At 36.6% G+C, this 72,089-nt stretch overlaps 1 protein-coding gene, 1 long non-coding RNA gene and 1 pseudogene across 5 annotated transcripts; 1 reads left to right on the top strand and 2 right to left on the bottom strand.

Annotated features, from left to right (window-relative positions):
* Window positions 1–35,795: 35,795 nt before the first annotated feature.
* On the top strand, window positions 35,796–37,856 carry LOC149819264 (putative receptor-like protein kinase At2g42960; annotated as a pseudogene).
* Window positions 37,857–49,810: 11,954 nt separating this feature from the next.
* On the bottom strand, window positions 49,811–52,620 carry LOC149819263 (uncharacterized). The gene is made up of 2 exons (XR_016427441.1): window positions 52,495–52,620; window positions 49,811–49,929 (listed from the first exon to the last, which is right to left on the bottom strand). It is a non-coding gene; the product is annotated as an uncharacterized LOC149819263 (long non-coding RNA).
* Window positions 52,621–57,542: 4,922 nt separating this feature from the next.
* LUH (LEUNIG-like protein) lies at window positions 57,543–69,539 on the bottom strand. 4 transcript variants are annotated; one of them, XM_089986022.1, is made up of 19 exons: window positions 69,310–69,539; window positions 68,585–69,042; window positions 68,426–68,467; window positions 68,243–68,340; window positions 67,609–67,718; window positions 67,217–67,509; window positions 66,993–67,068; window positions 66,762–66,873; window positions 64,949–64,998; window positions 64,498–64,818; window positions 63,684–63,761; window positions 63,252–63,476; window positions 62,292–62,430; window positions 62,113–62,222; window positions 61,855–62,004; window positions 59,623–59,778; window positions 59,386–59,502; window positions 58,292–58,492; window positions 57,543–57,845 (listed from the first exon to the last, which is right to left on the bottom strand). In XM_089986022.1, the coding sequence occupies exons 3-19, from the start codon at window positions 68,455–68,457 to the stop codon at window positions 57,702–57,704; spliced, it is 2,412 nt and encodes an 803-aa protein (XP_089842148.1). In that variant the 5' UTR covers window positions 68,458–68,467; window positions 68,585–69,042; window positions 69,310–69,539; the 3' UTR covers window positions 57,543–57,701. The 4 variants fall into 4 exon arrangements, with proteins under 4 accessions (XP_089842148.1, XP_089842150.1, XP_089842151.1 ...); XM_089986024.1 differs by having other exon boundaries at window positions 69,185–69,374; XM_089986025.1 differs by having other exon boundaries at window positions 63,684–63,755; window positions 69,185–69,374.
* Between the last annotated feature and the right edge of the window lie 2,550 nt (window positions 69,540–72,089).

The following is a 72,089-nucleotide window of genomic DNA, read 5'->3' as shown; positions in this document are numbered from 1 at the left end:
CCTCTCTCGGGTTCGCAGGTGAAGGCGATGAACACACTTTTGGCCGTCAGTGGTCTTCTTCTTCTCATTCTTCGTTCAAGGAATAATAGAGAAGGCCAAGAGTTGTTTTGGTCCTAATTTATATAGATATTGTATGACTTAGTATTGATCCCATTTTTTATGATAGATCAAGTAGTATTGGACCAGAATTCATTGGATCAAATATTTGGATCTAGTAAGGTGACATAGATCTAGTTGGATCTGGTAAAACATTTCGGATCTGATTGAACTTGTAGTTTTGAGATTATTTTAATATTAAGCAAATAACTCAACATGAATCAAGTATACAGATCCAATTTTAGAAATGTTTTATGACTTAAAAACTCATGGTGTGAAATTCGTACATAATACAAGTGAGTTGGATTGCATATTACTTTATCCCATGTACTTGTGGATAACCCTTGTTTGGTTCTATTATGGATCTATTATGGTTTCAAATTAGTATAATGCCACAAATTTATTTAATTTGTTTATGTTGAGCTATATATAGTCTGATGAATATATAATTTTGATAGTTCCTTATTAGGTCCTCTTATTGGACAGATCTAGTGATGGATTAAAAATTTATAATAGAGGATATGCTCTATGAATCTAGATTTGATCCGGATATAGATCTGAAAAATATACTGGCATATATGTTGTATGGATTTAGATTTGATCCAGGTTTTATGACAGATTTGAATAGTATTAAGCTGAATATTTGAACCTAATAACATATTCTGTGTGAGTCCTGATTTGACCTGGATGGATCCAGATAAATATAACATTGGATGTGTGGTATGGATTCATTTAATTTTGGAACCTAAGGATATGGATCTGGACTATATTCAAATCCGAGTTATTCATGTTTTTGCTTAAGCTTGCATGTATATCTATTTTTAATATGAATTGTGTTGGGCTTGATGATAACATCTCAAGTTTGTTTTGGATATGAACTCATATAAATCCATTGGACTTAGATTTTTTTAGTCGATCTGGTAATGAATATAAATTTATGCTTATGGTTTAAATTATTTATTATCATATTTGATAAGTTTAAAGCTTTGAAATGAGGTTATCATGTTTGACATATCCAAATGATAATAAAATATGAAAATGATAACTTTCATTGGATATGGATATAATTTTGGTCATAACCAAAGTTATTATGGATATGAAGATTTAAGCTTTATTATTAATGCATATTGCTTCTAGTTTGTGATGTCTTAACACACATATTGCTTAAATGCAATGGATTGAAAAAGTAAGAGCTAAATTATAATTTGCATTTGCATGTGAATATTTATTTGCATATGATGATAAATAATCATCATAAATCGTGCTCCATATGGTTTTATATGTACGAATGCATAAAGAGATATTTTCATATTTTTTGAAACTTATGCATAATATGCAACATGGTGGTATTCATGTTGTTTGAATCAGGATATATCAATTTAAAATAATCAAGTGGTGGTTAGCTTGATAAGAATTTAAGCATATTGCATGTGAGGATCATGATGCACATAGATAGTGAGAGTATTAACTATAGTGAAAGTTTGAAACATGAAAGTATTTGCTATGGATGGCAAATCATACTATCATGAATCCATGAGTTGACAAAAATCCATAGTACTCCACTAGTGTGCATGTGGAAGGTATGGTTATGGAAGAGCAATATAAAACCTTATGACTAATTAAGAAAGTGAGACTTACATTGTGATGTATTGAAATGAATATGACAACCTTATGATGTATCATGATATTGCACATTCAAAGATATTATTTAATTTTTGACATGATGAAAAATCCATTTAGTTATGTGAAACAAGTGCATGAAAGGATGATGTCATGGCTTAACCCATACTATATGTAGAATAAAACATAGTTCATAAAATGATGAAAAATTCACATGACTATGTGGGAAATAACTCATAGCATGTGTGAAAACCTCTTATTTTTTAAAATAAATGATGAAAAGTCTAACATAACTACAAGAAAAATAACTCATAGCATTGAGAAAAACATCATACTTGATAATATAAAATGTGGGAAATAGCTCATAGCATATATGAGAAAACCTCATACTTGAATATAAATGATGCAAAGTTCATATGATTATATGAAAAATAACCCATGACATGTGAGAAAATGCCATACTTACATATTGATATAACACTTGAAATTGTGCATAGCTTATTGGGTGCATGTTTTATCATGAAGCACTATATATTAATCATGATGCATCAGTTGAGATATAATATGGTAGTTCACCCCATATAGCCAAGTTAGAGAAATTGGATCTTGACAATTGGATCCAATGTGACCATAAAAGTTCACAATGGAATCCAAGGAACCACACAATAGTGGGCTCATAAAAATCTATTATAACGTATTGAATAGGATTAAAATCATCATTCAAGGCTAGAAAAATGACTACCAATGAAGAACTATAAATTCTTAGCCCTTGTGCACAACAAGCATGACCGAGCTTATCCCCCCTAAAGCAATCTTTTTCTCATGTTTTTTCATTTCCCTCTTTCCCTCTCTATTCTCTCACCCTCACTCAGCGCACACCTAGATCCTGATTTCAACACTAGGTCACTTAATGGGCTTACTCCCCTACAAGGTAAACCCCATGTGAGGCCACCAACACCCAAGCTCTTATGAATTTCACCAGTTAAATTGCTCTAGCACATACCCAATGGGAGTCAAACCTTAGACAAAGGGGTCATTACCATCTCCACCGGTCTATTGTGGGTCCCACTCATGAAGTTAGGGTGATGTAATGTCTATTTTCTTTAAAATATTCTACAATTGATTTCCCATGTATGTAGTTTTACTCTCTAGGCACTAAGCAGGATTCCAAACTACATGGCACCAACCACCCAATTCATGATCTGACACCTTGAATAGGTTTTCTGATCATTAAAAAAAATGTCATAAGATCATGATCCAAACTCCAAAGGGAAAACCAATTGTGTTAAATATAGCAGTGGGTCAGATTGAGTAGATCCAACTTGCATTATGGTCAGATCGACGAGAAAATATTTTCCTCGGTAGAGTAGGAACATTCCCCACCAATGACCAAGCTTTGACAAGGTGCATATTATAACTCACTTTCATGAAAATTTTGACTACTGTATATGTCTCCAATAATCAAACTGTATTACAAAAAATGAAAATAATATAATTTTGTATTTTTTCTCTCATATTTGGGCATGCATCCACGAAAAAGAGCCAAGTTGTACATGTCTTTGGTCTTCATGATTAATCATCCATGAAGGTCCTTACGGGGCATTTGAATCACCATATGCGCTCATTCGTGGGATGCATGTCTACCCACACAAATGTGGGATGTGTTGATGCTAAAATGGTGCATCCTGCAAATGCCGAAACAACATCTATCGCTGCTCCGTGCCCCCCCCCTCCCTCCAACGAAACAATGGCGAATGAACAATCACAGACACACTCGATAAAAAGTAACCAAATGCAATGACATAAAAGCAAATGGATAAATAAATATAAAAATGGGAAACACACAAAAGAATATGGCACTTTCTTCTTAAACTAAGGGTCAAAATAATCTCAACAAGGATATTGCATATGCTAAAATATAATTGGAAACAATTATCTCTGATTCCTTTTTTTATTTTTTTGAGAAATTGACGAGTTTTGTAGGGAAACATTGTGCGTGTGATTGTCTTTGTTTTGTTTTGTAGAGGGAGGGCCACAAGGTGACAGAAAAAGGGCCAGCTTTCAGAAAGATGGAACTATCAATAAACAGTATCTCATGTTATCTTCTCAAGGATACACGTGAGCATGCAGACACAAGCCAACCATAAGACGTTCCAACAATTCTCTTCCCAATCCCAACATGCTCTCTCTCTCAATCTTTGGTTCTCCCATAATGGATTTGTTTATATGGCCTTTGATTACTGTGTTGATCTCTCTCTGCTGGTTAGTTCACAGAAAACATTAATGAACATCTAGGTTTGTGCAACAAGGGATTGTCAACTGAGACTAGGAAAACTAAGATCTATCGAATACTAAATTTTCAAAAAATAATTAGGGGCATGAAAGTCTGACAAATTCTAGAAATTTACTTGCATTTGTCTAATTCCATTCTAGGGATTGGGCCCCGCATCAGATGCAATATGGTGTTCCTACTAATAGCTGTGGTGAAAGATTTGTAAATCATCTTTTTAAGTGCATGGCTTCAATCAACACAATAGCATCCATCTTATTATGAATTTCTAAAGGATTTAGTTCTAATATGAATGCATAATGGGTTACTTTTTTCTCAAAAGGTCCTCCTGCATGCTTTCGACCACTACAAGAAATTACCTTTTTACGGGTGCGTCTTTTATGCATGCCAGTAAAGAAGCATCTTTACTGGCATAAATATGCTCACGTCCGTAAAGAAGTTATACTCGTGCAACATTCATTGCGTCATTATAACATATTTACTAGTGCAATTTTATTTTGCTCTAGTAAAGTAAAGATCTTTACTAGCATGAAATATGATTGTGCCAGTAAAGATCTAAGTTTTACTGGCATGACAATTGTTCATGCCAGTAATGAACACTTTACTAGCACGAAAAAAATTCATGCCAGTAAAGGCCTAAGTTTAAAAAACAAACAAATCTCTCTCTCTCGCTCACCCGCATGCTCCCACCTCCTCGGCCTGCCCCGTCTCCCTCTATGTCAGCCCCTCCCTCTACCTCACTCCCACCCCTCTCCCACTTTGTCGCCCTCGCCCCACTCTCTTTCCCTCGCCCTTACTTTTGCCCTCTCTCTCTTGCTCTTTTATCTTCCTCACATTGGGTTCATCAACAAAGTAGGAGAACTTGCTTATTTTGTGATTTTTTTTTATATATGATTTAGATTTTAGGAATTTTATATTTTGAATACCTATTTTATGATTTATTTATTGAATAAATGCTAAATGTATTTTTTTAATATATGATTTAGATTTTAGAGGTTTTACATTTTAATTACATATTTTATGATTTATTTATTAAATGCATAATAAATATGTTTTTTATTTCATGTATGATTTAGATTTTAAGAGTTTTATATTTTAATTGCCTATTTTGTGATTTATTTATTGAATGCATGCTAAAAGTGATTTTTTCATATATTATTTTGATTTTAGGGGTTTTATATTTTGATTGCCTATTTTGTAATGTATTTATTGAATGCATGCTAAATATATTTTTTCTCATAAATGATTTAGATTTTAGAGTTTTTTTTATTTTGATTGCCCACTTTATGATTTATTTATTTAATTTAAGCTAAATATGTTTTTTTGTTTTATATATGATTTAGATTTTAGGGAGTTTTATATTTTAATTATACCTATTTTATAATTTATTTATTGAATGCATGCTAAAAATAATTTTTTCATATATAATTTAGATTTTAAAAGTTTTATACTTTTATTTTCTATTTTATGATTTATTTATTGAATGCATGCTCAAAGTGATTTTTTCATACATAATTTAGATTTTAAGGGTTTTATATTTTAATTGCCTATTTTATGATTTATTTATTGAATGCACACTAAATATATTTTTTCTCATATATAAATTAGATTTTAAGGTTTTTTATTTTAATTATTTATTTACTGCATGCTAAATATGTTTTTCCTTATATATAAATTAGATTTTAGAGGTTTTATATTTTAATTGCCTACTTTAAGATTCATTTATCGAATGCACGTTAAATGTGATATGTTTTTTATATATGACTTAGCTTTTAGGAATTTTATATTTTTATTGCCTATTTTTTATTTATTTATTGAATGCATGCTAAATATGTTTTTTGTTTCATATATCATTTAGATTTTAGGTGTTTTGTATTTTGATTGCTTATTTCATTATTTATTTATCGAATGCATTTTAAAAATATTTTTTTCTCATATATGATTTATATTTTAGGGTTTTATATTTTAGTTTTTTATTTTATGATTTATTTATTAAATAAATACTAAATATATATATTTTTCATATATGATTTAGATTTTAAGGGTTTTATATTTTAATTATCTATTTTATGATTGATTTATAGAATACATGCTAAATATATTTTTTTCTCATATATGATTTAGTTTTTAAGAGTTTTTTATTTTTATTGCCTATTTTATGATTTATTTATTGATTGCATGCTAAATATCTTTTTTTACATATGAATTAGATTTTAGGGGCTTTACATTTTAATTGCCTATTTTGTGATTCGTTTATTGAATGCATGTTAAATGTGATATTTTTTCATATATGACTTAGATTTTAATTAAGGGTTTTACTTTTTGTTGCCTATTTTATGATTTATTTATTTAAATGTATGCTAAATATATTTTTTTTGTACATGATTTAGATTTTAGAGGTTTTATATTTTGATTATCTATTTTATGATTTATGTATTGAATGCATGCTAAATATGTTTTTTCATATATGATTTAGATTTTAAAAGTTTTATATTTTGAGTATCTATTTTATGAACTATTTATTGAATGCATCCTAAATATATTTTTTATATAAGATTTAGATTTTAAAAGTTTTATATTTTAATTACCTATTTTATGATTTATTTATTGAATACATGATAAATATATTTTTTATAAATGATTTAGATTTTAGCATTTTTACATTTTGATTGCTTATTTTGTAATTTATTTATTGAATGCATGCTAAATATATTTTTTATTTTATATATTATTTAGATTTTAGGAGTTTTGTATTTTGATTATGCTTATTTTATGATTTATTTATTGAATATATACTAAAAATAAATTTTTTATATATATAGTTTAGATTTTAGGAGTTTTACAATTTAATTGCCTATTTTATGATTTATTTATTGAATGCAGGCTAAATATATATTTTTAATATATGATTTAGATTTTTGGGATTTTATATTTAGATTACCTATTTTATGATTTATATATTGAATAAATATATTCTTTTCTCATATATGATTTACATTTTGATTGCCTATTTTGTGATTTATTTATTGAATGCATACTAAATATATATTTTTTATATATGATTTAGATTTTAAGGGTTTTACATTTTAATTGCCTATTTTATGATTTATTTATTGAATATGCATATTTTATAATTTATTTATTGAATGCATGCTAAATATATACTTTTTTATCTATGATTTAGATTTGAGAGGTTTTACATTTTAATTACCTATTTTCAACAGATGTAAAATCCTAGACTAGTATTATCCCAAACATCAACACATGAATCTGAAATGCTTGTTGAGTCAACATGTGTTTGCTATGTCATATTGATAATATAATATTGTTTATTATAACTAACGAATTATAAATACTAGTCTTCTTAATGCAACATCTAGGAGACAACAAGGGCATACATATGTGTTGGCTACTATTGACATTCGTCCAAGGCAGAACCATAAGGTTGTCATTAATCAATATAGACAATCAATAGGGTGAAAGGTACAATACCTTATACCTACATAGGAACTATCACACATGATTCTGACCCGACACCATTAATTTTTTTTAACTGGCGTTCATTACCATTTACTCGTAAGAATGATGTTTGAGCTTTTGTTCATGTATGTATATTCTTTATAATTGCAAGTTGTAATTAATTTGATCTTTATCATTTATTCGTTTAATAATATTTAAGATACATATGTTATTAATATAGAAAAAGTTTGAGATTTCTAGGATAATGAAAGGATGGTGATGAGGAAATACTCCAAAGCCTGAAGAAACTTTAGGTTCGAGCTTAGGACGATTTACAAGCAGCATAGTACTCTTAAAGACTGATTGACTGCAGATCCACCTTATATCCTTAATCTTCAGTGGGAGTCCTTGATGCATCATTTTGATACTCGCCATTCCTATAAGTGTAGTGCACCCCACGTTTTGAGACTGTCTCTCCTCCATGTAATTCATGAAGTGAGATATTGTGTATATATTTGAAACAAATTTTTTTGTATATTATTTGGCATCTATTTAAAACTGTCTCTGATTTATGCATGATTTTTTTTATAATGGGTTAGAGTTTTGTATTTGTATATGTGAATGTTGGAGTTATGGAGGGCTGAATAAAGACATATAGTTGTCTTTGTATGAATGTTTTGTATATTATATTTCTGCAGGGTTTCAATTATGAATGTTAGAGTTATGGAGGGTTGAAGGAAGAAATATAGTATTGTGTGTATGAATGATTTGCATGTTGTGTTTCTTGCAGGGTTTTAATGGTGAATGTTGAAGTTATGGAGGGTCGAAAAAGGAGATATAGTAGTGATGTGAATGTTTTACATGTATTTCTTGCAGAGTTTCAATTGTGAATATACAAGTTATGCAGGGCTGAAGGAAGAGATATAGTACTGTGTGTATGAATCAATGGATGATAAGATGAATGAATGAACACATAAGAAGATTTTGTAGTCAATGAATGAATGTATAAGTTATTTTTGTATTAAATGAATATATAAGTTCATGAATAAATGAATGAACATGTGTATAGTATTGAATATATAAGCAGGTTTATGAATGAATGAACATATATAGTATTGAATATATAAGCAGGTTCATCAATGAATGAATAAATATGTGTATAATATTAAACGTATAAGAAGGATCATGAATTAATGAATGAATGAACAAGTATATATTATTGAATGTGTGTATGAATATGTTATAAATGAATGTATGTATGTATGAAAAGATTGATAATGAGAAAATAAAAAAATTATCCAATCTTTACTAGCGCTAAAAATGCTTCAAAAAAGAGATCTTTATTGACATAAAATATTTTTGCGCCAGTAAAGATGATATTTTTTAAATTTAAAATGTGAGAAAATTTCCTTACTAGCACCATATTAGTGCCAGTAAAGATCTCTTTACTGGCACAAAAAACATTTGTGCTAGTAAAGAATATATATTTTTTAATTTAAAAAGTAAAAAACTCTTTATTGGCATCATATTAGAGCTAGTAAGGATATTTTTTTAATTAAAAATATGGGAAAATCTCTTTACTTGCACCATATAAATGTCACTAAAGAGATTTTTATTGGTGCAAATTTCGCGACAATAACGATAATGTTTATCGGCGCGAACATTTGGCGCCAGTGAAGGCTATACAGACAAAACCAACTATGGTGCACTTATTGACGTAATGCCTATGCTAGTAAAGATCTTTACTAATGTTTTTCCGGTCTTTATTAATGCCGCACGATTTTCACACCAATAAAGTTAAACTTTTTTCTAGTGAACAGGCAATGGCTGGACAGGTGCAATGTGATTGCACACTTTTAGTGTGGTGCTGCACCTGATCACCCTCCATCATTGCTTAGGCCCCACAGCTGACAGGTTGTTATCCAAAAGATGGAGGGTGATAAGGTGCAGCAGCACACTAAAAGTGTGCAATCACATTGCACCTCATCCTCCCTCGTTTTCTCATGCTCTATGCTGTTTGGGAATGGAGTTGGCAGCCTCAACACAACATTTACACCATTTACACAATAGGGATATTTTTGGCAGCTCCATCCTCAATAATGCATTTTTGGGAAAACCATATTTTGGCAATACATAAAAATAGTGTTTCCAAGTCAGTGCAAGAATCCCAAACAGAGCCTTAATTGCAATAGTTTGATATCAGAATATTATATATATACATAAGTGTGCAGTCCAGCAGGCCAGACTGACGGGCTTACCTGGACCCTGTTTTGGTTAGGATTTTAGGCCCCGACAAATCGCAATGATATTTTTTTACATTTATTAAAAAATAGTCAATTCAGGCCTGCAGCGTATAGAATTTTTGCCGATACGATGAGTATCAGGCATACACACCAATACTGATAACATTGCCCAAAACCCTGCAAACCAACGGTAAGCAGTCCCAAGTCGGATCGGGCCAGGCCCTCCACCTAATTATAGGTACGGCCCTAGGAATTTTGTTATGACTTTAGCATCCTAATTTAAATTACAAGATTCCATTAATAACCTAAGTTTAATGTGGGGCTAATCCCAAATCTTTGGTTGGTATATTTTATTGCTCCTCCTTTCAATGCATGATATATTTTGTGACCACTTTGTTGTTTCCAGACTGCATGAGTCTTACCACGTAATGGCATCTATTAAGGTAGATACGCACCAAGAAACAAGGTAGATTTGGTTGGTGGAAAAGGTTAGTAGGTTAGTGGGGTAGAAGAGTTTGTACTCCCCCCCTTGGGTTCTTGTCCTTAGGGTTTTTATTAATTGTACACTTGATTTGTTTATCTTGTCTGGTTACCTTAACATTATTGTCACTACGTGAGCAAATGTTTTGCTTGTCAAGAACTCTTAATATCTTGTTTGGCTGTCTTAACATTATTGTCACTACGTGAGCAAATGTTTTCTTTGTCAAGAATTCCAAATATCTTGGTTCTGTAGGAAATTTGGCAGGAAATAAATATAAATATTTTATTTAAAAAACTTAAAGAAAGTAAGATACATCAGTTGGAATAGGAGGAACCAAGCACGATGTCGGTACCCGTACGCTTCTTCCCGTGAAAGAATCTTTTTCCTTTTGCTTTATAATGGGTGATGTGATTAGATGGTGCTAAAAAAAACTATAAGAAACTTGTTAAAATATTTAAAAGAAGGATAACTTCACGACAATTAAAAAAGAAAAGAAAAGAAAGAAACAAAAACGGTGGTCATCAAACTGAACAGTTTGAAATGTTGCTACTACATTCACGGGTGCAATGTACTGTGGAAGACTTCCTTGAAATGAACAACAGAGCTTGTTACCAAAGCTAAGCTAATGACAAAAACCACCGATTCAGATGTCAGAATGAGAAAATACAGTACATGTTCCTCTCGAATCAAAGGCTTCATCATTGGTCACTTGAGTTCTCCGATGCATATACGTAACAGCTGCGGATCATATTTCTGGCTAAAGTAAATCCAAGTGAAGACAAACAAAGATGGAAAACCATCATCTTCCATCGACCTGCTAATGCTCATAAATCTTACGGTCATTTACTCACGTAATGGCGTTTCACATAAGGCTTTGTTTGGTTTACCTCGCAGGGGGGCGAGCCCATTAAGTAACCTGATTCTTGGTGAGGGTTCTTTATCATAAAAAAAATATAAGGATTTGTTTGGAAACCGATAGTCCGAGGGTGATTATGCATTTGGAAAAGTGGTAGCTAGCTCGAACTCTCTAGCAGAAACAGTCAATTCCTTTGCATTTCTTGATTTTTTTGTATATCAAGCCCCACAGATATGATCAATATGATTTGTTTAGACAAAAACATGGTTTAGACCATCTAATCACATTATTGTATAAGCATAATTTTAATGTCTACAAAATTCAACAGCTCACAATGCACCAAAAATTTCATGATTGACAAAATCATGTTTTTATGATGAAATCACTCAAACCAAAGTGCATTCCCTAATAAACGGATCATGCTTAATGCATTTGTGATATATATATATATATATATATATATATATATATATATATAGAGAGAGAGAGAGAGAGAGAGAGAGAGAGAGAGAGAGCTTAAAGTCATTTTCATGGTCAGAGAAGGAATAGTGATAGTAGTGGCCTTCACAAAGTAACCTAAAAGGGCAGTTTAGGAGCATCCACGGCCGTATACTATTTTTACACGCTATTATATTGGACCATTGTCCTTTGAGAATCCTTAGAATGTATTTGTGCGGGTTATAAGATATACAATACAAGTTGGGATTGCATGGGACATCATGGGCTGCTTTTGCCTTTCCCAAGATGGCACATCCATCCATCCCACCTATCTCCTGTTTTCACTCAGTTGACCGTTCAATCATAACGCCTCTTTTTTTTTCCTTTCAATTTGGCTTCTCATTTGAACCTCAACTTCCTCCGGGAGCTCAAATCGGCGTGATATTAATAATAAACAGATAAAGAATCTTCAAATGATTAGAGCTAAAACCCGTCTCCTCAAAACCATTTCTTCCCTCACTCACTATCTTGGCACACGTGTGCACCCTCTGAATACCATTTTTTAAAGATTTATGTATTAGCAGAAGAGATGGGATCAGGTCAGAGTGTGCTCCAAAGCAGATCCAGTGTTGGGGGCGGACCACCTACAAAGAGTTGAGACCAAAGGAGAGGCTAAGTGCCACAGCTAATCACATGACAGCATTGTATGGGCCTACAACTACACTGTGCAGGCTCCACATGAAATGCTGTCATGTGATTGGATGTGTCAGAAAGGTCATGGCACTTAGCCGCTCTTTGAATCCCTGCTCTCTTTATTAAAGTGGAAGGACCCAGTGCTTGTATGAGTGCTCGACCCCAACACAATCACGTCTAGAGTGTGCTACTTTTGTTTTCAAGATGAACGGCATCCAAAACCTGTATGAATGTTATGCCCATCACTTGGATATAGGCCTCACCGTTTTTCATGATGTCATTCGTATGGATCGGAATGGCTTAAAATGAACGTTTCACAATGAGCATATTCATTGGTTTGATGGGTGTCATTCATTTTTAAGATTAATGACATCCAAGGCACCTCGGACAGTGTTATCGTCAGAGATGCCTCAAACGTGATCCTCTCTATTTGTAGAACGAGCCACAATGGCATGGTAGACATTATTCAATAAATGGCACATGTTTGCCCTAGAATTAGGGCCTCTCTCTTTTTAAATCTAAGTCTCTTGGTGCATTTCCTTTTTTTTTTATTAAGAGATCCTTGGTGCAACTACAACTAAGTAGATAATTAGTAACAGTTATGGGTGTCAACGTGTCGGGTTTACCCAGACTCGACCCAAACCAAACCTTATAGGGTCTGGGTATGGTGATAAATAATAAGACTCGATTAAGACCCAACTCTGAACGCTACAAGAAAAACGTTAATTAGCGACGAAAATTTATGATGAATTATTTCTGTCACAAATTTGTGATGGATTAGCTAGAAAAAACTAGTTGTCCCTAAAATTGAAATTAGCAATGGATTAGCGATGAAAATATTCTCTCGCAGACTCCGTCGCGAATTAGCGACGAAAACATTTCGTCTCAAACTCTGTCGCTAATTTCTGATGGAGTTTGAGATGGAATGTTTCCGTCGCTACTTTTCGATAAAAAAACAGGCACAAAGTTCTCCCTTTCTCTCTGATTACCCCCAAATCCTCCCATTTCCCATACGCAGCCGACCGGAGCCAGGTGCTATCGCCATAACCACCACCGCCTCTTTCCCTTCTTCTCCTTCCTCTTCGCTTTTTCCTTTCCCCGTCTGTGGCCTCGCCGGAGCAGCGTGGTCGCTAACACCCCCAACGCTTGGCTTTACTTTTACTGTTCTTTTTTTTTTTATATCTTTCCTCTCTTTGTTGCACCTAGTGCTTGACGCACAAACTCTCCTACGAAAATGTCCCAGATTTAACATCCAACCGCCCCCTCCCTTGAAATCTCTTCTCTAAGTGGTTTTCTGGCTTACCAATAAAGACCCTTCTCCTAAAAACCACACTTTCCTTAATCCCTTCACCTATTCTTAGGTGTTTTAGGTTTTAATGGCCTGAAAATTTTGTGGGTGTTGCTCATTTCCTTCCTTAACTACATGTACAAGAAGAAGAATAAGAGGAAAAAGAAGAAATCTTTATTTCTTTGTAGCTGTTGACCGGGAGGGTTTCAAACAGGTTCATTTTACAGTGGCCTAGAGCAGAAGAGGTATGACTCTTTTGCTTCGGATTTTGAGTTTGCTCTGATTGTTTTTTCCTTTTTCTTTTTTTTATGTTTTTGTTTTCGCACATTTGGTGTTTTTCTACGAGGAAGTGAAACTGATCACTGTGATATCTGAAAGCAGGTTATATGTCCCCCCCCCCCCCCCCCCGAACAGGGCATCTCATGCTCGGGGGTCCCAAAAAGCACCATGTATTTAAGCCTGTGCATCTCGTATCCCCATGTTTGTCAGCATTAATTAGCATTGGAGTTTGATGCGATTGCAAAGATGTGATCATCGCAAAAATTTTCCTCTTTCGGGGTTTTCTCTCTCTTCTTTCTCTTTTCCTTTTCTAACCTCTATTTTCCTCCTTTTTGAATGGAGAAGAATAAAAAGATAGAAAAGAAAGAGAGAAGAGAAAAAAAAGAAAGAGAAAGAGAAAGAGAAGAGGAACTATTTTGCGCGGTCTCACTTGACCTTGATTTGAAAAGATTTAAAAGATTACTCGCCTCCGTTTTTAAAATATTTGCGGGAAAACTGGAGACGGGATCCGCTCGTCGGTACGAGGTTCGACCGTTCCTGGCGCCTTTACCAGGGGTAATCGAACCAAGGGTCGAATTCATGCCTTTTGCCTTGTTAAGAATTTATCTAAGAATTTATCCTAAGTCTAAATGCATAAAGAATCATGCTTGTGCAAATGCAAAGATGTATGCTCTTTTTGAAAATGTTTTGAAGAATTCCCAAGTGTTTCTGAGATGAATCGGCTGATAGAATGAAGAAATGATTTCTAACTTAGAACTTAAGATTAAAAAGTTCTAAGTTTTTGGAATAATTAGAGCTTGGAAAAATAAATCTGAATCTTGAGAGAAAATGATTTTGAAGTTGATAAAAGGAGAAGAAAGGAAACTTCAAAGTCATAAATGGACTTTGAATCAGAATAGAGATGAAATGGAATTAAATTCTAACTTTGGAGTTTGAAATCAAAATAAAATGTGGGAAATCTAAATAGAATTTGGGATTGATTGGAAAGTTGGAATTCGAGATGGAATTTGAATCCGAGGTTTGGATTCTAAATTAAGATCAAAATTGAATTCTGGATTTTAAAATCCAAAGGATGAGAATTGAATTTGAAATCTGGGATGACATGGAATTGGATTTAAGAATTGGTTTTGAGAATAGAAGTTGATTTTGAAATCAGAAATTCAAAAAATGGGATTTGAATTAAAAGTCTGAAAAAATTTAAATTCTGAATTTTAAATGGAATTAGATCCAAGATTTGGAATCCAAGATGAAATCTGGATCTGAAGTCTGAGATCCGAAGTGGAACTAGGTTCTGGTTCCTATAATGGATTTGGATCTGAAGTCTGAGATCCAAAGTAGAATTAGGTTCTGGATCCTATAATGGATTTGGATCTGAAATCTGAGATCCAAAGTAGAATCGGGTTCTGGATTCTAAAATGGATTTGGATCTGAAATCTGAGATCCTGTGTTGAATTGGGTTCTGGATCCTAGAATGGATTTGGATATGAAATCTGAGATCCAGTGTAGAATTGGGTTCTGGATCCTAGAATGGATTTGGATCTGAAATCTAAGATCCAGTGTAGAATTGGGTTCTGGATCCTAGAATGGATTTGATCTGAAATTTGAGAATGAATCAAGAATTTCAAAGTTTAAATGGAACTTTGAAATTGAATTTTTGAATTGAATTGGAATTTTGGAATTTCAAAATTGATTTGAAAATTTGAATTATAAATGAATTTCAAAGTCAAATTGGACTTTGAATTTGGAGCTTGAATTTGGAATAAATCAAGAATATAAAGATTGAATTTTAAAATTTCAAAGTCAAATTGGACTTTGAACTTGGAATTTAAATCTTTGCAATAAGATAGAAGAATGAATTAAACTATAGATTGAAGAAAGATATTTGAGATCACTTGGATTTTGGAAAAGAATTTTGAAAAATATGATGTTGCTCTATCTTAAATGATGAAATGAATTTAAAGATTTTGAATTTGGAATTTTGAAAAGTTATCCCATTCTTTAAATGAATTAAAAATGAGGTTGAAGACATAATACATTCCTGACTATGGTCATTGAATGTATTATGTAATAACTACATTTAAATTCAAGTGAAGAATAAAATACATTTTTGGTGCTTTTATAGAATTTAAAATGAAATTAACCCTCAATATACCCTGACTATGGCCATTGGTATATATTTTGAGTTAATTTTAAGTTAAATTCTGATAAAAGAAGAAAATATTTTAGGAAAATATGATGAATTTTGAAAATGGATCCAGTGTGGATCCAGTGTTATTTTGTAAAAGATAAAAATGCTAAGTTTTGTCCACACCCTGACTATGGCCATTGATGTGGATCATCAACTTAGTATTTATTATCTCTTACGAAATGGTGCATGTGCCATTCGTGTTTCACCATTGTGAGAATTTTGAGAAATAAAGGCAAAAATGCATGAAAACAAACAATTCATGATATTTTATAATGCTCATTCATTCTACCTAAAGCAAGAAATGTAAATTCTCATTCCAATCTAACTATTACAATAGATAAAATCAAATGTACAACCCCAAGTAATGATATCTTTTCCATATTTCCTGCAAAACAACCAAGTTAGTAATGAAAAGAGAAGGAAAATCATATATATATGGAGATCAAATGATGAAAATATATGTATGGTAAAAAGGATGGAAGATGACACATATATGTAAATACATACGTACATATACATATGGGTGTATATACGTATAGGTAGATATATGTATATTAATAATTTAGAAAATATATAGAGGTATACATGGATATATATGTATATATATATATATACATATATATATACATATACATACGGATATGGACATATATATACATTTATACATGAATACAAAACATCACATGAGAAGTCACATGTGAAAAAGGGATTCAGAATCTTGTCTTTGAAGTAAATGAGAAAATGTATATTTTTTTTTTACACAGTTTGTTTACTGTGTGGTGAATGGCATACCGTGCACACATACAATGGTTCAGCAAAAATTTAGCAAATGTGCAAGCATTAGGGAAGAGGCCTGGGCCTCGATGGTGGATGTATGAATCATAGCAATGCATGGGTACTGTTATAGATATGCAAATAGTTGCAGCAGTGCTGGGACTATGTGATGGCTGTGGAGGTGCATGTAATGTTGGAGTACGTGAATGTGAAGGCTACAGATAATGGCTGAAGGTTGGGTATAGCCACAGTTGGCTACCCTGAGTTTGACTCTTTAATCAACAAACTGGGAGGCATTACAAACCAGAAACCTCCCTACGCTTGAGGCCTGCCTTACTAAAGGATTACGCTCAGAACAAGCAGACTCAATCCTGGCAAGACTGTTGAAAATCCATGAATCCACGCAGGACTAACTGCAACCCCAGGTGGGCCTCTTGAATTCAGAAAACAAGGGGGGCAAAGATATGCAGAATTGCTGAACATGAAGGTGGTAATTTGTGCATAAAGAATGTAACAGTGCTGTAAATGTGCTGTGTAACAGGTGATATGTTGAAGGGAACATGGTGATTATGAAATTGCATGTGGTGCTGTGAAATAAGAAGTGGGTACAGGATGCTGCTGGAGCATCAAATGGAAATGAAGGTGTGGATGCAAGTGGAGGCTGTGTAAACCTATGCAAACCTTGAGTATATGCTGTGTAACAGGTGGGGATGAGGTGCTTGAGTGGCAGGGTTTGCTGTTACTGCGAAATAATGAGAGGATACAACAAGGTGTTGTATTGTTATGAAAATGACTAATGCAGTGGTGATGGGAACTTGCCACTGTGATGGCAGTGATTAATGGGAGTTTACTGCTGCAGCTTTTGGTGATGGAATGTGGTGGTGCGTGGGACAGGCAGCAGAGTTCAAAATTGTTGTGTGATGCATACACATACACAGGACAGGCAAGTGTAAACGTGAATTGGTAGGGGATATGATGATGTAAGGGCTAACAAACAGATAAATGGGTAACAATGCACGACTTTATTGTGAATATGCTGAGAGTGTACATAGTACCGGGGGGGGGGGGGGGGGGGGGTGAATGAATGTTGTAGATATCTCAGTGCACAACAGGTATATAGGATGGACACAGGCATTGAAGGTGTATGCACGGTATAGGGAAATGCAGTGAGATGTGGATAGTGCCTACAGTAGATGCCGCATACTTGTAGATATGTGTGTTACTGTAGTGAACTGAGAATTGAATTAACAAATACATATGTAATGAAACATGAATTGTTATAACAAAACAGGAATTGATGTAATAAAAGAATCCAATGCCCCAGATAATACAAAGAGAATACACACCTGTAGACATCTTCCTTCAAGAAAAGAGGGGTAACCAGCCTAAAATGAAGACATATATACAGTTCATCAAATAACGTGGTTGATAAAATTCAAGAAACCCATGAAGACACCATAAATCCTTGTTCTTGGTATCGGAGCCAACCATGCATGATCTGACCTAATAAATGACTCTGATTTCATGAACATGTTGACTGGTTATTCTGAGAGATTGATGAGTTTACATCAGGCCAAGTAATTAATCACTCTCTCTTTTTAATGTGCACTTTTCGTAACTTATCAAGAGGCTTGTGACTTCTCCACTTGTTATCAAAGGTTAAAGCACCTAACTTGCATAGATGCTTAGAGCCAATGGGATAAGTTTATCTGTGGATGATGGTATCACTTTGTCAATATAGTTATGGAGCATAACCAGATGCTAGCCCTTTCCAAGGCATTTTCAATGGTCAATCCTTTTGAAGAAGGACCCAATAACCATGCTAGATTGATTAAGATAGAGTCAAAAAGACGTTTGCAAGGAAGTCTAACGACAACACCATAATTTTAAGCTAAATCTATTTCACAGTTTGGACTGTTGAATAAAATATTTTGCAAAAAATAGGTCATAAAATTGTACTGAGAACATGAAATCTGTTACAAGCTTAATATCAGACAGCTATATACTTTGTTATGACTAAAATCAATACCCACAAAGAATAAAAATTACTGTATATACTTATATATATTCAGTTTTACAGAGGATGTCAGTATGCTGGAATCCAAAACAAGCATTAACGCCAACTGTTGATTTTTTTTTGTTAGGGAAATCCAAACTGTGTGGGAAGGAAAAATTAAACTACTGTAAAATACAAATGACATTAGCAATAGTATGTTGGGTTTTATGAAAAATAATTCTTAAATCAAAACAAATGTCAGTTGTGGGGATGGGCAAAGGAGGTGCGTGGGACAGTCATGGGTAATTTACTGCGACCATCCCAATCCCTACTGAGGATTTAGCACGAGAAACCTTAGTAGATAATACCTATTTCAAGTCGGGAAAACTCAACAAGTTGATGATCAATCGAGCCTGGGATCGCTAAATGACCAATCAATACTCAGATTTTAACAGTTGATTATCAGATCTTCAGATCATGAGGGTCTAGTCATTGGAAATAACTAAGGAAAGCAAATCATAATAAAGGAACATAACATAATAATGTTCGATTAAAAGCAGGATGATCCAAACTGTTATGATAAAGGAACAGGGGAAAAAACAAATCGGAATTTATTCATAAAGGAATTCACTTATTAAAGGTCAAATAATTGCTTCCGACATTCGAGCAATCGTTTGACAAGCAATCGATGATGCCGGAGAAGAGCCAATCCAGGTTCGAGTGTCACCTTGATAGCTGATAAACAGACGACCGTCCCAGAGTTGTAAATGTCTTCGATCTTTTAGTTGCTTGAAAGGGGTAAACACCAGAGGGTATAGATCTGTGATGGCTGAGAAGAGAGAAGTTCACCGCAAACCTTGCAGAAGTCCAAAGGCCGAAGAGGTGAGGTTGAAGATTGATTGGGTGGTTCTTCTGGAGGTTGAAGATGAAAGCTCCTTTGATCGACCAGGAAGGAAGAAATTGGTTCGCTTCACTATGCAGAGAAAAGAAATGGGATCGATGTTGCTCGAGATGAAATGGATGCCCCCAAAGAGGCTTGGATGCCTCTTTTTAAACAGGGAATGGAGGGCTCGAGAAGAGGAAGGTCAGTTGAGGATTGAGGGTGGAGAGGAAAGCCTGCTATTGCAGATCGAACGACGGAGAGAGAAGGAAAAAGGCGCGGGAAGAGTTCATTAAATTTTTTCCAATTTTTCAAAAAGGTGGTCCTCTTTTAGAAAGATTTTTGAAAAGTGGTTTAAGCTGAGGTTTTTGGTAAAATGGCTTCAAAAGTTTGAAAAATCATTCGTTTTCCTTGTAATTTTTTTCCAATTTTTTGGTATTTTCATGATTTTATTTTGGAAATTGGACAACGGGGCTCAGATTTGGATTTCAAATACTGAGTTCAGACCCGGAGTTGAATTTGAATATATCAATGTGGAATTTAATCCAGAAATCTCAAGAAAGACTGAAATTTAGCTTTGAAATCACTTTGATTTTCTCAAAAAGTAGAGTCAGGGGCAAAAGGGTCATTTTTACAAAACTTTGAAAAATTTGGGGTGTTCACAAAAGACTTAATTACCCTCTCCTCCATTGGTGCCAAAAAAAATAATGATTGTAGAAAAGGAGTGATTGTAAAGACTTAAGTGCCCCGAAGATGATTATTTAAGACCCAGTCTCTGCACTGCAGGATTATCCGAAAAAAAAATCTCTCCTGGAGGAGGCCATGAACATCAACCCTCTCACTCTCTCTCTCCTTTCTCTTTCTGCTTCTGTGCACATCCAGCAGAAGATCCTACATTGCTTCATCAAGCACCGACTCATCTGCACATTGACTATTGTGGAGCCTGATAGAGAGTTTTTACCCTTACAGGAGGAGGGTTTGGGGGCTCCTCCCAGCGTGGGTAGCACCATTCAACTAAATGAGTTGTGGATCCTGATTCAGAGTTTTTACCCTTACAGGAGAGAGGTCTGGGGGTTCCTCCCAGTGTGAGTAACATCATTCAACTTAAAGAGTTGTGGAGCCTGATTCAGAGTTTTTACCCTTACAAAAGAGGGGTCTGAGGGCTCCTCCTAGCGTGGGTAGCATCATTCAACTTGATGAGTTGTGGAGCCTGATTCAGAGTTTTTGCCCTTACAAGAGGGGGGTTTGGGGGCTCCTCTCAGCGTGGGTAGCATAGTTTTTGCCCTTACAGGAGGGGGGTTTGGGGGCTCTTCCCAGCGTGGGTAGCATCATTCAACTTGATAAGATGTGGAGCCTGATTCAGCGTTTTTTCCCTTACAGAAGGGAGGTTTGGGGGCTCCTCCTAGCGTGAGTAGCATAGTTTTTGCCCTTACAGGAGGGAGGTTTGGGGGCTCTTCCCAGCATTGGTAGCATCATTCAACTTGATGCACTACAGGATTATCCGAGAAAGGAATCCCTCCTGAAGAAGGCCATGAACATCAAACCTCTCTCTCTCTCCCTTATCTTTCTACTTCTGTGCACATCTAGCAGACAATCCTACACTGCTCCATCAAGCATCGACTGACCTGCAAACTGACTGTAGCATGGTTCAACTTGATGAGTTGTGGAGCCTGATTCAGAGATTTTGCCCTTACAGGAGGGGGTTTTAGGGGCTTCCCCCGGTGCAATAAAGTGTTTTGTTTAATCATAGTGCTCATGTTTCTTTCGGTTGTTTCTTGCTGAAGGTTTTTGCAACACCCTTTTTTACGATTTTTTTGTTTTTTTTTTCTGGTTTGAAGATGGTGACTTCTGAAAGTTATCGTTCAATTTCAGGAAATGAACCTCTTACAGAACCAAAAATTCTGTAAGCAGTTTCGGTTTTTAACAGATTTGAAATATCAAATGAGTTTATAAAGTTATACAAATTTCCAAATATAAACTAGCCAAGTAAAGAAAGAAAACCCTTTTTACAAATTTGAAAAATGATCTTCCGTTGGGGAGATATGACTCTTGCAAAATAAACAAAAAACCTAAGTATCTAAAACGATATAGAGTGTGACAGGGTCTTGGTTTTCGACCACAAACAGGTGTAAAATTACCTTAAAAATTGCTGAAAATTAGCAGAAATAAACTAGACTCAATAACGAAGATGCTGTTTTTTACGGATTGGAAATCCGATCTCCGGTTAGGGAGATACGCCCCCGACAAGTTGGTCTTAATTCAAATAACGATTTACGCGTGACGGCTTACTGAATAATACTACAAATCGCTTAGTGATTTGTAGTGTATTTCATGAGTCACCATAGCGATTTATGGTGTTGTTCAATAAATCATTATGTGTAAATCGCTATTGTAACTTATAGTATTTTCAATAAATAGTTGTGCGATTTACAGCGTAAATCACTACCTGAATTAGGATCAACTTATCAGGGGCATATCTCCCTAACCGGAGACCGGATTTCAAATCCGTAAAAAGCAGTGTCTTTCTTTTTAGTCTAGTTTAATTATGTTAATTTTCAGCAATTTTTATGATCATTTGTTTTCCCATTTTGAATAAAAACCAGACCCCTATTATTCTGCATTATTTAAGTTGCACATATTTTTAGTTCATTTTGCGAGAGTCATATCTCCCCAATGAAATATCATTTTCCAAATCTGCAAAAAGGGTTTTTTTTCTTTATGTGTCTAGTTTATATCTGAAAATTTTTATAACTGTTTATACATATTTGATATTTTAAATTTGTTAAAATTTAGAACTGGTTACAGATTAATCTTATTTAACCATGATTAAACAAAATAGTTTTGGTTTTTTATATATTTTAAATATCAAATAAATATATAAAGTTATAAAAATTTTCAGATATAAACTAAACAAATAAAGCAAAAAAAAAAAGCCTTTTTAGAGATTTGAATAATGATCTCTCGTTGGGGAGATATGACTCTTGCAAAATGAACTAAAAACATGAATAACTCAAACGATATAGAGTTTGACAAGGTCTTGGTTTTCGACCAAAAATAAGTATGGAATTACTATAAAAATTGCTGAAAATTGACAAAAGTAAACTAGACTTAATAACCAAGATGTTGTTTTTTACGAATCGAAAATCCGATCTTCGGTTAGGGAGATACGCCTCCGACAAGTTGGTCTTGATTCAAATAGCGATTTACGCGTGACGGCTTACTGAATAACACTACAAATCGCTATTCAGTAAGCCATCACGCGTAAACCGCTATTTGAATCAAGACCAAGTTGTCAGGGGCGTATCTCCCTAACCGGAGATCGTATTTCAAATCCGTAAAAAGTGGTGTCTTTCTTATTGAGTCTAGTTTATTCCTGTCAATTTTTAGTAATTTTTATGGTCATTTGTTTTCCCATTTTGATTAAAAACCAGACCCCTATTATTCTGCATTATTTAAGTTGCACATATTTTTAGTTCATTTTGCAAGAGTCATATCTCCCCAATGAAATATCATTTTCCAAAACTGTAAAAAGGGTTTTCTTTTTTTATGTATCTAGTTTATATCTGAATTTTTTTATAATTGTTTATATATATTTGATATTTTAAATTTGTTAAAATTCAGGACTGATTACAAATTAATCTTATTTAACCAAGATTAAACAAAATAGTTCCGGTTTTTATATATTTGAAATGTCAAATAAATATATAAAGTTATAAAAATTTCCAGATATAAACTAGAAAAATAAAGCAAAAAAACCTTTTTTACAAATTAGAAAAATGATCTCCCGTTGGTGAGATATGATTCTTGCAAAATGAACTAAAAACATGAGTAACTCAAACGATATAAAGTGAGACATGGTCTTGGTTTTCGACCAAAAATAGGTATGAAATTACTATAAAAATCACTGAAAATTAACAAAAATAAACTAGACTCAATAACGAAGATGCCGCTTTTTACGGATCAGAAATCCGATCTACGGTTAGGGAGATACGCCCTCGACAAGTTGGTCTTGATTCAAATAGCGATTTACGCGTGACGGCTTACTGAATAACACTACAAATCGCTATTCAGTAAGCCGTCACACGTAAATCGCTATTTGAATGAAGACCAACTTGTTGGGGGCGTATCTCCCTAACCGGAGCTCGGATTTCAAATCCGTAAAAAGTTGTGTCTTTCTTATTGAGTCTAGTTTATTCCTGTTAATTTTTAAAAAATTTTATGGTCATTTGTTTTCCCCTTTTTGATTAAAAATCAGACCCCTATTATTCTGCATTATTTAAGTTGCACATATTTTTAATTTATTTTGCGAGAGTCATATCTCCCCAATGAAATATTATTTTCCAAATCTGTAAAAAGGGTTTTCTTTTTTTATGTGTTTAGTTTATATCTGAAAATTTTTATAACTGTTTATATATATTTGATATTTTAAATTTGTTAAAATTCGGGACTGGTTAAAAATTAATCTTATTTAACCATGATTAAACAAAATAGTTCCAGTTTTTTATATATTTGAAATATCAAATAAATATATAAAGTTATTAAAATTTCCAGATATAAACTAGACAAATAAAGCAAAAAAACTTTTTTTACAGATTTGAAAAATGATCTTCCGTTGGGGAGATATGACTCTTGCAAAATGAACTAAAAACATGATTAACTCAAACGATATAGAGTTTGACAGGAACTTGGTTTTCGGCCAAAAATAGGTATGAAATTACTATAAAAAATGCTGAAAATTGACAGAAATAAACTAGACACAATAACGAAGATGCCGCTTTTTACGGATCGGAAATCCGATCTCCGGTTAGGAAGATACGCCCTCAACAAGTTGGTCTTGATTCAAATAGCGATTTACGCGTGACGGCTTACTGAATAACACTACAAATCTCAGTAAGCCGTCACGCGTAAATCGTTATTTGAATGAAGACCAACTTGTCGGGGGCGTATCTCCTTAACCGGAGCTCAGATTTCAAATCCGTAAAAAGCGGTGTCTTTCTTATTGAGTCTAGTTTATTCCTGTCAATTTTTAGCAATTTTATGATCATTTGTTTTTTCATTTTGATTAAAAACCAAACCCCTATTATTCTGTATTATTTAAGTTGCACATATTTTTAGTTCATTTTGCGAGAGTCATATCTCCCCAATGAAATATCATTTTCCAAATCTGTAAAAAGGGTTTTCTTTCTTTATTGTCTAGTTTATATCTGAAAATTTTTATAGTTGTTTATACATATTTGATATTTTAAATTTGTTAAAATTCAGAACTGGTTACAGATTAATCTTATTTAACCATGATTAAACAAAATAGTTTTGGTTTTTTATATATTTGAAATATCAAATAAATATATAAAGTTATAAAAATCTTCAGATATAAACTAAAAAATAAAGCAAAAAAAACCCTTTTTACAGATTTGAATAATGATCTCTCGTTGAGGAGATATGACTCTTGCAAAATTAACTAAAAACATGAATAACTCAAACGATATAGAGTTTGACAAGGTCTTGGTTTTCGACCAAAAATAGGTATGGAATTACTATTAAAATTACTGAAAATTGACAAAAATAAACTAGACTTAATAACCAAGATGCTGCTTTTTACGAATCGGAAATCCGATCTTCGATTAGGGAGATGCGCCTCCGACAAGTTGGTCTTGATTCAAATAGCGATTTACGCGTGACGACTTACTGAATAACACTACAAATCGCTATTCAGTAAGTCATGACGCCTAAATCGCTATTTGAATGAAGACCAAGTTGTCGAGGGCATATCTCCCTAACCGGAAATCGGATTTCAAATCCGTAAAAAGCAGTGTCTTTCTTTTTTAGTCTAGTTTAATTATGTTAATTTTCAAAATTTTTTATGGTCATTTGTTTTCCCATTTTGATTAAAAACCAGACCCCTATTATTCTGCATTATTTAAGTTGCACATATTTTTAGTTCATTTTGCAAGAGTCATATCTCCCCAATGAAATATCATTTTCCAAATCTGTAAAAAGGGTTTTATTTCTTTATGTGTCTAATTTATATATGAAAATTTTTATAACTGTTTATAAATATTTGATATTTTAAATTTGTTAAAGTTTAGAACTGGTTACAGATTAATCTTATTTAACCATGATTAAACAAAAAAGTTTCGGTTTTTTATATATTTGAAATATCAAATAAATATATAAAGTTATAAAAAATTTAAGATATAAACTAAACAAATAAAGCAAAAAAACCTTTTTTACAAATTTGAAAAATGATATCCCATTGGGGAGATATGACTCTTGCAAAATGAACTAAAAACATGAGTAACTCAAACGATATATAGTTTGACATAGTCTTGGTTTTCGACCAAAAATAGGTATGAAATTACAATAAAAATTGCTAAAAATTGACAGAAATAAACTAGACTCAATAACGAAGATGCCGCTTTTTATGGATCGGAAATTCGATCTCTGGTTAGGGAGATACGCCCCCGACAAGTTGGTCTTGATTCAAATAGCGATTTACGCATGACGGCTTACTGAATAACATTACAAATCGCTATTCAGTAAGCCGTCACGCGTAAATCGCTATTTGAATGAAGACCAAGTTCTCGGTTGCATATCTCTCTAACCGAAGATCGGATTTCAAATCCATAAAAAATGGTATCTTTTTTATTGAGTCTAGTTTATTCCTGTCAATTTTCAGCAATTTTTATGGTAATTTCATATATGTTTTTGGTCGAAAACCAAGACCGTGTCATACTTTATGTCGCATTAGATACTCAGGTTTTTTGTTCGTTTTGCAAGAGTCATATCTCCCCAACGAGAGATCATTTTCCAAATCTGTAAAAAGGTTTTTTTTTCTTTATTTGTCTAGATTATATCTGAAAAATTTTATAACTTTATATATTTATTTGATATTACAAATTTTTAAAAAACTGGAACTATTTTGTTTAATCATGGTGAAATAAGATTAATTTGTAACCAGTCCCAAATTTTAACAAATTTAAAATATCAAATATGTATAAAAAGTTATAAAAAATTTTAGATATAAACTGGACAAATAAAAGAAGAAAACCTTTTTTGCAGATTTGGAAAATGATCTCCCGTTGGAGAGATATGACTCTTGCAAAATGAACTAAAAACCTATGCAACTCAAATAATGCAGAATAATAGGGGTTTGGTTTTTAATCAAAATGGAGAATGAAATGACCATAAAAATTGTTGAAAATAGTAATAAATAAACTAGACTCAATAAGAAAGACATCCTTTTTTACGGATTTGAAATCTGATCTCTATAACAGGTTCATTTTCTGAAATTGAACAGTAACTTTCAAAAGTCACCATCTTCAAACCAGAAAAAAAGAACAGAAAAATCGTGGGAAAGGGTGTTACGAAAACCTTTAGCAAGAAACAACCAAAGGAAACATGAGCACCACATTTAAACAAAACACTTTATTGCACCAAGGGATGCCCCCAAACCCCCCTTTTGTAGGGGCAAAATCTCTGAATCTGGCTCCACAACTTATTAAGTTGAACGATGCTACCCAGACCGGTGGGAGCCCCCAAACCCCCCTCCTGTAAGGGCAAAATCTCTGAATCTGGCTCCACAACTCATCAAGTTGAATCATGCTACAATCAGTGTGCAGGTCAGTCGATGCTTGTTGGAGCAGTGTAGGATCGTTTGCTGGATGTGCACAGAAGCAGAAAAAGAAGGGAGAGAGAGAGGGTTGATGTTCATGGAATACGAGCCCCATGTGCGTAAATACGTGGCGCTCATTCATCCCCTCGAACACAGACGTGGGATTCAGTGAATCATCGGGGGAGAACATACACCACCCTCTCGTGATATCTGCGAGTCCTTTTTGTTGATTCTTATTGTTGCCAAGTTCTTGCGTAATTTTTTTGGTGGCAGTGTGATTGGCGCTCAAATGTGTTCTTAGTCCAACGACTCTAGTGGGGATGAAGAATGGTGTCAAATGATTCTGGGAAACCGTGAACGAAATCCGAATCATTTACAATGTTAAGGGTTGGCATAGAGATGTATTTAATATGATGGTTTGTGGATTTTTTGTTTGGGTGGGGATAAAAAGTATGCTGATGGTTCCGGGAATCCATATTTTTTTTTAATATAATGTACTGATGATGTACATGATGAAGAATTGCTATGGGCTTCCTGAAAGTGTTGTATTTGCTGACATCTTCAATGTCTAAACGATGCAACCATTTAGAAAAGGAGCGAATGGTCTGCCTCCCTGCGTCTCTCGATGAGAGATTCCACGATGTGTGTTAAGCGAAAGCTTTTTTTTTTAAAGATTGTATATTACTTGTTCTCTTGGATTACGAAGTATATATAGGTATGCAAGTTCAGCCCCTTACAGGCAGGCCCATTGTTGGTGATGGTGGTGTTTAGGTTCAGGAAAAGTTCTATTGTATAGTGGAAGGTTTTCATGCTATGTGGTAGTTTGGTGGATATGATAGCTTCATATTTTACATCAACATTAATGTGCTTCTAACTTACTAGAATATTGAACAATTTCACTTTCTTATAGGACAACCTTGTTGGACATTTTGGGTTACGGGTCCAACCCACAGTCTGACCCGGTTTGACACCCTCTTAGTGGGTCACGTAAGTGGCTGAGTAATGGAGATAGTGGGTGGGAGTTACGTGAATGTGGAGAGACCACATTCACGTAACTGCCCAATTCCTCCATTATATAAGGGGTTAGGGGTTATGAAGATGATGAGAATTCGTAACACTTCCCTGCCCAATTTCAGTTTTGCATTCAGATTTAGCATAATAGGGTCCTGCTCACCGTCGACATAAGGCATGGGCTCATTGTGGGCGTCGACCGGCTGAGGAGAACGCCGAACTACCTACACGGACAATGGCGAATTCAGGTACGCTCCCTGTCATCTTGTTTTTACAGGGGTTTCGCCCAACATTGGGTTATGGGCCCACCACGCTTCCGCTGCGTGTGGTCGTGTAGGCCGTTTCGACAATTTGGCGTCGGTGGAGTCACCATGGGGCGACAACCACCGATTAGCTGCAGATTGTCGCCGTGGGGCGACAGTCTTCACCGGCTACTGTTGTCGTAAAGGGTGACATTATATTCTCGGTTCAGGCAAACATCATAAAAAAAATGATCGTTTTATACCTGTGGCCGTTGGGCTGCAGGGAGGTTTTTTGTCATCGTCGGGAGCATCGCCGGAGCCGTCACCTGAAATCCCCTGCACCGTCGGGTTGCAGGGTGGTCGGCTTATGCCAGAGGTGTTGTCGGGGTTGAACGTCGGATGGCCGGCATCTGGGGTTTGATAAAAACCCCCTTTTCTCTGCTCGGAGTTCCATCAGGCCACCATGGGGTTGCCGTCGTCGGGGCGTCTGCAGGCGATTCCAGACGGTAGACGATGCCGACAATAGCATGTCGCCGTAGGGCGCCGTCAGTCGCCGATGGCCATGCTGGCGCCACTGGGATGTCGCCGGCGGGTTTTAGGGCATCCGGATATGGCTGCCATCGTCTGGAACTTTTGGAGCCGGGGCGTGGGGCTGTCGCCGGACCGGCATCATCGTGGGGTGACGCAGTTTGCCGGGGTCCGGCGCCGTTATGGCGACGTGGGTCGCCGTGGAACCGAAAAGGGTGGAAACCCTTTTCGGTTTCCCTGAAAATTCAAACAGAAACCCATCAGGTTTTCTGTTTATTTTCTATCAGGGGACCGGATCGGGTCCCGAGTGAAGACCCGATAGCAGGGCCCGATCCAAACCGGAAATGGATCAGGCCTGCTATTAATTTTTGGATCTGACTCGGACCCATAATGGGACCGGGTCTAGGTCTGATCCGAAAAGGATCGGGTCTCCATTTAGATCGGGTCCGATCCGGGTCCATTTTGGAACGGGTCCGATCTGGACCCATTAAGAGCCGGGTCGAACCCGGGTCCATGAAGGATCGGGTCGTACTCGGGATCAGTTTTGACCGGGTCGTACCCGAGTCCGGTTTGGACCGGGTCGAACCCGGTATCCGGTTTGGACCGGGTCATACCTGGGTCCATGAAGGACCGGGTCGTACCCGGGTCCGGTTTGGACCGGGTCGAACCTGGTATCCGTTTTGGACCGAGTTCGACCCGGGTCTGTTTTGGTCCGGGTCCGACCCGGGCCTGTTTCGGACCAGGTCCAACCCGGGTTTTAGTTCGAGCCGTGTCCGACCCGTATTAAGTATGGGCCGGGTCAGACCCGGATCCCATTTAAAACTGGGTTGGATCCATAAAAGCAGGATCCAAACACTATTGAGACTGAATCGGATCAGGAACCTGATCCGACCCCTTCCGGAACCGGTTCAGAGCCGTTTTTGACCAATTCTTTCCAGTTTTAAACCGGTTCCGAGATGCTGAGACCCTGTTTTCATAAATATAAAGAAATACAGGGATTTTGGCATACAGTTATAGAGTTTTATAAACTTTTGTTCATATTAAGTATCGGTTTATAAGGTTCTGAACCGGTTCGGACCCTTAGATGACCGGTTTGGGACAGTTTCAGACCGGTTCAGAGTGTTTTTAGACCGGTTCCTACATGAGGACCCTGGGTTTTACCCATATGAGCATGCTTTTGTTTATTTTTCATGCTTTATAAAGTATTTATTTTTGAATAATGCATGACTTATGCATGTTAATTCATGTATTTAGCGTTGGTTAAGTTGTGCATGATAATTTTAAGCATGAATTGTAACTAAATTCATGAAAATTAGTTTATGCATATTTGTTGAAGTATGAACTGATATTAAGTCATGAATATACATGCATTAAAATGTGTGCATGGGCGTGCTCCATAATACGAATAGGTTTTTCGGTAAAAGATTTTGATTAACCGATTCATGTAATCACCAAAGTGATCTGAGTCATGTTAATTAAGGATTCTTTGGACCGTATTAAGATTCGTAATTATGATTGTGTGTGAATTTATGAAACATGGATTCTACCCAAAGGTAGGTCGTTGTGTTCCAAATTTACACAAGGTGTGATAGTAGATGTGCATTCCAGCCTATGAAGCATGTTCGTACCCAAAGGTACAATGCTGAATTGCCTCTGGATTCATGATCTACTAGTTTCACCAACTGAAGTCAATTCCTTGAGAATTGAAGAGACGGAGCAATTATGAGTATTGTCGTTTTCACCAAAGTGAAACGATAATGGCCCAACTATGCTTGTCTTAGAAAATGTGAAAATAAAGGGTCTCACTTTTACCTTTTCAACACGAGTCTCGTCTGAGCAATAATAGTAATGTCTTTCCGTTTTTCATTTCTTTGATTTATCAGGTTTCTTCCATATCGACGGTTCAAGTAGTATCCCTATCTTAGACGGATCAAATTTTTCTGATTGAAAAGAAATCGTGTTATTCACTTTGGGCTATATAGATTTAGATTTGACCCTTAGAATTGACGAACCTCCCGCTCTTACAAAGCAGAGTACAACCGATCAGAAGGCTGCCTCTGAGAAGTGGGAGCGCTCGAACAGACTTAGCCTGTTGCTTTTGCAATCTCGGGTGGCTAAGAACATTCGAGGCGCAATTCCTCATTGTAGGACTGTGAAGGAATTTCTGAGAGCCATTGAGGCTCAATTCGTCACTTCTAATAAGGCAAGGGCCAGTACCCTCATGTCCAAATTAGTGTCTATGAAATATGCTGGTGACAGTCACATCCGACAGCACATTTTGGAAATGAGGAATATTGCGACTCAACTGAATGACATGAAGTTTGCCATCTCTGACTCTTTTTTAGTCCATCTAATCTTAACCTCGTTACCTACTGAGTATGGACCCTTTAAAATCTTCTACAACACACATAATGATGAGTGGTCTTTTAATGACCTCTTGAGTAAGTGTGTTGAGGAAGAGGAGAGATTGAAGGGTGAGAGGGTGCCAAGTGCACATATGGCCTCTCATAAAGATAAACAAAGGTTGAGGCCAAAGAAAAGCTCCTTCAAAAAGAAGAATCAAAAGAGAGTCACTGAGGAGAGTTCAAACTCTCAGGCGAAAGCCAAATCCCAGTTAGGTGGCCCTTCTATAAAGTGTTTCTTCTGCAAAAAGAAAGGGCATAAGAAGGTGGACTGTTTGAAGTTCAAGAAGTGGCTCGAAAATAAAGGTAATAAATCATTCGTTTCTCATGAGTGCAATCTAATTCATGTTCCATTGCATAGTTGGTGGATTGATTCTGGTGCCACGGTGCACATTGCCAACTCTTTGCAGAGATTTCTGAACAAAAGGGAACCAACAAAGCATGAAAGAAGCATCTTCTCAGAAAATAAGATGCGTTCACATGTCAAGAACGTTGGGACCTGCAGAATTGTGTTGGAGTCGGGATTCATGTTGGATTTGGTTGATACATTTTATATTCCATCTTATAGTCGGAGCCTAATTTCAATTTCAAGACTTGACAAGTTTGGTTTTGCTTTTAAATTTAAAAAATCTGAACTTATTATTATGAAAAATTCAATGAATATAGGTTCTGCATATATGTGTGATGGTTTGTATCGATTAAGAACCAAACTCCAAATTCAGGAATCTCACTCAATTGAGAACACAATGATTGGCAATAAACGTGATCTAAAGGATGATCAATCCTATTTGCTTTGGCATCGGAGGTTAGGACATATCTCGAAAGAGAGAGTCCAAAGACTCGTGAAAGAAGAAATCCTTGGATCCCTTGATTTTACGAATATAAAGCCATGTGTTGACTGCATAAAGGCTAAGCAGTCTAACACATATAAGAAAGACGTCAAACGCAACAATGGAAAATTAGAAATAGTGCATACGGATGTTTGCGGCCCTTTTTCACCGTGTTATACGGGTGAAAAGTATTTTGTCACATTTATAGACGATTACTCACGGTATATGTATCTCTACTTATTATCTGAAAAATCTGAAGTCTTTGAGGTTTTTAAGGACTTCAAGAAAGAAAGTAGAGAAACAAACTGGTGAAGTTATTATGGTTGTTAGGTCAGATAGAGGTGGCAAATATTATGGTCGTTTCACAGAGATGGGACAAAAGGAAGGTCCATTAGCGCGGTTTCTAAAAGAAGAAGGCATTGTACCTCAGTATACCATGTCTGGTAGTGCTTACCAGAATGGTGTAGCTGAAAGGAGAAACCGTATGCTTAAAAAAATGGTTCGAGCGATGTTGAATCACTCAAACCTTCCTTTGACCTTGTGGGGTGAAGCTCTTAGGACTGCAGTGCATATTTTGAATAAGGTTCCTACAAAGGTTGTTCAAAAGACTCCTTACAAGTTATGGATAGGTAGAAAACCTTCTTTGTCATATATGTACATATGGAGATGTCCAGCAGAAGCTAAATTGTATAACCCACATATAAAAACTTTTGATCCTAGGACAACTAGTGGTTTCTTCATTGGTTATCCAGAAATATCGAAAGGCTTTAGGTTTTATTGTCCATCTCATACACCACAGATAGTGGAAACAGATAAAGCAAGATTTCTTGAAAATGGTTCTGTTGGGATAGATGCATCTCAAAATATTAATTTTGAGGAAATGCAGGATTCAGGTTTCTCACCTGCTAAGGATAATGACCTGATTTTCTCTATCATTGTTCCTTCGAGTAATGTAAGAGAAAGTCCAGTCAATGAACATCAATCCCAACTAGATCCGGTTGTTGATGAGGATATACAACAACATGATACAGATGCTCATTTTGAACCACCTGTAGCACCTGTATGGAGGTCCACCAGAATTAGGAAATTTGCTATTCATCCGGACTATGTGGTGTATTTACAAGAGTCCAATGATTTCATAGACATTGATGAAGATCCCTTCACATTTGCAGAAGCCATTGAAAGTGAAAGATCAACACATTGGATCAATGCCATGAAAGAAGAGCTTGACTCTATGGCAAAGAACCAAGTGTGGAATCTTGTACCTCGACCTGATAGAGTTAGACCTGTTGGTTGTAAATGAGTTTATAAAACCAAAACAGACTCTAAAGGTCATGTGGAGCGGTACAAGGCTAGGCTTGTTGCAAAAGGTTTCACACAGATAGAGGGCATTGATTATAATGAGACTTTTTCTCCTGTCTCAACTAAGGAATCATTGAAAATAATCATGGCCCTCGTAGCTCATTTTGATTTAGAGCTACATCAGATTGATGTGAAAACGGCCTTCCTGAATGGGGATCTGGATGAGGAGGTATACATGCAACAACCTCCTCGTTTCAGTATAGATGACTCGAATAACTTAGTTTGCAAATTGAATAAGTCAATTTATGGACTTAAACAGGCCTCCCGCCAGTGGTATAAGAAGTTCAATCAGGTAATAATGAACTTTGGATTCACTGAAAACATTGTTGATCAGTGTATTTACATTAAGACTAGTGGGAGTAAGTTCATAATTTTGGTTTTATATGTTGACGATATTCTTCTTGCAACTAATGATTTGAGTCTTTTACATAAAACAAAAGACTTTTTTTCCTCTCATTTCGATATGAAAGACATGGGTGAGGCCACTTATGTCCTTGCAATCGAGATCTGTCGTAACAGAACTAAGGGTGTCCTTGGCCTATCTCAGAAATCCTATATCCTTAAGGTTCTTAAAAGATATGGGATGGAGAATTGTTCTCCTAGTTCGGCACCTATAGTGAAAGGGGATAAATTGAGCTTGAAGGATTGTCCTCAGGATGATATTGCGAAGGCTCAGATGGATGTTGTCCCATATGCTTCAGCAGTTGGGAGTTTACAGTACACGCAGACCTGCACTCGATCTGATATAGCATTTGCTGTGAGAATGTTTGGTAGATATCAGTCAAATCCAGGCATTGCGCACTGGAAGGCAGCAAAGAAGGTCATGCGCTATTTACAAGGAACGAAAGAGTATATGTTGACCTACAGAAAAGCTAACCACCTAGAGGTCGTTGGATACTGTGATGCGGACTTAGGAGGGTGTATTGACAGTAGAAAATCCACCACTGGATACATTTTCCTTCTAGCGGGTGGTGTTGTCTCATGAAGAAGTGGAAAGCAGTCTACCACTGCTGCTCATACCATGGAGGCGAAATTTATTGCTCTATACGAGACTACGTCACAAGCCATTTGGATAAGAAACTTCATTATGGGTCTTGGTATAGTGGACTCTATTGAGAGACCACTAAAGATCTTTTGTGATAATGAAGCAGCCGAGTCCTTTTCAAATAACAACAAGAGCTCAACATCGTGTCGATACATGGAGTTAAAATATTTTGTTGTTAAAGAAAGGACTGAGAATCATCTGGTATGTATTGATACAATTGGGACGAAGAAAATGACTGCGGATCCCCTTACTAAAGGGCTAGCACCGGGATTGTATTCCCAACATGTAAAGGGGATGAGTCTTTTTTATTCCTTCTGATGTATGACAATACATTATGTAATCACATTTGTGTTTATGTTTTGATTCTCTAAGGTTTTTAGTTATTGTTGATTTTGCATAAAGAATCTCTCATATGGGTTAGAGAGACTAGCAGAATAACAATATTAAAGGACCAATAGAATAGGTGAGAGACCAACCTATTCATAAAGATAATTTCTTTACATGCCTAAGCACTGAAGGTGTATTGTAGTGTAGTACAAGGAAATATGACATTTCATAAAGGGGTGTTCATATCCTTAACTCATACGATTCATCCTTGTGATAAAGGGTGGCATGTGAACCCACATGAAGAATTAAATCGAGATAACGGTATACACCTCGATTTAGTACACTTTTGGTGTCAATGGGTCAAGTGGGAGAATGTTGGACATTTTGGGTTACGGGTCCAACCCACAGTCTGACCCGGTTTGACACCCTCTTAGTGGGTCACGTAAGTGGCTGAGTAATGGAGATAGTGGGTGGGAGTTACGTGAATGTGGAGAGACCACATTCACGTAACTGCCCAATTCCTCCATTATATAAGGGGTTAGGGGTTATGAAGATGATGAGAATTCGTAACACTTCCCTGCCCAATTTCAGTTTTGCATTCAGATTTAGCATAATAGGGTCCTGCTCACCGTCGACATAAGGCTTGGGCTCATTGTGGGCGTCGACCGGCTGAGGAGAACGCCAAACTACCTACACGGACAATGGCGAATCCAGGTACGCTCCCTGTCATCTTGTTTTTACAGGGTTTCGCCCAACAAACCTAAGATAGTCTGAGTTTCTCAAGAATGTAAGAATTTGGAGTTTGTAGTTGATGCTAATTACTGTTTGCAATTTTATTTTTTAGTAGTATGAAAGATGTCATCCTCCCTGAGTGAATCACTATCGAGAAAGACATCGGTGTTTGCTCTTAAATTATGGGTCATGATCTGTATCTTAGTTGGGATATTCATAGCATTGGTTCTATCCATCTTGGCGAGGTGGTTGGTTTCTCAAAGAAAATAAAAAAAAAAAACCTCGATAATCTGCGCTCAGATTACCCTGATCATGGTCTTACCTTTGGTTTACATGATCAATCAAGTACAAAAGATTCTGAGAAGATGTTAGTGCATTTAGGCACGAGCAGATCAAGTGAAGCTGATAATCTCAGTCAGTGCAACTCAGTATATCAGCTGAAGAGAGCTGGCAGTTCGCAGTCAGGTGTTGATGGAAATTCGGGGCATGTCCATAACCCATCTTCATCATATGGTTTTAGGACAGCTTCACCATTAACAGGTTTGTCTGAGGTATCACATCTTGGTTGGGGGCATTGGTTTACTTTAAGGGATTTAGAGTTGGCAACTAATCGATTCTCAAGGGATAACGTGCTTGGTGAGGGTGGATATGGGGTTGTGTATAAAGGACAGTTGATCAATGGGACATCTGTAGCTGTGAAGAAGCTCCTTAACAACATGTAACTTCAATAAAGTTGACCATCATCATTCATGTCTAATGTTTATGTTACTATCTGACTCCAATTGAAATATTACAGGGGACAGGCAGAGAAGGAATTTAGAGTAGAGGTGGAGGCTATTGGTCATGTGCATCACAAAAATCCTGTACGTCTATTAGGTTACTATGTGGAGGGAACTCACAGGTAAAGCATTTTCTTCTCTACTTATCTATAGAATGTAAAGTTCTCTTGTTCTAATTTTTGCACGGTAGATCTACTTAATCTTGAAATCATATTTCAATTAACAATAGGCAAAAAATATAAAAAAAATTGTTCTTACAATGCAACTTTCATATGAATCATAATTTTTTCTTCTCCAAATTTCTTTTTTTATCTATTTTCTTCTGGATTGAAGTACAGAATGTTGGTATATGAATATGTTAACAATGGGAACCTAGAGCAGTGGCTTCATGGTGCACCGCCAAAGCATAAGTCTATTTCTGAAGACACAATTAGCAAAATCCTGCTTGTATCCTTTGCTAATAATTTGATGACCACTTTTTCCTCTTGGCGTGAGGAGCATGAAATATGTGATTAATAGCTTAATCATATCATAAAGTTATTGATCCAATTTCTGCAGGCTTGCATATTTACATGAAGCTAATGAACCAAAAGTTGTTCATAGAGACATAAAATCAAGCAATATCATGATCGATGAAGATTTCAATGCGAAGGTTTCTGATTTTGGACTAGCTAAACTCCTGGGATCAGGAAAGAGCCATATAACTACAAGAGTGATGGGAACGTTTGGGTACAAATTTGATTCCTTGCAGCCTGCATGCTTGTTGTATATTTCTTTATTATCATCTGCAACAGGGGCACATAATTCTAATGATTTTTAAACTATCATACCGTTCCCGTGATTTTAGATATGTAGCACCAGAATATGTGAACACTGGGCTATTGAATGAGAAGAGTGATATTTATAGCTTTGGTGTCCTCTTGCTGGAGGCAATTACTGGAAGAGACCCTGTTGATTATGGCCAGCTTGCCAATGAGGTAAAGCCCCTAACACACACGCAGAGAGAGAGAGAGAGATGAAGTCCAAGTAACCTTGGGTGTGGGAATACTTGTACACAGTAACACAGGTGAATCTCGTGTAGTGGCTCAAACAGATGGTGTCAAGTAGGCGTTCTGAGGAAGTTATAGATCCAAACTTGGAAGTTAAGCCATCTACACGGGCCCTGAAACGTGCGCTGCTTATTGCTTTGCATTGTGTAGATCTTGAGTCAGAAAAAACGACCCCAGATGGGTCAAGTTGTCAAAATGCCTGAAGCAGATGAATTCCCCTACCATGAGGTCTTACAGAGCAAGCCAATTTTAAATGTTTCCTTACGATTTTTGCATCCATGCATCATTCATGAACATTGGGTTTTGGTGATCTTTTGTAGGACCGCAGTCATGCTGGCAGCCAGGGGCGTAGCTAGGGGGGGGCAGGACTGGGCTGTAGCCCAGTCCTGCCTCCCCAAACAGTTAAATTCTTTTTTTTTTTTTAAAAGCCCAGTCCTAGCCCTGCCCTAATTCCATATGAAATAGATTTTTATCCATTTTTTAGCCCAGCCCTGACTGCAGCAAATAGTTTGATTTGTCCATATGAAATAGATTTTTATTAATAATTGTAGCCATTTTTTATTTTATCTCAAATTTTTTTTTCGGGGGCGCTGCCCCCGAACCCCCGACTATCACACAAATAATTTTTTTTTCTACAACCCTGTTTGCCCCCCCTCACATGAATCCTAGCTACGCCCCTACTGGCAACGTAGAAATCGAGTCGATGAAAGACAACCTAACAATGCCAAAGTAGATCCTGATTTCTGTTGAAAGCGGTAGAGAGAATCAATCAGATGCCTTTCTTCAAACAATTTTTTTTTCTTTTTAAATTTTGCGATGGATTAGCGACGGATAATATCTAATATTTATTTTTACAGATGGAATGTAATTCATTGCTAATCCGTTGCTAATTTTGTAATGGATTAGTGACGGATATTTATCTGTCACAAATTTGTAATGGAAGTAGCATCAACTCAGTACCAATCCATTGCAAATTTGTGATGGAAGTAGCGATAGATCAATACTGTCACTAATTAGCGACTAGAAATATGTGATGGATGCTATCCGTCGCTAATCCATAGCTAAACTGTTTAGCGATGGATTAACGATGGATAGCATCCGTCACTAATCCATGTTTTTCTTGTAGTGGAAATTGAATGTTCGATTAATACATGCACTAGGGCATAGTTTATGAAATGTTATACCAAACTCGGTGTAACATATCATATTTTCAAGACCAATATTAGTTAAAATTTTAGACTTGTTTTTTTAATGCAACGAAAAGATGATGGTTGGTCATCAGTTTAAAAAAGGTCGGGCAGGTCACTGTTATGTATCCAATAACATGCTCGAAGCAAACCGACACATTTTATTTATAAGTCTTTATTATAAAACGATATTGCTTAGTAAAACAATATTATACTAAATAGAGTCTACAAACAAGCATAAGTCACAGCATGGTGAAACCCTAGATCTCGATGCTGCTGTGCTCTGCACCTTCCACAGCAGGTCAACTACCTAGATTCCCCATCAGGGTCCGTATCATTCCAGACTAGTAGAAAAATATTCAAAGTCTAACAAGTATAATATGTTAAAACACAATTGGTTACTCAAGGACCACAATTGAAAACATCTATTTTGGTTCGTAGCCAAGTCTTCGCGACCTAGCGTTGTATTGTTTGCAGGAACCCCATATACCGAAGCATGAGCTTCCCAATCTAATCTTAACCATGTGAACACAACTTGGATCTTTCACTCATTTGGTCTGATAGTGTACCGAGACAAGTGCCTTACATAAGGTGATGCATGAACAATACTAATGTATATTCATTCATTCATTTATTCGCCAGTGAACCTACAACTAATGTATTGTTTTGATATTTAACTAGATCACCCCTGATAAGCAGAGGAAATTACTCCAACATTAGACAAAGTATTTGGGTGTCTTTTATGCTATATATTTTTGTCTCCAGATATTTGAATAACGTTGTCCATAGTGGGGTGACAGATTTTTCCAGGAGAACCCACACTAAGTTGTTTTAGATGCATCTTGCTACTGCATTAGTTGAGGTCTATCACCTAGGACAAATGGATAGTCCGCCCTCCTAACCTCCGAGTGATGGGAGACTGCTGAACACTTTACTCTATAATAATATATATCACTCGAGTGGTACCACCATCATCTCCATAATGAGTGTGAGTCCTTTCAACGACATATTGATTATAGAAATGTCAAGTGCTCATAGGCAATCAGTGCATTACGTATAAAGGGCGATATGAACCCAACACTACTCAGTTAGTTTCGAAGTATGAGCTTTAGCTCGTGTGGGCAGCGACCTCTGGAAATAAAAAAAAGGGAGACAAAAAAATTTTTTATCAGCAGATCGAACCTTCATCACTGCAGTTTTTTTGCTCTTTTTTTTCTTTCAACGAACAATCCGGAAAGTAGATCACAACTGAAAAAAAATAAAAGGGGAAAGGGGAAATACAGTAGATCAGTAGAATCAGGCGACCTTGTTCTTAAAAAACAAAAAAAATAGGAAAACTAACCTTGTTCTAGCAGACATAATTGTCTGTCCCTTTCTTTTTTTGGCAATTTTGGTAAAGATCCAGCATTCCTACATAATCGTCCTGTCAGCTTTTTTCTTTTTCTTATTTTTTTTTCTGACGCACAAACCATCGGAGATCGGCATCCTCTCGACGACTCAAACAATAATAAATAAAACAAAAAAAGAAAAAAGACACTGACATAGATTAGTTTCTTTTTTTCTCTGGGCGAACAAGCCGCTGAAGAGCGTTTTCTTTTTTTCGGTGAACGACCGACATAGATTTGCATTCTTCACCGACTGAGAATCAGAAAAACAAAAAAAAACTAAGACGGAAGCTTCGTCTAGAAGCTTCTGATTTTTTTCAAGAATATGGTTTTTATACCTATTTATAGGTAAAAGTACCAAATTACCCCTGGTATTTTCTATAAATACCAGTTGTATTCCCAAACAGACAAAGTTATGTTATTGCCTCTGATGTTTTTCAAAAATTTCATTTGTATCCTTGTCAGTTCATTTACAGTACTGCCCCTCCTTTTAATTTAATTATCGAATATATCTCTCTGATCTAAATTACAGTAGGACTATTCTCTTTCTTGATTATTACTTCTGTGTCCCTAAATTACATCAACAATCCTATTTTTTGCTGGTAATTCTAGAAAAGAACTCAATCTCGGATTTTTTTTTTTGAAATAGGGTCAATTTTATGATTTTTATAGAAAACCCCTAGTTTTCTTTTAAGTTTTACTTTTGGGGGATTATTATTGCAAAAATGTTCTATGAATTTTTTGAAATTACAGAAAAGTGGTTAAAGTGTGCAAATTAGCTCAATTTTAGTTAAAATCAAAGAGCTTGATTGCTATATTTTTTTTTTAATATTTACATAAAATAGTGAAATTGATCATGAATTTTCTTTTGATTATGAACATGTTTTTTTATGCATTCATGACTGATATTCTCCTATCATTCTACTTGTTGATTGTTGGACTTAAACTTATCATGTTATGCCATATTAAAATAACCAACAACAGGAAAATGATAAGTAGAGTTTGTGCTACTAAATTAGCCAAAACTAATAAACTCAATGGCATAAATTTTCACATTTGAAAGAGAAGGATTCCTCTTGTTCTGACTCTGGAAGGCATCGAGAATGTTCTTACTACTGAGATGAGTGACCCTGGTCTTGTTGCTTCTGACAAGGTTAAAACTTTATATACTAAATACAAAAAGAACAACATGTTGGTCAGAACTGTCATGTTAACATATATGGATGATGATCTCATTAGGGTATTTGAGGATTACCCTACAACAAAGTCAATGTTTGAAGTCATATCCAAGAAATATGACACAACTTCAAAGACACACATTTAACTTCTCTTGGAATAATACAATATATGTCATATGCAAGAAAATGACAATATTGTTGATCATGTCGATAAAATGCTAGTTATAGCCAAGGACCTAGCAATTATTGAGAATGTAATTATTGACCGGATGCAGATATCCACCATTTTGCATAGTTTACCATCCTCTTGGAAGATGGTACACATTGCTCTTAGGTTTAATTCAAAAAAACCTAACCTTAGAAGAACTTCCTGCTCAACTGAAAATTAAGCAACACATGCAACAAGAACAAAAGAGCGAATTACACTTCGATAAAGATGAACCTTCTCGATGCTATAACCCTTCTAGACACTCGTAATTCAAGAAGAAATACTTTAAAGAAAATGACAAAACTGATAAGAAAAATGATCCAATATTCTGAGTCAGCCACCTCATAGGTGAAGTGCTTCCAATGTGAAAAATCTGGACACTTAAAGAGAGATTAGAGGAGTTGATCAAACAACAACACTGGCGGGAATAATAGAAATAGCCAATAAAAGGAGAGGCGAGATATAATCTGTGTGATATCAAAATGCTCTTTTGCGGACCAAGCTCTTTTCGGTTGGTGGGTGGACTTTGAGGCAACGTGCCATATTGCTATGACGAAAGAGGAGATGGTGGACATGATCAACTATAAACCTGGTGAACATCGAGACTACATGGGTAACAACACCTACTCTGATGTTATGGGTGTTGAGACTTATCAGATTGAAACCTCTAAAAATAATATTTTATTGTCCAATATCCTGTTTGTATTGTCCATGAGACATAATCTAATGTCTATCTCGGCCATGGTTGCCAAGGGTTTTAAAGTTTATTTTTTACCAGAGAAGGTTACTATAGGAAAACATGATCGAGTCCTGTTTGATGGGGTCTTTGATCAGAACTAGGGATTGTTCAAAATTTATGACTCAGACATGAATAAAATTACTCTGACTTCTGCTTATATTGATATTGTCTTTAATATGGGTGTAAATGTATGGCACCAAAGACATGGTCACATTAACTTAAAAAAGATAAAAAAACTTCCTAAATTATAATTAATATTTGGCTTTCATGAATCGTTATATTATAAATGTGAACCTTGTATTTATGGAAAAATGGCAAAGAAACCATTCTCACAAAATGTCTTTAGAGCATCCAAATTATTATAAATCATACACACAGACATATGTGGTCTCTTTAGGACTCCAACTCATAAAGGAATGCAGTATTTTATATCATTTATTGACAATTTTTCTAAATATAGTTATGTTCTTATAACTTATAAATCTGAAGCATTAGATAAATTTAAAGAATGTTGTAAAGAAGTAAAAAATCAACTTAGTAGGAAGATTAGATTTTTACGGTCTGATCGAAGAGAAAAATATACCTTAAATGAATTTGCTAAATATTGCAAAGTCGATGGGATCAGACTGCAAACTATTACTCCGGTCACACCTCAACAAAATAGTGTGGCTGAAAGATTTAATAGGACTCTTCTTGATATGGTTAGATGTATGTTATCTAACGCTTCATTACCCAAAGTATTTTAGAGAGAAGCTTTACATACAACATATGTCCTAAATAGAGTTTCATGCAAAGATATTGTCTCAACCCCTTATTAGTTATGGATAGAAAGAAAACCTAGTCTAACTCACCTTCGTTGATGGGATTCTGTAACTCATATAAAAGTTATAGAGCGTTCAAGGGATAAACTCAATACCAGATCTATAAGGTGTATTTTTATCAGATATCCCAAAGGATCTAAAGGCTATAAATTCTATCACCTAGATAAGAGTTTAATTGAAAGTAAAGATGTTATCTTCTTAAAAGATCAAAACATGGAAGAAGTTATTTCATAAATAAATGAAGACAATCATCTTGATCTACAGTATGATTATGATGACATACAAGAATCTATAAGTAACAGCGAACCTTCTGAAATCACTCATTCTTCTTTTTCTCAACAGTCTCAGGTTGCTTACAAAAGGTCTAGAGTTCCTCTGTCTTACTTAGATAACTATTATATCTATCTATCGAAGAAACTGTATTATGCTTTAGACATGGATGACATGAAAGATAACATGTCATATGGTGAGGCAATAAACTCACGTGAGTCAACAGACTGAGTAAAAGCCATGGACAAGGAAATTGAGTTCATTGAGAAAAACCAGGTCTAAAAATTGGTTGATTTACCTAAGAAAAGAAAAGTCATTGGTTGTAAATGGATATTAAAGAAGAAATTCAAATATGATGGTAGCATTGACAAATTTAAAGCAAGATTAGTTGTTAAGGGTTTTTCTCAGAAAGAATGATTAGATTATGTTGACACATATTCGTCGGTTGCAAAATTTGCCTCGATAAGGATAATTCTTGTGATAGTAGCTGACTATGACCTAGATCTACATCAAATGTATGTTAAAACCATTTTTATGAAGCAACCTGAAGGATATATAATAAAAGACAAAGAAGATAAAGTATATATGTTAAAAAAATCCTTTTACAAACTCAAGCAATTACCACATCAGTGGTACTTAAAGTTTCATAAGGCTATTACGTCATTAGGGCTTATGGCAAATAAGTTTGACCACTGTGTTTATGTCTAGAAGAGTGGGAGTAAATTTGCAATTATCTTACTATATGTGGATGACATTCTTCTGACTGAAAACGATAATGATATGATTGTCAAAACCAACACTAAGTCATGGTTAAATTCATAAATTGAAATGAAAGACATGGGATAAACATCCTATGTTCTTGGAATTAAAATCACTCGAGATAGAAGCTCCAAAGTTTTAAGCTTGAGTCAATAAAGGTATTTAAATCATATACTCAAGAAATTTAAAATGAGTGATTGTATGCCAGTTAGAACATCTGTAGTAAAAAGTGTCAAGTTGAGTAAAAATGATAGTCCAAGTGATGGACAAGAAAGACTAAATGTCCATTATGCTCAAGTTGTTGGAAGCATGATGTATGCTATGCTTTGCATCAGGCCGAATATCAACTTTGTTGTTGGCCTCGTTAGTCGCTACCACAGTAATCCTGATTGACCACACTGGCAAGCAGTAAAAAGCATATTTTAATATCTAAAAGGGACTATAAACTTGAAATTTTGTTTTCAAGGTGATTCTTTATTATTAACTGGATATTCTAATGTTGACTTTGCAGGCAGCAGATATGATAGTAAATCCACCTCTGGATATGTTTTCCTTCTGGGAGGAGAAGTAGTTTTCTGGTCTTATAAAAAATACGGTTCTGTAGCTCAGCATATTCACAAAGCTGAATATATTGCATGCAATGCAGCTGCCACATCTCTCATTTGGATAAGTCATTCCATTAATAATGTGAAGCAGAAAATAACCAATGGGCCAGTCTAGATTTATTGTGATAATCAGGCTGCCATCTCTCTTATTAAGAGTGGAGCTGATAATTTAAAAAGTAAACATATAATGATAAAATACCATTACATTCGTGATATGATTGAAAGAAATAAAATCAAAGGCAACTACTTACCCATATCTGATATGATTTCAAATCCTTTAATAAAGAGTATATCAGAAGAAATGTTTTCAAAACATATATCCTGTATGGGATTAAGATATGTTTAATATAGCCATATGTCTGGATGAGAAACTCAAATATATAACTCATTCCAGGATATTGATGCAAAGAAACACCCCAATAGTGAAAGGCCAAATCATGCATCTAGTTTTTGTTTCACATGGCCAAGTGGGAAATGTTTATAATTGTGACCATGTTTCATGGAGAACATTCATTCGTTAATGGATGAAACTGCCTTGGATCAGGGCTTTATCCAGAATGATCTCCTTATTCTAGATAAGCTCCAGGTGAAACAGCGTAACAGATCGCTGGGGTAAACGGCTACCCAGAGGGAGGTAAACTCCCAGCAACCCTCTTCTATAAATAGGAGGAGGGATTACTCATCAAGATATACAAGCGTGAGTTAAAACCCCCTTTAAAGTAGGTCGTTTACGAATCTATCTCGATCCCCTTTGTCGTTCCCTTAATATCGATCCTTCAAGTCCGAGATCCACTTTGTGCAAGACCAAGAATCCAACGTGGGTACTATGGCAAATCAAATCCTCATATCTAAGATTGAGGGCAGTTGTTCCAACATTTACCATTACTTAGATATGGACTTAACCGTTCTCAACTAGGTAACTATCTTACATGGAGTAAAAATTGCTTAATCATATCCAGAACCAATGAGGAAAATAAAGGAAGAGGCGCTTGATTTGGAGTTAATTAGATACTGCTTAAGCTAAAGATCCAAATTCAACTATTTTAAGATCCAAATTCAACTATTTTATGGAGCAAGCATTTACTTTTTTTAAAATCATACCAATACTCTTACAGGAGAAATAGGGTTTCTTTTTTACTGTTAATTTTCATGTTTTCACAGCACACTTAGTTTACAGTTGTTCTGGCTACATATTACCTACATGCAATATATTGTGAATTTAATGCAAATTCTAACTTTTTATGTGTAAAATATATTTTCTTTTATTTTTTAAAATTTCTATACCATCTTGTCATATTATGTATCAAAACAAAGTTGCCCCAAACTTTGTAAGTTTCTGGAGTATGAGTGCTAGACTTATGTCACAATGACACATGGATATGAGGACGCGTGACACAGGTTCGACTCGCAAGCTGGAAAAGATTTTGGAATATAGGACATGGGAACATGAAACTCAATAAAAAATTGATATTTTAAGGTTATAAATGCATTTTTTATTTAAAAAATATTGAAAGTATTAAAATAATGAGCATGCATTTCAGTGTCTATGTCAACATATCTTTTCATGTCTGGTTGTGTCACTAGGGATACACCACCAATAGGTCTGTTAAACGTGCTGAATGAACCAAACAGAGGGTGTTCAAGTTCAGCTTGTTTCTGTCTTGAGCCAAGCCGAACTCAAACTAGTTTGTTTGCAAAAAAAAAACAGAGTTAAAAATAATAGAATTTGAACTTTTAACCTACTGAGCCAAGCTTGAATGGGCTCATTTACAAAATAAATAATTGTTTCAAAGTGTAAGCAATAAGATTTAAACTTAAAAACTTATTGCTTGCAAGCCAAATTTCTATCATCTACACTCCATGATATAAAACTTACGTAAAATAGGTATATTATTAATTAACAAAGCCTATACGAGCCAAACTAAGCCGAGCACTGGTTGTTCATGTTTTGCTTGAGAGCCTATGTCAAGAGTTCGAACCAGCTCTTTAAGAGCCCAACACAGCCCATGCCATGAGTGGCTCATCTCATTTCCCAGCCCTAGCTGCCAACATCGCATGCCTTTGTGACATGGACCTAAACCGTGACCAGTGCATGTAGTTCCTGTTGTGGGGATCTGTCCAATTTGGCTGCATGATCGATCGGTTGTGCTGTAATTAACAAGGTTCAACTTCATCATATTCAGAGTTGATGACCATGGTCTTATATCTACGTGCCCTAATGATTCTTCATCACATCAGGGGTCCTACCACCATGGATGCAATACTTAAGTCTTTGATGGACCCTATAATTTCTTTTCAGGGTTGTTTTTGCTTCATATAAAAAAGCCCAGTCCACAAGGTCTATTCTCTGGCTAGGGGCAACTATGGTTTATCATTTGACATAAAATCATAGTTATTAGGAGCTTCTTGCTACATGGGAAACTCCCTTCCTTGGAAGCTCACTTAGGAAGCATAAAACTTCTCGCTTCACCAAAAGGAAGAGAAGCTTTGGGAATCCAGCTTCCAAAACATGGGAAACTCGATTGCCTTTACTGGGAAGCTGACTTCCTCTTTGTTTCTCAAAACAACTCTCTTTCGCTTCCTTAAAGTTTCTCTTTCACTTCTTGATACTTTGCGCTCACTTTTCCCTTCCTACATTTTTCATATTAAAATTTATAATGAGCTTGCATGTTGGTTTTATATTGTATTATATTTATGTTCAGGTCATTTTTTTTATTTATTTCCACTCACGTATAAAACGACTTTACATGCGTTTTCTTTTTATTTTTTATGCACTTGCATAATCACCTTCTGCTTCCTGCTTCATACTACTTTTTATTACTCCCCATAAATCCTTTCCAAAGCAGGGAGGCGGAGGCAGTAGATATTTCATTTTTCTTGGGAGGGGGACATAAGATATTTCTTGGGTGGGGGTTAGAAGATATTTCACTTTTCTTTATGGAAATTTTTTTACCTATGTTGGGAGCAGGCAAGGGCATCATGACTATGGGAGTTTTAAATTCTTGGGAGGGGTAAAACATCTGATGCATGTCAGATAGACGGTCCACGTTTGTTGGATGTCATTCACTGCATATGAAGAGCATCAGAGGGACACCAGAGCAGATCTGGTACTCGTAGCGAGTATTTAATAAGTACTTGGTGAAAAACATCACTGAATGAAGTAGAAAATTTCGCAGAATGAACGGACCGTGTCACGCGCATGCAGCAATTTTTTCTGTGTTTTTTGTGGGGTTCGAGTATTTTGTCAAGTACTCACGCAGCGTGAGGTCTCGATCTGCTATCTCTGCATAGGCCGACAGGGTTCGAGTATTTTTGTCATACTCACTTCTAAAGTAAACTTACTAATTTACACTTCGGGGAGACAAAAATGATCGATCCCTGAAAACAGTAAGAAGAAAAAACTGTCAATGAAACTACATTTATTACAAAAACAAAGATGAGCAGGAACGTTCCTGCTCGGTAACATTGTTATCAATACGGGAAAAAATTGTTAAATACTGAATATGTTATTTGAAAGAAGATTACGGATGTCTTAATGCATGAGATATCTTATTATCTTCCCTAAGTCTATGATATCTCATCACTAGTATTCGTTGTAATATGCTAATTCTGCCCATCCTTTAATGAATGATTTTCTTTCAAAAAAAAGAACATGTTATTTGAAAGTTTTTTCATTAAAAAAAAGGCAAAAAAACTAAGTTGAAAAAAAAAACAGCAAACAACACATAGGGCTTTAATTCGGTTTTAATCTTATAAAACAGGTTAAAAAAAGTCATATATATGATCTTTTTCCTTGAAAATCAAGCTAGGGTATAGGAACTATGAGATTCAGATTTGACATGTCATTCTGATCCAATCCAATTCAATCCATAAATGACTTTTTCCGAGTACTTTTTTTAAATATAAATGTTTGTGTTCTAAACATTTCTATCAAAAGAACGTGTTTAATTTTTTTGCCAATTTTTTGAAAAAGATGAAGATTCATTTTACGTGTTTTAAAAGAGTTTTGCTACTCCTTGTTGGACTATAGAGTGGATGTGGGAGAGCAGATTATCTGGTATGGTGAACCGCCCACCCTACCCTGATCCCCGGGGGTTTGTTGAGGGGAAATCGATTTCTCGTCCCTTATGTCATCCCTATCTTCATACCTATCCTTGGGATTTTATCGATGCAAGTTGTTTTGATCAAATCAGACTCCATAAATGTGATCTGCATCATTCATTTAGCGAAGATCGACATTTGAATCGTTGAAACCCAACTTGTGTGCAGGTTTTTTAGTGATTCAAAAATCAACTGTTGATAAAACACAACATTTTGTGATTTAAAAAATCATATTTTTAATCAAAAAATTAAAATTCAAGGGTTGATTCTTATTCAATCGACAATGCTGAATCTATCTATAAGTTCAGATTTGATCAAAACAACTTGCATCATAAGATTCAAGAGGGGTGTGAAGATGGGGGATGACATAGTGTGGTATTTTTGTATAGTGTGTTCTGTGTGTATAGTTTACTAATAAATTAGTAGGGGGGCACTTTCCCTCAGCTTTCCCACAGGAAAAGAAAAGTTTTGCTAAGAAAAAGCCTGACATGTGATTGTGTAATTATGGCCTCCATGCTCCACAATCTAGACTGTTGCATGATTGCATCCCTGCTTGACAGCCCATTAGCATGTTTGTAGCTCTAAGAATGTCTAAAACAAGCACCAATTTTAACAATGGTATGGCTAGATCAAACGATTTAAACCACCCTAATATATAGCTAGTTTCATCTTTCAGACAAACAAAAGAGAATGGCTATAGGTGACCAGCAGAGGAATTTTATGGTGTTGAATCCAACAAAAACCCAGTACTACTAACAAATTTAAAATGATCATAACAAACTTATTCAACTCATAGTGGTTCCTTTAAAATAGGAACACGTTCGTCATTTATGAAGAAGCAAGAGACACATATAGTCTCTCACATAGGGAACAAAAAAGTGAAAGCAAAGTATCAAAAACAATGACATAAAGGAAAATTGGTGGATGATGATCATGATGATGATGATGACCTAAGAGACCTTAGTTCTTGGAGCTCATGGCACGCTTCAAATTCTCTGCTTCTTGCATGATTGTCTCCTTAGCTTCCTCAGCCTTGCCTACAACAGTGTCCTTGATCTTTTGGGTTGTTTCCTTTGTTGTTTCCCATGCACCTTGAACCGTCTGCTTTGTTTTCTCTGCCAATTCTTGAGCTTTTTCACCAACCTTGCTGGTTACTTCTTTTGTATTTTGGCCCACCTGCTTACAATTTCTTCTGTTAATTATTAGTAGCACCTTGAAGAATTGATGATGCAATTAACCAGCTTGGCAAATTAGACTGCGCATCCAAATTAAGAGAGTAAAATGGACTAATGGAGATAGGTGTAGCCATAGGGATAAGCTTCAACTCCAAGTAATTCACAAAGTGCAGGCCTACCAACGGGGGCTCCGCTTGTCTGGTAGGAGCAGCTAGTGCACGTCACCTTGTCTTGGGACGGTGCAGGTTCAAAACCCAATGGTATATATAGTTGTATAACTGGTAGGGGTCTGCCTAACCCCAGTTTGCAAAAAAAAAAAAAAAATTGTAGGCCTGTCTTTGAAACATAGTAGTAAGATTCAGGAGTCACATAGGACACAAGGGCAGTCTGAGTTGGAGTTCAGCTGGTCTGGTCAGCCATTATGGTGGTACTTGATCTATGCTGGCTGAGTCAAGCTAGACTTAGAAGAGTTCATGGTGACTATGGGTGCACTTGAGGGCCCTTGGAGATTCATGGACCTGGAGATCCTCAGCGTTTGGGATCCAAGGATATTAGATCTAGGGTTTCCTGGTCAGAACACACTAGAGCTGAGCAATAGGCCAGCAAGGCGACGCCCGGTTCAGGCCAGCCCATTGCTGGACACCCAGCTCACAGCCTGCCTATTAGGACCATGTACCTAATTGGGCCGGTCCGGACACACACACACACAAGATTGGGCTGGGCTGGGCTACCCAACCCCTTGCCTGATCCTAGAAAACCATGGATAAGGCTAATTTGGGATTCTCTGCATGAAGGTCGAATCTGGTGTGGGCCACAAGCCATATCCAATCTTGATGTGTGTGTCCTTGGGTCTTTTGGGAGCATCCAATACACCTAAAACGACACAGGGTAAGGGTGGAATGGGATCTGGGCAGGGCAGACCATGACTTGTCCCGTGGCCAAATCTAGCTCTTGGAGAAGCAGGTGAATATCCAAATCGTATCTAAAAGCTGGGTCCGGTTTTGGTAGGGATCCCATGTTAAGAGCTAAGTCAGGATTAGGTTTAATTTTACTTGGGAAAAGTGAAAACATGCCATAAGTCATCTGGATCTCACTCCTGAAACTGAGTCTGGATCCAGCTGGTTCTAAAAGACAAACCCGATTATTGATCTGGTGCGTCATGATCAAAAGAACTGGTCTGGATCTGAGCTGTATGATACCCAAACCCCACAGGGGAAACCTGATCAGGTCCTACAGGTCAACCTACCCGACCTGGGTTTGTGCTATTTGTGGCTCGATGAGTAGTAAATGTAAATTTGATACTTCATGGCTTGATGTCATTGAGAAGCTGTTTTTTTTTTTTTTTGAATTTATAACCTGAAGAAACCGCACCCAGCACGAAGACCTGGTCGTCGTGCTGGCAGTGTAAAAGCCTGAGGCTAGGATCCATGCCCCTGGGGCCTATGCTACACATTGGCTTATGCAGAGGGGCAACACCCATGAGAATCAAATCTTGACTGGCGGTCTAACAGCCAAGGCCCCACCCCACTAAACCAACCCCTTTGGGGTAGTTGAGAGGCTGTTTACATCCATCAAATCTCAAAGAAGATTTGAAATTAAAGAATCCCAATTTCAATAATCCAACTGTATGGGGAGCACAACGAGGGCACTTGGGTATATATACTCGTTAGGGTAGAATATATAAATATTTCAAGCTTGTAATGTTGTTTTAAAAAAACAAATATATTATAGTTTCATATTATAATAACGTTTGTGACATATTTGAAAAGAAAATTTGAACACAGAAGAGTATGCATACTAGCTTTTTCTTTTCTGAAACGTTTTCAGAGAATTAGAGAAAATTAAAAAAAGAATAGAACCATAGTGTTTTTTCCTATTAACGTATTTTTTTGTGTATTTCAACACACCACTTATTAAGTTGTCAAACATGCAAAGAATGTGTGGATGATAATAATAATGTAATATGACCCCTATGATCAGTCCTTGGTTAACATCGGGGTTTATACATTGCACAAAACAATGTTTCGAAAATACAAAACGAGCCATTGATGGAACGTTGAGCAGCAATCAGGTGCTCTGGCTATGTGATCGGTTATGTGATAGAGCAACCCAATGAGGGCATGCATGCGTTCCTAGGGTGAAAAAGATCTTTTTTCTTTTGTTTTTCGAGGGGACTTGTGACCCCACATTTCTCTATCACCTTATCCATTTTATTCTTGAATATAATTCGATAATCTATTTGACATTTCAACCTGCAAGCCCTGTGCCCTAATTTTTGGAACACTGGCGTGAATGCACCTGCATGCGCACAAGCACACACATATGCATGCATGCATAAGCCTATGCGCACACACAGACACACACACGCACTGAAAATATTTTTCTCCATCAGGAAAAAAAGTGATAAATTAATATATATGTTTTCTCAAAATAATTTTGTAAAAATATCAGCATATATAATAAAAGAGCCAAGGCCCATCCCCATTACACCACCCCCCTTGGGGCAGGAAGTAGCAATTCTCTCATTTATTCTACTACCAACATGACCCTACGGATTTGAACTCACCTGCTTATCCAGACAACTGGGATAAGTTCTTACATAATGCATTGTCCCAACTTATCCCAGTTAATTATATGCATACGTAGATGCATCTAACAACTATCCAAGATTTGATCGAATTCGCAGGTAAACTCATAGCATGCATTAACATGGCTATAGCCTTAACCTGATCAATGGCAGAGGAAGCCTTATCCTTTACATCTTCAGACGTTTTCTTGACCTCCTTGCTCCCCTGCCTCATGGCTTCACCTGCCTTGTTGTATAGGTTCGACGCACTGTCCCTCACTTCGCGCGCGGCATTTGCCTGCATTGGCCTGGACCCAGTACTAAGATAGACCCTTGAATTCATGGAGCAACCGCTTGAAGAAGAGGAACAAATGTGGTGCACTTTTGGAACCAGGCATCCCAATGACAAACCGGCCATCTCTCTCTCTCTCTCTCTCTCTCTCTCTCTCTCTCTCTCTCTCTCTCTCTCTCTCTTTGTGTCTTTGCTTCTATGCTATTGAAGAGAAACTACACCATGTTGGGGGGCTTCCTGGGTTTGATATAAGGGTGTTAAAGGGGCCCAGAGAGTGACAAATGTCAGGCAATTAATGGTGGATGACGTGTCCCACCAGACCGGTTACATAGCTAGGGAGAAGTGGCCACTCCAACCGTTTGGTGGCTTAGGATCCTGCATTCATGGTTAGTTGATTAGTTGAAATTGACTACACATCTGGCCCTACTTCACCGGAGCAGATCCAGTGACCGGTCCCATAATTTTCTGTCTTTTGTGTTTTACATACAAAATAGCTGTGTATTTGTGTTTTACAAAGAAAATCGCTTTACGCATTAGCAATTTTCTGTGTTCTAAAGTACTCAACCCAACCACAGTATCCAATACCAGCACGGGACACAAATTTGCATTTTTTTTTTCTAAATAGGACACAAGGATGTGGATGTTTTAATTATTTAATTGATTTAAAAATATATTTTAAATATGTTAATATATATATTATTATTGTAAAAATTATTATTAAATAATATAACTTTTTAAAATAATATAATAATATTTGTAAATGATATATTGTGTCACATGGCACATATCAGGTTGTGTCACTTAGACACTGGACCCAAAATGGCATGTCACTTGGCATAGATCTGGCCAACACCCGTGCAGTGTCGAAGATGTAAAAATGGCACTTCTGCTACACGTGCTTACTTTTGTGGCATGAGGTTGGGAGTTTGGATCTCTCAGCAAGTTGGACATGGGAATCCAATTTGAAGGATTCAAACCCTCCACCTCTTGGAAAGGTGGAGAACGTCCTACAGTTACGTTAGGACTTGATTTTTCTATCTTTTGTTCAACAAAAAGACTGTTACCTAAACATATGAATGTACACATTTTGAAGAAAATTTTAAGTACAAATAAGCATTATCAAGCTTTAATGACTAAGTCCAAGCTCAAGCCCGGCTCATTCAACTAGCCAGCTGCAAACAAAGGCTCAAGCTTGGCTTGTTTACTAAATAAACCAGCGCAATCCAAACATTAACCAAGTTCAAGCTACTCAACTCGTTGTGCACCCCTAAATTGATTGCTCCAGTTCATCCGGCCATGAAGATGTAGTTTCCATAACATTGGTCTGAGATTGTTCCACCTTAATTTGAAGAATAGTTGGGCAACTGCCACAAGGTCCAAAGTGGGTGCACACCTATAGGGCAAGGGAGATCTCATACCAACCCGATGCTTGCCAATGGATGGTTGGGGATGGGGGTTTTCCTACGCGTAGCTCAAGAGAGAGAGAGAGAGAGAGAGAGAGAGAGAGAGAGAGAGAGGTATAACAACGGAACCCCTTGGTTTGACAAATTGAAAAAAAAAAGAAAATATATATATATATATATATATATATATATATATATATATATATATATATATATATATATATATATATATGTGTGTGTGTGTGTCTTGCAGCACATTCTTGGAGAACTGCGTTTTGATAATATTTTATATTTTTTCCCTCAAAAATTTAATATTTCAAATTTATTTCACCCACATGGTTGCCGTCAAAAGTCACATCTATGCGTGTTAGCAAAAACTTACTGAACCGGTAAAACTTCAGGTCATAAAATGTTCTTTTCTTTTCTATAAAACACAGCCTTGGGTTAATCTACCCCTCCACCTTGCCCACTGTAGAACTTCCTAGAGGTCTAGCAAAGGGGGGCTCGAAACTATCCCGCAGACAGGGCTGTCCGCGGGACACCCACCACGTGGGGTCCACACGCTCCTGCTTGCCACACAAAAGCGGAACTCACAGCCAGCGCAGGAGGGCATCCCACGGACCGTGTTTCACCCTTTCCCACAGAACACCACGGGACAGGACACCCTCGGACACTCGGGAAAAAACAAAAAAACAAGTCAAGGAGTGTGCTTCATCTAACCCAGGTGCAGCCGCTCAATAAGTGTCAACCAGAGTTGTGAAATGAGACGAGCTTATGGTAAACTTGCCCCCAGCTCTGTACACCTAATGCTGATTCAGGAATGGACTCTACGAGCTTAGCCATGATATGATCACAAAGGGCCAGTCAGCAGAACGTGAACAATGGAGCTTCACAAGCATACAAGCACACACACCACACACCCCAAGCACGGTTAAAGTGGAAGGCTAGCAAACAGACGGGTTGATCCTCGAGTCCCATAGGCCCAAACACACAAGGTGTGTGGTGCGGTACGCTCAAACACAACTTTAAAATTTAACTAGGTCAAAATCTAGCACTCCATGATGCAGGAGCACTAGTGCTAAATAATTCACGCTTCCAAATGCAGCCCAATCTAATGCTTATCACAAAATTCTGAATTAAAGTTCACTGTCCTTTCAAAAGAAAAATACAGCCCAATGTAAATCAGGTAATAATGCACAATGAGAGTTATCATTGACCTTTGCCTGGAATGTGTTTGATGGGTCAATGACTAGAATCTTTGCACACCCAAGACATGAACTTTCATCAGAACCAGAGCTCCACCAACTTCAGTGGCTGCCCGATGAATATACAACAACAACAACAACTACGCCTTCATCCCAAAACAATTGGGGTCGGCGATATGAACCAAAAAAGAAAATCATTCTAGGTCTTCCACGTGAATCCTTCTCCTCCAATCATTTCTATCCAATGCCATGTCCTCGGTGAGGTTCAAAGCATTCATATCATTTTCTACCATCTCCATCCAAGTCTTCTTAGGCCTACCCTGACCTCTTTTAACTAATACATTTTCTCATTTCTCCATCCTTTTAACTGGAGCATCATTAGGCCTTCGCCGGATATGTCCAAACCACCGTAAACGATTCTCTCGTCTTATATTCAATGGATGTAACGCCTACCTTCTTACGTATCTCCTCGTTTCGAATCTTATCTTTTATTGTATTTTCACACATCCATCTAAGCATACGCATCTCAGCTACACTCATTTTTTGAATATAATGTCTCTTAGCAGCCCAACATTCTGTACCATATAGTAAAGCGAGCATAATTGCTCTCCTATAAAACTTTTTCTTCAACCAGAATGACATTCTACGATCGCACAACACTCCAGTTGCACTTTTCCATTTCATCCACCCAACCTTTATCCTATGATTTACATCTCCATCAATTTCTCCATACTTTTGAATGATAGATCCCAAATATTTGAAACATTCATCCACCGATATTTCTTGCTCACCAAACCTCACTACTTTGTTGCTTACTAAACCGACATTCCATATATTCTGCCTTACTCTTACTCAACTTAAAACCTCTAAATTCCAATATCTATCTCCATACTTCTAACTTAACATTAACCCCAGCTCTAGATTCATCAATCAAAACAATATCATCAGCAAACAACATACACCACAACACATTTTCTTGAATTGATCTTGTAAGTTCATCCATCACTATAGCAAATAGAAAAGAGCTTAATGCAGATCTTTGATGTAACCCAACCGTTATAGAAAAATTGGTTGTCACCCCTTCACAAGTGTGGACATTGGTTACTACTCCTCCGTACATATCTTTAATTATACTAATGTACTTGAGAGAAACATCTATATTCATCATTATCCACCAAAGAACATCATTAGGTACTCTATCGTATGCCTTCTCCAAATCAATAAAAACCATATGCAAATCTTTGTTTCTCTCTATTTCTCTCAATAAGTTGTCTAAGAAAATGTATAGCTTCCATAGTTGATCTTCCAGGCATAAAACCAAATTGATTCTATGATATCATAACAACCTTCGTAAACCTATATTCAATAACTCTCTCTCAAAGTTTCATAATATGACTCGTGAGTTTTATACCACGATAGTTTGTACAATCTTGTATATCACCCTTATTCTTATATAGAAGCACCAAAGTACTCTTCTCCCACTCATTAAGCATCTTATTTGTTCGTCAAATCCTGTTAAAAAAGATTTGTCAACCATTTTAAACCTTTCTCATCCAAGCATATACGTTCATATATTCATTGCCCCTAATAAATTCTCACATAGCAACATTCTCGAAGGTTTCATGAAAAAACAAAAACACCAACTTAGAAGTTATGATTTGTTAGGTTAACATTATCCATTCTATTGCGCTGAATCGTACAAACGTGAGGAAAAGGTAGCAAAGTTGGACTCAGCGATCCTTGTATAAGCAACCACCTCGGTCGGGAGTTGTTCATGGTCTAGAAAAGTAGACCTCTTAAAAGACTAGCCACAATTCATCAAATACACGACAAAGAAAGAAAATCTGAAGACCCAGACCACATCTCATCTAATACAGCACTTTACAAGTGCCAAAAAACCAACGATGAGCTTAGCGTAATTGCAAAATGAAGCTAGCCGCTAGAGAAGGGTAGCTATTATTACGGGCATATGGGCAGCCACCTGATTGGAGAGCCTCTTATGAGGTTTAAGTTAGGTTGGCAGTTCAAGATATTTTCATTAATTTTTTTTCCCCGGTTTCTAGGGGAAGATGAATCAGTCAATCAAAAGGTTTCATATCCACCCATTTCCAAAACTCTCTCTCTCATTTTGAACGAGCGATACCCAAGTACACACATAACACGCATTCTTCATTATTTGAGTTCAAAGCGCAGAGGGTAGACAAGGAACGGATTTATTGCATTTAAAGCCAACACGGATGGAGAGAAGGCCATTTTCAAATACTCCCCCTATGCAAGAATGACAAACCAATCCAGAGTTGCACGCACCTATTTCCAGATTTTCACACACTTATCGTGGCTGGCAGATGCAACCATGCTGGTAGCAGGTGATCGCGCCAATGCCGCTATCAGACCCTCATGGGCTGCCACTGTCATGGTCTTGTTATCCACCATGTTCCAGAGCTCCAACGACTGCAAACCAAGGTCAGGGTGACTGTGATTAACCAACAAAATAGCAATGAAAACCCGAAAACATGGAATGCAGAGCAACACAAACAGGTGACTTCAAGAGAGCAACTGGGCATATTCAGTTCTTTAAAAATTATTGCAACAGAATAATGAAATGCAACCATTTTTCTAAGATATTGAACCATAACCATGAAGTGTTAGAACAGGTATAGATCTCTAAAAGCCTCATTACAACCTTAGTGCAAATTCTCAACAAGCAAAATCAAATCTGTTGTATGATTTCGTGAGATTTAGTTGACAAACTCTAGAAACTCATAGAAGGCGGCTTAGCAACCGGGTAGAAGGGCAAATACCTCAGACAAATAAGGCAGAGCCAACTGGGGCCTCAGTGAAATATTGAATTGATTAACGAAAAAAGAAAAAAAATTCAGAGGTCACAAAAACATTACCTGGTATCCACCAATTACTAGGAGTGTTGGATATGCCGGATGGAAAACGCATGAATGGAATTTGTTCCCATTGGAGCTGAGTTCATGTATGCATTCACCACCAGAGGCCAATGACCACACCCTCACAGAATCCTCACTTACAGAAGCAAGATAGTCCCCATTTGCATCCCAACAAATAGAATGCACCTCTTTAGTATGACCCTGCAAACCGCCCCCACCAATAACAAGACAAGACAAGCATCAACACAAGCACTACATAGATGATAAATTAGGCACCAAAACAGCGCATCATAAAATGAAAGGAACCACCTGACTGAAAACACCTTCATTATTTGAAATATGACATTATACCAAAAATATTTCCTAGATTCCTCCAGAAATTATCAATGTTGGACAGATTTTCAGCTTTCTTTCGACTAGGCAGATGGATAATGTTAGACATGCAAACAATTCATCATCCAATGACGAAAACAAGATACAAATATAGTAAGAATTCTTCATTGAACGACAATGGCAAACAATCACATCCATCCATAGAAGTTGCTAGTAGATGCAGTCCCACATGCTGAAAATAAGTATCATTTTTTACAAGAATGTTCACCAACCAAAAGTAGAGAGAATAAGTCTTCCTTTCTACTTTTATTCTCCTATTCAAAGTAAATATTAAGCAATAGAACTTGCTTTTATGTAATAGTCTAGATGAAAAAAAAATTAAATGCCACAACAATACAGATGCTACTTGCCATTGACCTAGGAAACATTATCATCTTTCTCCATATCTAAAAGTGTCTTTGTTCTCAACCTTAATTTTTGCATTCCCCTAGTAGACAAATAACTTTAAATCTACTGAAAGATTGTCACAACAGTTCGTGGTTCCATACGTTTTATCACCATACTGAGAAAAAGAAGATTTGACATATTGGAGCATACATCAGCTCTGCAAACTCTATGGAACAATCCTTAATGTAAACCAGAAAAATTTCAGGCCAAATAGCATAAAAGATGCTCCTCTGCATTAGAAAATTATTGAGGTGTTTTATGGACATTCTTCTACACTGGCAGAATATTGATATTCTACTACTCGGCTTGCATACCTGTAGTGCATGTATCCGCCTATCAGACTCAAAATCAAAGATGGATACGACATTCTCTGCAGCAGCAGCTAGAAACTGCCCAACTCTAGGTTGAAATCTCACTTGTGCAGTTCCACCCTGCTAAGTTGCATAAGCAATGAAAAATCAAACTTCATTGGAAAAAAAAAAAGACCAAACAAATGATCAAAAGAGATCACAAATATTGGGCATGGGAGGAAAAACAAAGAAAACACTAGCCTTGGAAACACGTGTGCATGAAATCTGATTAGTGCTCCACAAGCGAATTTCACCATTGCCATCACAAGAGCACAGAATATCTGTTTTCTTTGGATGAAAATCTAGTGACATCACAGCAGATCCATGCCCAGTATATGCATTCATACAATAGCTTGGCTACAATAGAATACACCAGAATACAGAATAAGATAAAATTTTGTCCATGGTAGAAAATTCAAGCATTGGTTATGTAACTGAAAAAAAAACTTGGATAAAATTTAGCAAATGGCATGTCAGACGCATGTGTAATGCATGCTCTATCAATCTATTTTTGACCTAAAAGCAGTGTAAAAACCAAAGGAATTTCACATGACTGGTAAACAAAAGAGACTTGATACTTTCTGAATGAGACAAGTAATCCAAATGGCAAGCTATTGTCAGGACATACATTTGCAAAATAGTGATATTGCAGGAACCACGACATCACCTATGCTAACAACAAAATGCATGATTTTGCATCATTACAAAAACTTTCAAGCAATTTGAAGAAGACATTATATTTTTCAATTATGTAATTAGTTTTTCAGTTATGTAATCAGTTTCTTAGTTACTTTGAATTAATTAGTTTATTTTTAATTAGTAAGCTTTTAATTAATGTTTAATTAGTTTATTTTGCTTTTTATATGTTAATCTCATATTTTTTAGTACTTTTTATATGTTAATCTCATATTTTTTAGTACTTGTATGAGATTTTCTATTGCTTATTGGTTGTTGCTTTATAGGACATTATATTTTTCAATTATATAATTAGTTTACTTTGAATTAATTAGTTTATTTTACTTTTATTTTTAATTAGTCTATTTTTCTTTTTATATGTTAATCTCATAGTTTTTAGTACTTATTTGAGATTTTCTATTGCTTATTGGTTGTTGCTTTATAGGATATTATATTTTTCAATTATATAATTAGTTTTCCAGTTATGTAATCAGTTTCTTAGTTACTTTTATATGTTAATCTTATATTTTTCAGTACTGATTTGAGATTTTCTATTTCTTATTGGTTGCTACTTCATCAATAAAGCATTTCTTTATTTATTTGTATTTTTAGATATTTTTTATAAATTTTTTAAGTTTTAAAAAAAAATTGAGGCTTACGCTTTAGGCCTCGCCTCAATTTTTGGTGGAGCACCTCGCTATGCCTCAACACTTTTCACAACACTGCAACAGTCGACAGAATAATAAACATGGTTATGCTGGAACTAAGGTGACAATGGCCAATTGTGGTCCAGAACATGTACAGTCAAGATCCACATCTGAGAAAAGATTTCAGTTCCAATCAGATCAGTGCATCGTGATAACAAACCCTGTAATTCAGGAATGAAATACATAACAAATATAAAAAAGACTAGACATGACCTAGACCTTATTCAGATATACCACCCACAATAATCCAGATCTGTTAGGACCCTACCGATAGACCAGTTTGAACCCAAATGTGCAGGAGACTATTTTTCCCGTTTATATTCAGCATGTATCAGGTTAGGACAGAGTTCCAACGATAGATACTGGATCTATACTTTGTGGGTCATACAGGCTGACAAGGCACAAGACATGGTTGGACACAGTGACTGGATGACCAACCAAATCAGGCCCAATATCTTCCCTTATTGAAATCCGTGATTTTTTTCTTGCCTTTTTCACATTCAAACAATTCACGCCATACTAAGATAATGTCAAGTCCTATTAACATCAATATTTCCCAAATTTGGAAGATCATCTTCATGGTGTTTGAGCACAGGCCACTTCTCTCACTGCAATCTATCATTCTGAAATGCTATGTCAATTGTTACAAGTGCAGTTATGGGTTAAGAGAGTATGATATATATATCTTTCACATGATTACATTGCTTGGCTATTCAATTCGGCTGCTGTCTATTTACTTATGATATGGAGGCAGATTATACAACTTAATCTACAAGTAAAATTTATAATAGAAAATACATTTTTTAGAAGAAAATAACAAAAAATACAATTGAGGCACAAATCTCTTGTTATCTTAAACAGAAAAAGAAACAAGTATGTGGACTAATTGTCTAATAAAATAAAAATGCCACTTATGACTATAAGAACATGAAGTGTTAAGCTAGAGTTGATTAAGTTAACAGCATCAAAGAATAAAGGAGAAATAATAAGATCAAGAGAATGAAAGATAAAGACTGCACAGAAAGGAAGAAAACATCTTAAGAAATATTACATCAGCAGCATCCCATAATCGCACAGTTCTGTCAAAGGAAGATGTTGCCAGTTGGGTTGAATTGGGTCTAAACCGAACATCTGTAATCAAGTGAGAGTGTTCTTCAGGAGTACTCTCTGTTTTCAGGGTGTCCATGTTCCAGAGGATAGCCTGCAAGCAACAAACAGAATTCAGCATGTGTCCTGTCTATACAGGTACACAGTACACTAAACCTTTCCAAAAGGTTCAAGAGGGTAAATTTGATAAGCAATGATTCACCTTCTTCTCATGCCCAGCACTAGCCAGAAGCTTTCCATCAGAAGAAAAATGGCAGCAGACAACTTTGTTATTACTCGAACGAAGACAACCAACTTCACGGAATGTAAAACCTGAAACAAAAGCTGAGAAGGTAAGTTTGTTTTGAACTCACTAAAAGAACATGATACTGCATATGTTACCTTTGGAAGAGTCTGTGTTATATTCTGTAGGACTCCTCTTTAGTGTACCAAATAAGCTTGGATCTCCATCATCATGTTGAGATAAAAATGATTCTACATTATCCTCTAAGGAACCATCTCCAAAATGGTCCATGCCTTCCTGCCATGTGAATATATAAATGGTGCACAGACCAAATATGGCATTATTGCACAAACAATAAAAACAAACTCCCTTTATATGTCACATAGGTGTGGGTGGGTGTGACACGGCAATTTCAAAATTCAAAAAGCATGGGTGCATATATATATATATATATATATATATATATATATATATATATATATATATATATATATATATATATATATATATATATATATATATATATATATATATATATATATATATATATATATACACACACACATATATATATATATATATGTGTGCATGCTGAATACATTCTGGGTCTGATTAGCTGGACCCAGGACTGAAGAGTTGAACCAGACCTGGGTCATGACCCAGGTCTTGCGCAACACCAGGCCCTGCGCCATGGCCAGGACTTGCAATTCGACAAAAGAGAGAGAGAGAGAGAGAGGGCCTGGAGGGTGGGGAGCTGCAGCAGAGGAGAGACGCAGGTGTGAGGGAGAGCTAATCCCCCAACAAACCCTCTTTTATTATTTTTTTTTTTAACTTAAAAAGAAAAGGATTGTTTTATTTTTTAACTTAAAAAAAAAAGATGAAAATGGACTTGATTAATGCTGTCTGAGTCCAGTTTCGCCTGAGTCCATTTTCTGGGCAGAATTGGTCTCAGAGTGCGGCAGGACCCATGTCCTGCAGTACTGGGTGTGTGGCATCAACACGAGTGTAGGACCCATGTCCCGCAGTACTGGGTGTGGCATCAACACGTGTAGCCGCTGTTTAGGCGAGTCCATGTTACAAAGCACTCACAGTTATAAATTATCAAATGAAAGGCATACCAGCTGATTTGAAGATGATGCAAGTCCGCCTGGTCTATCTGCACCATACATCATCAAACTTTTAGACATACTATTGACATGCATATTTGCAGCCATAGGCAATCCATCACAAGGCGTATGGGTTGATGGAGTTGATGGTGCAGAATTTGGGGAAGGGCCAGCAGTATTTCCAGTACCAGTACTGTTTGCAGCGCCAGAAGATGAAGGTTGCTTCCTTTTTCTGTTCTGTTTTCAGAACAGAAAGACAAGAAAATAACTGCATTATTAACATCATAAAAAACAAGCTCCATAGAAGATGAAACAAACTTCTGCAACTAATAGAAAAGAACATGAAAATCAATTATATACACAACCATACTGCAGCTTGTAAATACAGATTCATGCTTGAAGGAAAACCAAGCAAGTCAATAATCAACACAGAAAAGGGCCAACCTGCTGCAATTGCTGCTGCTGCAACTGGTCAGGTTGCTGCTGGTGTGCTGAAGATTGATGTATCTGGGCCATCTTCATCTAAATTTAAAACTAATTAGTAGTAGTACCTAAATAAGGTCCAATACTAGTGATAGAAAATATTGCATCATATTCACAGCATACTGAATTCTGGCTTTTATTAGCTCAAAGACAGTATTTCAGTATCCTTCTAAAATGGTACAGTATCCAGTAAATTCCCCCAATTGTACATGCTTTCTGTCTGATTTATTAACGAAGCATCTTTTTTCAGGTGATTTTGGTTCTCTAGGTTAGCAATTGAATTATTTACTTTACAGTATTATTATGTCAGCTGCATCATAGCAAAAACAAAAATTAAACTACCGTCTTATCATAGCAAATGGCTATCTGTTTCTCTCAATTCTTGCCTATGAAAAAATTAACTTACACTCTACAAGAGTCCATTAAGTTTTCATTTTCGTTGTTATAGCTAATGATGGTGCACAAGAATGCATTCACATCCATTAAACTGTATAACCACCGTGCAGACTTGGGAGTAAACCAAAAGAGTGATTTTCCAACTTAAAAGATTACCACAAGTCTCCTAGCATATTACAGAAGACCCAAAATTTCTCACTTTTTTTCTTATTTTTTCACCTGTTCAGCAAACTTAGCCCAATGCCGGTACTCCATGAAAATATTATTTTCTCCCATTTAATTCATGTCAAAAACATGCAAGACATCAGAACCACATAGCTAGTCGCTAGCAATTATCAAAGAAGAAAAGTGACTCAAATAAATGCTTGGAAAACCTAACCTTCATAAGAAGTTCTGCTTGTTCCTGTGAAGGACCTCTGACCTTTGGTGAACCAGACTGGATAGGAGAGCCTATAGATCCATCATTTCCAGTGGGTTGCCCATCTTTTCCATTCAACCCAACTCGCTGCAACACTCTAAATCTTCGATGATCCACATCGCCGTAGTTTGGTGAACCTGTTGATCCTATGTTTCCTTGGACCTGAGCCTGTGCTAACAGCTGATGTTGTTGCTGGGCTGTCAAAAGCTGAAACTGGTTTGGAGTTTGCATGAAGGACTTTTGTACTTGCTGACCAAGGCTTGGCCGGAGTTGATCAATCCCCTGCATAGAAGTTTGAAAATCCAATATTCCATCGAAAAAGATAAATGGATAAAAAATAGACAGATATTAATAACTACCAAAACTCTTTAAATGTGGTTCACATTGAAGTTTCTAAGCATTCACCACTTACAGTTAAAGGCCAACCCTTTAGTGGGAGACCACTAGCACCCTGATTTAGTCCTGAAAAGGAAAGAAAGAAATTCAACATGATCCAACCATAAAAGGAATACAGAATATAAAACTCAAATTCAAATAAAACTTTCTTCAAAATTCTTGGTGTGATTCTTTTACTGGAAGATTCTCGTGAAAATTCTCAGCTTAACCAGTCCCACCCTGGCTACTAGCAAGATATGATACACAATTTGCGCTTCTTTTCAGGTCATAGCATACATTCAGTTAACATTTGTTTCAGTTCATTTCTGTTTCATAGTATTCTGAAGCACAGAAGCAAACATGAAGAATGATTGACACTTAAGTTGAAGGACTTTTTTTTTCTTTCTTTCCTTAATCACAAGATACTCAAATATCAAACCAATGCCATGGTGAATCATCAGCCAATTAGAGAAGTGTATCAAGAAAAAAGAAAACATGACAAAATGTGCAAAGCTTGTACAATGACATTACAACAACAATTGGGAATCAATATGTTTCCCTTTTCAAGACAACATTATTCAAGCAAAGATTATTGAACGCCACTTTTAAAAAAAAAATCTCTAATACAAGCACTCATGTTTCTGGCCATTACATCAATTGGACAAAAAATGAAACCTTAATGGCTAAGGGTCCACAAGATAAATATAAATGATGCATCACTCTCAAGCACAAAGATGGACTATCCTGCCAAAAGCCATCTAAAAAACATGGGTGAGCTTTTGAATTTCTTGCAATATTATTGCCAAAAATTCAGATGCTGCAAAACTGGTAAGACGATGAGGCGGTCAAAATATCTCCTATTTTCAACATTAATACTTTTCACATTTTATCTCATTTTTCTTATGATTTTGAAATATCATCTATTCCAAGATCTTCCTGATATTTTTCCAACAAACTTCAAAAAAAAGAAATTGGCAAGTTTTTCCCTTCCCAAGCAGAAACCCAAGAACAAGATCTCTGGCATTGGTCAAACGCACTAGGCAAGCCTAGAGTTGGGCCTTGCATGATCGCTTGACCTTCATAAGTGAGTCTAGGTATCACCTACAACCATAATGCAGTGGAAGCAAAAAAAATAGCTAAAAAGTATCCCAGTCACCTAGTTGCCCGTTTAGGTCACTGAGGTTGCTTGCTCAGGCATTTGCCTAGTTCCTAACAACTGAATGCCAGACAAGTGCCAAGATCACCTTGGTTGACCAGATGAAGCCCAGTCAGACCCTTCACCACATAAGAATTCAGAGCCTACAATTCCATCATATACAGAAAAAACTCTATGCAGAACAATGTCTACTAAGTATTTACTTCACCACATAAGCAACCATTTGAAAGATGGTAGATGTGTGATGCAGCAGATGGTGATCCAACACCACGTTGAAAGATGGTAGACACACAATGCAGCAGATGATGATCCAACACCACTATCCATAAGAGAGGGGGGAAAGGGAAAAAAAAAATACAGAAGACCCACATGAGATGCATGAGCCTTTGAGGAAAAGGCAGATCAAGGTTGCTTAGATGTTAGCTTACACGCCAAACAATTTCTTTCAAACACATTTGCAGCAAAATTTGCTATATTTAGAGGAACACAATGACTTAATACCATTATATTAGCTCCTCACAACGCCTTAACAATAATGTTGTTGTTTTAAAACACTGAGCCAAAAGTTAAGTTGGGAAGAAGAGAGTGGACGTGCTCAAAGCAAACTAGCAACCACTATTGAAAGGTTGAAATTTGCCAAAGTGTTTCATGAGCTTTTTGCATGAAATTCTAAAAGATAAGTTAATCATTTCACCTGGGCTACCAAGACCAGATTTTGTCTGCAGAATTCCAGATGAATAAATGGATGATGGATCCATTGGCAAAGGCCTTTGACTTGCAGCCAAACTAACATCGCCCTTGATATCCTTCAACAGAAGCAATAAAAAACAACTAATCAATTTGTAAACATTAAACTTTGACTTTAAAAAATGTTAAAATACTGAATTGAGCAGAAAACTTCAAGGCAAAGGGTGAACATAGTTACAGCATTCTGTTGTGTACGTGCTTGAATCTGTTGCAAAGCAGCAGATACATTGCCAGGTGTTCCTTGGACCAACTGGCTGTGCCATGGAAAAAAACAAACAAATAGAATAAATTAAACAAATCCAGTGACATAAAGATGACATCCTTACGGATACGCTTGCCTAAGACTCAACTATAACTGACAAGAGTCAAGAGATTTAGCATAACATTCTAGCTTTTGTGTACCCCTGATTAGCTGACGATTTAAAAAGGGCCATCCTATTTGCATCAAGAAGCTGCGGAGATGACTCTGGATCCATTGAATTCGGATGTTTCATGCGTTCTTCATACAACTTGGCAGCCAAGACACTGGCCGTAGACTGGCCCAACATGCTCTCGGAACCTATACCATTTATTGAACCAGCAAGTGAAGGATGACTGGCATCCCTCCGCTGCATTTGAGCATGCCGTTGTTGCATAATTTGTAACTGCTGCATCTGCATTTGTTGTTGATGTTCCCGGGCTTTCATTTGCTGTGCCTGCATATTCAGATCACCAAATGGGAAAAGAGAAGGTGATGGATATGAAAGAGTTGACAGCTCAGTATCAGAAGTGAAACCAACCAGCAAAATATCTACCTCTATATAAGCAGCAGCAACATCTGAATGCTTCTCATTTGTCCTTGCAATAAAGATGTCCCAGAAAACGGACCACCATTCAAATAAAAAGCCCCCAGGGGCATCAATAGCTGTATTTTAAACCAAAAGACAGAGAATTACAACTGCAAGTCGCTCCCTACAGCGATAGCAACAAACACCCTCCCCCCACACAGAGAAAAGAAAGGCTATCATCCACTATTCCGAAAGTAATGATTAATAACCTACACATCGTAGCCATTCAAATGCAATGTCTGAGACTGAATGCTTCAGTGGGGATGATCATAGTAAAAGATAAGCAACAACATAAGCACCATGCAAATTGACGTTTCTAAATTATATTGAATTGCATTAACAACAGATTCGGCTTGAGAAAGAATTCACTTTCTCCAAAGTAAACATATACGATAACATAATGCTTTTCTCAAGAGAGAGAATGGCATTTAAGCATAATTATCAGCATTACAGCAGTGGCAACTAAAATTCCATAAATCAGCAATATGGAAACTAAAACAGAATATTCTCCAACTAAGATCATTAAAACAAGCAATGCAGTTCCAGAGAAAGAGATCTCCCAATGCAAAGCAAAATCGAACAAGATTGGAGCACAAATTACCTACGGGATCGGCAGCAACCTTCCCTTCCGCCATGAAAGCTTTAGCAGAAGTGTGCAGATTCCGTTTCAAAAGATAGTCATAAATATATACATCGAGCCTAAAATATAAAAAAAGAAATATTAAGATTAGGAATCGAAAATCATTGACGAGTTGAAACATCAATTTTTCATAAGGGCACCCACATTTTATCCGCTTCCCAATTGCTCTGCGCCATACTGTGCAATCTAATTCACAGGAATGATGGAAGACGCAAAACCAAGATAATTAAAAAATATATAGTCATAAACCAAAAGATGAAGGGAAAATCCATCAAAGAAGAACCGATTTGTATCCTATCGTACCTTTAACTCAATAAACACCGAAAATCAACAGGAATGCAAACGCATAGCTTTACGCAGTATCAACTCAAAACCCCTCACACTGATGAGATTTTGTAAAAGAAAAAAAAGAAAAAGAAAACTAATCCTGCTTCACACTCGATAAGTTACACAAACTCTGCTCTCTACTCAACTATGTCAACAACCAAACAGAGACAACGAGATAGGAAATATGATCTCGGCCCTCTACAGAGCCCTCGTTACAGAAAACAGACAAGGAGCGCCTTCCACTTCACCGCTTCGACGAATGGAAACCGACAACCGCCGTCTCCACCAACCCCAGAAACCCTAATTCCTCCACCATTACACCACAGCACCAATCCCTACCGTTCCGAACGACAATCTTCCCGATCGCAACCTCCAAAAAATCTAATGTCGCTTCAATTCCTCGCAATCCCTCGAGGAAAACCTTAATCCCGTCACTGCAACAAGCAAGAACAAAAAATCAACCATAAATACCCCCGATCCATAAATCAAACCCTAGAAAACAGAAAGAAAACCAAAACCCTAGCAATCTCAGACGAAAGAAGACCCCAAACCCCTCAAAATCGCCAAAAGATAAACCTTCAAAACGATAGTTCGCGATATTCGAGCAAGAATTCCCCAGAAAGAGAGAGAGAGAGAGAGAGAGAGAGAGAGAGAGAGAGAGAGAGAGAGGCATCCGAAGAAGGCGAGACGGAAGAACGTACGGGAGAGGAGCAAGACGCGACTTTCGAGGCTCAAGGGTGGGGGATCCCTCGTCTCGCACGCGATCGAGAGGAATCGGTTCCTGCCGGGTGCTTCTTCGTTGGAGACGGCGTTCGAACCAGTCAACTCGGGATGGAGACCGGTACAACCAAGGGGCGACTCGGGGGTGGACTCCCCGGGGGACTTTGATCAGCCGCTGGCTTTTTAACAGAGACGGCCGAGCTCCGCGCGCTAAAAAGGAGCAGTCGGGTTCCCGGGAAGAAGAAAGCGATCGAACGACCAGGTCCGCTGATTTCGATCTTTCAGATGACGTGTACGGTAGAGATTCCTCCGAACTTGCTCGAAGTTTTAGTCTGAGTCCTCTTCCCGCACGGAGTTTGACGGGGGAATCGCCCTTCGTTTTAGATTTTGACGAAAGTACCTTTCTTGATGTTAAAAATGACCTCGTGTAATCACGTTTATTAGGGTAATATGAATTATTTGGTTGTGCTGAAGTGGTTGCCGGTTGCCCCGCGTCTTTTGAAGAGAATTACGGAAACTAACCTGTTTCTTGTTTCGTTTCAACGGTGAATGTAACGTGTCGGAACGTGTTAACCCACACTTGTATCCGATTTTGGATATCGGGTCTGATTGCAGATTCATAACCAACTTGGACCTTACAGTAGCGTCTTTGCCTATTCATCTTCACGTGGAAAGCAAAGCGGGTCCGAGTCGGCAATTTCTACTCAGATCTGAACCCGGCTGTTTAACCAATCTCAACTGGAATCAGATCATGCACGGGACCGACTGTAGTCAATTGGGTCAGTTTTGTACTGAGTACCCACCCAACCCTAATCTGAACATCAGGTTTAGGAATAAAATTGATAATCAGAATAACATGTGAGTTGGGTTAGAGCTATGGTTGTTTGTTGCTGATATTGGACTTAACCTAACTGATGTGATTATTATATATGTTTTTATGTCAAAATACATGCTAAACCTCACACAAAGACTCTGCCTCATCTAGTAAGGGTGATTTGTGAACGGCAAAGTTCAAAACCCATGAGGTCATCCCTTGCTCCAAAGTCAAAGATGGGTGAGTAAGAGTAAAGGGTGGAAGAGAGCTACACCCAAAGCCTACCATGAAGCCTTTTTTTCACAGAAACATAGTCAGGCCTAGGGATGGCAGTGGACCAGTGGGAAAACGGAGCCACCCTCCTCTCTCCCTTTGGATAGGGGATGGAAGGCATGAAATGGGGATGGAGGTTAAAATCAAAACCCGTGCGGGGATGGAGGCAGGGATGGTCTTATGCTTTTTCCTGCTCTGCCCCGATCCTAGCCCCTTTCCCAATCCTTCTTTAGGGATAGCAATGGATCGAGCGAAAATGGGACTCCGACCCGCTTTGCCTTGTTTAGATAGGGAATGGAGGCGGGGATGGTCTTATGCTTTTTCCTGCTCTGCCCCGATCCTAGACCCTTTCCCAATCCTTCTTTAGGGATAGCAATGGATCGAGGGAAAACGGGACTCCAACCCGCCTTGTTTAGATAGGGGATGGAGGCCGGGAAGGAAGTTAAAATAAAAACCCATGCGGGGATGTCGGACAGGATTTTGAGTTAAAATCATCTGTTAATGTCTAGATGCTATCACAGGGACACGCCATATTCATTGGTGTCACAATTGGACATGACCTGATAAGCTGACACGGAACACTATACGGATATTATTTTGATGTTTTTTAATAGTTTGAATTTCATTCAATTAAAAATGTATTTTAAATATTAAAATGCAAATATGTTTTCTTTTATAAAAAATTTAAAACGTCTCTGTCTGTCTGTCTGTCTTAATTTTCACAAAATTGTTAAATTTGTGCATCAAGCCCGCATCATCTATCGGATCGTGCCCGTATCTTATCTCTGTGACATAGTCTAGATGGAATCATACCACCCACACCAACAGACCAAACGTTAATTTCCAGGCCACGTTAATTTGTTTCGTGGGAAAATGACTCATTTATGTGTGATTGATTTTACCAATTTGATTTGAGACCCAAACAAAGGATTTGGTTTTATCCATAACATTTATTTCAAAATCCACGTTGCAAGTTCGAATCCCAATGGTATAGTTGTATAACTAGGTGTCTGCCTAACCCTAGCTTTCTCTGTTGAAAAAACAAAGTTGGGGTATTTTGGTAGTTGGTACAATGTAGGCCATGAATTTTTTAAGACCTTAGGAAACTTATATGGGTCATTGATAAAACACCTACATGAATCACATAATTCAAAACTTATTTTTCACTAAACAATGTATAGCAATTATATCGCTTGGGTTTGATGGACAAAGACAAAAAGTTTTATAAAAAAATTATGGCTTTTATTAAAGTATAAGTTCGTCTATATGTACATATATACATAGAGAGAAATCCGTAACTTCAAACAACTAAAGTGTCCAAACAATTTGGACACTTGTGCACCTAGGACATTTAGCGCAGTCTTGACTGCCGCTAAAGCCCTAGGCGCAAAATCAGGTTTTAGTGGCGGTCCAACACTAAATGTCTTGTTTTCAAATTTTTTTTTATGCATGTCTGCACCACGTTCAAAGATACATATTTATATATAAACAAATAAATATATAGGTCCTTAGAATATGTATTCTAGGGAACCTGTTTACTGGTTGAACTATTGAGGGTCGTGCGATCAACTCTGATCGGATGACCCTCATTGTTTTAAGAGATTTTAAATGTCTTCTCCCTTTAAACGTACTTTATCAAATCCCAAAAAACAAAAAGTAATGAACAGAGTTTAT

Source organism: Nuphar pumila, chromosome 13 (assembly GCF_984573655.1).
Source record: "Nuphar pumila chromosome 13, dmNupPumi1.hap1.1, whole genome shotgun sequence".
Taxonomy (NCBI): domain Eukaryota; kingdom Viridiplantae; phylum Streptophyta; class Magnoliopsida; order Nymphaeales; family Nymphaeaceae; genus Nuphar; species Nuphar pumila.
The sequence above is the reverse complement of the archived record's forward strand: the minus strand, read 5'-3'. Positions and strand labels throughout refer to the sequence as shown.

What these genes read in the sequence shown, in the direction of transcription:
- LUH (XM_089986022.1), bottom strand. Translation starts at nt 68,457, where the DNA reads ATGGCGCAGAGCAATTGGGAAGCGGATAAAAT. An exon ending in AAGCAGAACTTCTTATGAAG is followed by an intron (nt 63,762 to 64,497) that starts GTTAGGTTTTCC and finishes TTTTAAATTTAG; the next exon opens with ATGAAGATGGCCCAGATACA. An exon ending in GATTATGGGATGCTGCTGAT is followed by an intron (nt 59,779 to 61,854) that starts GTAATATTTCTT and finishes ATTCTATTGTAG; the next exon opens with CCAAGCTATTGTATGAATGC.